Source organism: Dipteris shenzhenensis, chromosome 8 (assembly GCF_047967505.1).
Source record: "Dipteris shenzhenensis isolate YYH24624 ecotype China chromosome 8, Dip_SZ_1.0, whole genome shotgun sequence".
In the NCBI taxonomy this organism is placed as follows: Eukaryota; Viridiplantae; Streptophyta; class Polypodiopsida; order Gleicheniales; family Dipteridaceae; genus Dipteris; species Dipteris shenzhenensis.
Window position 1 is genome coordinate 50,930,774 of NC_141603.1, and position 72,089 is coordinate 51,002,862.

General features: G+C 44.2%; 1 protein-coding gene across 1 annotated transcript; it reads right to left on the reverse strand.

Annotated features, from left to right (window-relative positions):
• Window positions 1–701: 701 nt before the first annotated feature.
• On the reverse strand, window positions 702–59,228 carry LOC147899639 (putative E3 ubiquitin ligase SUD1). The gene is made up of 9 exons (XM_087378586.1): window positions 58,857–59,228; window positions 54,052–54,783; window positions 53,179–53,943; window positions 15,738–15,949; window positions 15,276–15,647; window positions 14,902–15,059; window positions 14,500–14,663; window positions 14,192–14,338; window positions 702–1,567 (listed from the first exon to the last, which is right to left on the reverse strand). The coding sequence occupies exons 1-9, from the start codon at window positions 59,112–59,114 to the stop codon at window positions 929–931; spliced, it is 3,447 nt and encodes a 1,148-aa protein (XP_087234712.1). The 5' UTR covers window positions 59,115–59,228; the 3' UTR covers window positions 702–928.
• Window positions 59,229–72,089: the final 12,861 nt, after the last annotated feature.

Below are 72,089 nucleotides of genomic sequence, written 5' to 3' on the forward strand. Positions count from 1 at the left end.
CAAAGCAGCCACCCTAGCTGCCATATGGAAGGCATCATCTATACCCTCTTTTATGTGTTCATGGGGTGAGGCATTTGCTAGATGTATAGTCCTCCGCCCTAGTTGCTAGCCCCTGCTTTAGAGATTCCCTATACAATGAACTCAGTTCTCTTGAAAACAAGCTGTGGACCACGAGTTTTTTCTAGCATTTCTCCCTCGAGCACAACAACCCAAGATTTGCTGATTTGTATGGTAAGAAATAACTAGAAATTATTTGCTTTGTAAGAGAAAGAGAGGGAGAGGGAGGGGGGGGAAGAGGCTGGGGGGGAGCGCCCGGGGCGGGGGGGGGGGGACCCGCAGGGGTTTCCACCAAAACTTAGATTTTGCCATGTCAAACCAACTTGCACCACTTTGACGAATTACACTTGCACACTGCTAAATCCCTACTATAATAAGATAGGCAATTTGTTAACTACTTCGTAAAACAAGAAAACAAAGGAAAAGAAAAGAAGTTGTGAATAATGGGATCCCTATCAGAATATAAGCACAACAGACACTCGCAGCAAGAATCGGCACCAATTCAACTTTCAAGTGAACACCTCTTATAACACGCTAGAGTTCATCAACTGGTCATTAAATAGCAAGCAGTCTTAAGGAATCGATTTGCAAATGTCTTCCATACAAAGACTATCAACTAGTTATTACAAATCAAAAGAGAACATTTTTCAGTATTACTGAGCTTAACCTAAACGAAATAAGGAGAGAATTCAAGGGCCTGTAGAAAAATACAAGCATATGAATTAAGGCAAAGCTCTTAAGCATGTTCATTGTATAACACTACGGGAGGCAGCTAAAAGCTTACCCTCTCCATCAAGGTCCCTACCCCTCATGCATATCGACACAGTAAAAGGTCCAAATCCCATAAGCATAGAGAATATTTGATGAACATTTATATGGTGGTTTCTCCTTCCATGCAACAACTCCTAAGTATCAAAGCATCTTCACTACTTCCAATGTTGAGTAGACCATCATCAGTATGTTCGTGCTTCAAGGCACTCTCTTCTGTTGTCAACACAAGCTCGCTGGTCAAAACAGCATTTTCATCGAAAGCACATGATTCTGACTTGTCTGGTACAACAAACAAGGGTGAGCTTTCTTCCGATAGCTCAGACCTTTCAATGCAAAGCTTGCCTGAAAGTAGGGTGTTGGAAGGTGGCCTATGTTCTCCAAAGTTATGCAACCTTTTCCCAATAAGGTATCTATCATCCCGAATAGCATTATGAAGGTCTAAAACCCAATGTTGCAAACGCTTGCCTCCATACCACACCACCCCCAAAAGAAGGCATCCTGACCAAGCAAAGCGGTAGACTGCAGAATTTACAATAAGTGAATACCCGAGTGTAGGAAACAAACCACGGGCGAAGACATATGGAACACACAAAGCTGTTAACAATTTCACCAAAATGGGTGCCACAATCTCCCGCATGACCCAAATTCCTCGGAGGTGGGAAAACCCGTCAGCTTTGACTTGCTCAAACTTCATGCGCCAACTCTCATCCGCTAAAGGAGTTACCTGACCCAACATTACCTGCAAAGCGTGGTTGTAAAATTATACTGACTGACAAAGAGCTCAAAGATATCAGTGCTTTATTGAAGTGAGGTTTCCTAAAGACTTTCCTGACGTAGAAGTTTTGCAATCACAAGATAACTACCATGCATTCCAGCATCATCAAACTGCAAATAAAATAAAATAATGAAGAGTCTGGACATATAGAAAAGAATCAAAAGGCAGCAAAAGGATGAAGGACAACCCAAAATAAAACAAAAAACATCACAATGTAGACCAAGTACAAACCAGGATACCAAAAACTATTAAACGCCCAATCACCATCAAACTATTGGTGACAGTATTAGGTGGGTGTCCCTAGATTCCAGATTAGAGTGTGTAACTCCAGTGCTTAGTTACATAATGTGTGTCTTCATTGTGCATAGCGAGAGAGGATTCCCAAATTCAATACATGCCCTGAAAATTTTGACAGCGGTAGTGTTTCAATATTGATATGAAGGAATTGAAATATTAGCTATCCCATTTTGTGTTTTCACAAATGTCCATTGAATGGGGTGCACAAAACCTTTTCTGCATATCGGAAAAAAGGCAACAGATGCAAAATGTCAGTAGACGATGATTGAACTATCCAACATTTGTATTTAAAAATGTCCTTCCTTTATCCCTTGATAGGTAAGTTTAATGCCTTTGTGATGTTAAATAGAAAAGACTAGAGGACAGGAAAACCAAGAAAAAGGGGATATATTTTCCTATGTGGGAAATATTCAGTGAAGCATCACAACACTGACCCCAATATGCAAGAGAGATCTGAGAGAGCAGCCCCATGTTCAAAGCCCCCCCCCAACACAAAAAAAAGGGGCACTTTTTATTTCCCCTCTTTCTATATCAGGAATTATTGTCGCATGATTTTCACCTCCTACCAACAGGACGCGCATGGTCCTTTGAGGAAGAGGAAATTCAGGCCACTTGGGCTACTGCCTTAAAAGCAAAAGGCAGACGTTGCAAAGGAGACACATTGAAATCAGAGCAATCTCGCATAGCGGTCACATGTCAACTTCTGAGAAATTATATTCTGCATTTGTAAGGGCCCATCCTCTTGCTTTTCAAATACATCATACTTGAACCTTAAGAAGAAGTTGATAAAGCAAGATTACATATTCTTAAGGCTGTCAAAACAATTGACTTAGATAGCTGGAGTAACCGCATACGTGCCCACACGATCAATCCCCTGGTGTACAGATACCTTGGTATATGCTTCACAATCCAGACATCATGTGACACCCACATTGGCATTGCCATTGAGGAGGCCAAGACAGAGAATGTCATGCACAATGATCACGGACAAATGAATCCCTTGGAAGCACATCAAAGAGATGCTACAGAGAAATTACAAACCATCAAGGGGATTCTTGTGCTTCCCACTTCCTAGGATTGGCGATGGAGAATACTGGACAGATAAGAAGATATATTGATCCTGCTCTTAAGGGAACTAGACGTGCCTTGTACACCTCTACTATAGTGATGAAAAGAAGAACTATGAAACAAATAAAAGTAGTACGATACATCCCAAAAAATGGGGGAAACTGGGCAACTGTGGCGCCTGGCTTATATTTGAGATATGCAGCTTTCACCTCTGCTGCTAATCTGCTTCACCAAGGAAGTCTAGTACTATGAGATAGGAAAGATCGGTCTGGTATCAGACATGAGCACTCCAAGCTTAGAGTAAGCCTGGCTGCAACACCAACTCGAATCTCGGTGTCTCTAATTCATATACAAGATCTGTCTCCATCGATCCCTGGCTCACTGTCTGTCGTGCCCCGAAGTGGCTTAGTGCTACACGAGTGCAATGAGAGTGCCTCACATAAGCCACCTGCTCGCTGGCCCTGTTTACGTCCTCATGCTGGTCTGGTGAGTGTGCATAAGGTTGTGAGGGTCATGTCACATGAGTGTGGGTCTGAGGCGTGAGACTTCTGGTACAAATAAGGCAAGCACAACGCTGGCCCGAATGGTTGATGATCCCCATGAAACGCCAGCTCCAAGAGGGAGTGGTACCTCCCAGCGATCTATAGTATCATAGGCATCTCATAAGCACATACTGCTCTGTCTCTACTTCTACATATCACCTGAGTCTCCTCCCAAAGCAGTGGCATATGGCATCAACCTCCCCACCAAGTCTCGATATGGAAGGATGGGAGGCCCTAAGCTGGCTGATGGCCATCAGTACTGCATGTGAGAGATGAATCTGCAGATATCGAGTGGCCTGATGAATCCATCCTGAATGATATGGGGGGGTGCACCCCGTAGAATGCTATCTTAGAGGCATTTGGCTGGGTCAAGCAAACCGAAGTCTGTTGAATATTAACCTACCACAAGTCAGTTACAACTGCCCTTGTGAACCTCCCACTAAGTCTTAATGTGGAAATGAGGTCCTATGATGGCCCATGGCTATCCGTATTGCATGTGAGAGATGGATCTATAGATATCCTGGTGGCATAATGGGAGATGATCAACGCGGATCTGCCACTACTTTGGCATCTTTTCATAGTATCTGAATAACACCTCCAATCGACATCCACTGCATGGATTGCAAAAGGGCCCTCCATGGTAACCTCTGTCTATTTGCCCAAGCATGCCATGTTCTCTTGCCCTGTCTAGCTAGGTGATGGTAAAAAATGAGACATCTATCTGTAGTCGTGCTGCAAACTCTGTGAGTATAATTTCATGTGGGGTGCACCTCTTCTTATAGATCATATGTGAGATCATTAACTCTCAAATCAGACCCGCTCGGCTCCTTTAAGATTCACTCCCTAGAATGAGCCCACATATAGCATTGCTAGTCTAACCAAAAAACCAAAGAGGAGGGTCTTCGTGTGCACATGCTGGAGTTAGGCCTTAGCACTCTCTCTTCAATCTAGCCAAAGAAGCATGTTCTCTTGTCCATCTAGCTTCAGCAGCCGGTTTCATGCTGAACTGGGGTTTTACATCCCAAGCATCGGCAACCCATGGCATGGTTTATGAACTGTTTTACTAACCATCCACTTCCTTCCACAAACAAGACCATGAATTTCTAGGGATACTCAAGAGAATTCGATTACTTGCTTACAAATTGATTGAAAGGCAGAGCTTTGTCTCTTATATGTAAGATGTGACCATGCCAATTGTGTCCCTACAAAAGTGAATAACTCCTGTTGGACTTGGTTATCACTAGTATTGAAGAAAGAAAGAAAGAAAGAAAGAAAGAAATTTTATTAGAGTCTTCGGAAGACCGATGGGTCTATGAGATTGAAAGAAAACCTGATACAAATCACAGTAAGGGTGGAGCTACTGAAACGAGCATCATCACCTGTGCTGAATCCTAAGTATGATCATAACAATGAAAAGAAAAGAACTGGAGCGGAGCGGAATCCTCCGTATGTCATGTCGCCCTGGCTGATGCATAGCCGGTGATGGGATGCTGGCGCCTGTCAAGGCGTGCCGTGCATCTCAGTCTCCTGGACGAGGCTCAACGCAAGACCATAGCCACTGTGACTCCCGTGGGACGTATCCCGGGTCTAAACAATGACGGGAGGTTCCCCAGAGTGATCTGTGTGTCCCCTCGATGTCTCGTGTGTTGTGCTGCGGTCGTCGGGTCGAGGTCTCTGTCACGTCTGTGGCTAGAGACTGGTCGATCAATGTCACTCGATGGGAAAAACTCTGTGATCCTGCTCTGAGAGGTGTCTGATGATGTGGCCAAGCCCCATCGCCTAAGTACTCTCTGTGTCGGACCCCCTCGTGAATGAAGGCCACGAGGCATCTCTGATCTGGGTAGGCGAGGAATTTGGAAAGGAGCCCGGAGCCATCTCTGAAGAGGCAGTGGTAGCGACCTCGGATCTCGTAGTACACTGGGCACCTGAAAATAAAATGCTCCTCCGACTCAACCTCCTGACAGTCGCACAATATGCATAAGCAATGCTCCCTAGGAATCCCCTCTGCTCTACCGCTCTCTATGCCGAGGCGGTGTGATGATACCCAAAACTATCCGGCCAACCCACATCTCACCAGGGATTATCGTCGACTAGTCTGTCGCAAGAAGCTAGCCTTCCTGCACCAGAATGAGGATACGCTACTGAACACTCTGTTTAGTAGCAACTCCAAGGATTTCTGGAGGAAATTCCTAGAACGCCGATCCCCCTCCCCCCTCACAGACACTTCCCTCTGGCACTCCTACGCACGTACACTCTATGATATCCCTGATCAGCCTCCTCCCGACCTCTCAGCCACCCCCCGCCCCACTTCTTGCACCGTCTTCACAACCCAGGGAGTCACCCACGCAACGCTTAAGCTTCACAACGGCCGAGCTAAGGATCATGAGGGCCTATGCACAGAGTTTGTTGCCTATGGCATCAAAACTCTAGCCCCCATCCTGGCAATGCTGTTCAATGAAGCTGTCTGCCACGGGGCCCAGAGCCTGGACCCTGAACACTATCACACCCATCCACAAAGCAAGAGATCCCATGGATCCAGGGAATTACAGGACCATCATGATTGGACATGTTATGTCCAAGATCTATGCATCAGTGTTAGATGGCGAGGTCAGTGCTCGCGCAGAGGTACAGGGGCTCAAGGCATCCGGACAGGCCGGCTTCAGGGCGGATCACTCGACTTACGATCACATTTTTACACTTAGAGGGATCATTGAAGAGGCCAGACACAGGAGACAGAGAGTATATTGTTGCTTTGTGGATTTCCGCAAGGCATTCGACACCATTCCCCGTGCCCGACTCGTCAGACGCCTGCAGGAGTTAGGCTACGACTCGAAGGTTATCTGGGCAGTAGTAGCTCTCTACGAGCGGGTGATGAGCCAGGTCAGGATTGGCACCAGCTAGACCCCAGAGATCACGAGCACTATCAGAGTCAAACAAGGATGTCCCTTGTCACCGACTCTATTTGGCCTCTACATCAACGAGCTCGAGACCACCATCAGGACACTCGGAGGTGCAGGCTGCTCTCTTGCGGAGGCTGTCATCCAGATTCTCCTATACGCAGACAATGTAGTACTACTATCCTCTTCTGCTACTGGTCTTCAGCGACACCTGGATGGACTTCGGGTCTTCTGTGATACACATGACTTAAAGGTCAACCTTGGGAAAACCAAGGTGATGATCTTCAACACTTCCTGACCCGCTATGCACCGAGAGCAATTCCTCTTCGCCGGCGACCCTGTTGAGATAGTTGACTCTTACACATACTTAGGCGTTGTCTTCTCAGGCCCGATCTACACGATGCGCCCGGCCATGCAGGGGCCTCGACTTAGACCGGTTGCCTCCTTTTCAGTACAGCCTCGACGCTCCACCATCTCCTCTCTCCCCCACAAACCAGGAGGTCAACCGGCTCATTCGAGCGGATTTGCTCCAACCCCACACCTGGCGGACATGGTTTCTTCACTCCGAGCTTCCTGTGAAGCTCGACTGCTACCGCTGACACTGCCTCCAGATCTCACATGAGGGCTTCATCACACCTTCGGGTTACACACAGCTTCATCGACCACATGCGCTCCGGATCTCCCTCCGTCAATTTAGAGTTTCGTCACACCGATTACGGATCGAGAGCGGACGCGCAGAGGGTATCCCGCGAGAGGGCCGCCTTTCCCCACTTTGCGACTTGTAGGAGATCGAGTCGGAGGAGCACTTTGCTTTCAGATGTCCTATCTATTATGTCATTCGAGGCCGGTACCACTGCCTCTTCCGCGACGGATTCGGCCCCCTCCCACACATGCTGCAGTTCCTGGATCAGCGATGCCTAGCCGCTTTCTTACATGAGATGACTCGCCACCGAGATACCTCTCTCCGAGCACGGCAACACGCGCAGCACACACAGCGTGAGGACACCTAGCGGCCCATCACTGATTTCTTCCAGTCACAGGATACCTCTGTTGGAGATAAGTGCACACTAAGTGTACTATTTCCTAGTTTACATTTGTCTAAGTCTAAGTCTAAGTCTAGTTTTTAGTGTGTGCCATGTGGCACTTCTACAATTATCCCATAAGCACTCTTGCTTTATGTCTTGTACTTTGGCCCATATATTCAATAGGTCACATCATTGTAATTAGTCAGTCTAGCTTGTGTCTTGTCTACACTCTTCTCAAGGTATTTCTTATCTTTCAGTCTTGTCATCTCATTTCTAGTTTCTAGTTCAAGTTCTTTCTTCCATATTTCAACATGGTATCAGAGCATGTAGATCCCCTCTCCACTCCCCTCACTCTGCTGTAGCCATAGCTTTGTCTTCTCCTTTCAGTTAACCTCTCCCTCCGGCATCTCTCTCTTCAGCCTCTCGTGGCACCTCTACCTCTGCACCGCCCTCTTCTACGCTTCTGCTGGCCGCCTCTTCTTCGAGATCTGCCCTCTTTCTGCCCCGCCATTGCGCTCCAGATCTGCGCGATTCTACTGCGTGTACGCCTGCTCCGCCTGCTCCAAGTCTCTACACCAGATCTACGCTTCAGATCTGTGCAGCTCAGCCACAGATCTGAGCGCCAGATTCTGCCTCTGCAAGAGCCATATCCCACTTGTGGACCTAATCACCTCAACTCAATGGCATCCCTTGCATTACCCGGGATTAGTGGGTTTGTATTGGAATTGATGGTAGACCCGTTTGTGAGGGTTCATATACGGAACGCCTTGAAATAATCCCCAGAGCAAGGGATTCAATCGGTCTAGATTCAGAAGCTGAAATTTGTCTAAAGACTGACCATCTCGAATGCAACACCTGCGTTTAGTTAGTATTTGCTGTTTAAGTTCAGCGTGCTTCCCTTGCATCGTGGCCTGCATAGCTGCAATATATTTCCTGAGGTTAACATTCTCTGTTTTGAGCTTTTCCATAACCCCTTCCAAGGTTCCTATCATTTCTTTGAATTTCATTTCATGTGTGTGTGTGTGTGTGTGTGTGTGGAGCTACTAGACAAGCATCCATACCAATGCAAAATGCAAAAAATGCATAATGGTAGTACTAAGTCCTAAGTACAACATAGTCATGTCGGTGGTCGACTATATATCAATCTCATCATCATCATCAACATCATCAGGACATCAAGGTGGATGAGGCAATGGGGGCATGAGAGAGTTTATTAAAAGTCGGTGAAAGATCGAACGGTCTATGAGCCTTAAAAAACCAAATACAATGAGCTCAATGGGTGGAGTCTCTAAGCGGGCATCTGTACCCAAGAAAAACATAGCAACACTACTAAAAAGAATGTATGAACGGAGGACAAAGGCTGTGGTGTGGCATCACTGCGATGGTCCTCTGGATGCTGGCGAGGAGTCAAGCCCACGGGAGAACCTGAAGATATACAGGGTTGTGGTGGCATAACCCATGATAAAGCACTTGCAACAGACACTACGTGTGGTCCGCTCTAGTGTCCTAGCAATTGCCATACGTCGGACAAGTGCCACTGTCACACCCATCAGCCAAGTCTCGCATGTAGTGAACATAAGGGAAGATCCCGGGCCAAATTTGTGCATCGACACACCAACAGGTCTATCATATCTCTCGCTCTGACTCAACTACGACGCCTCCCTGAGGCCTACTGGTCCATGCTATCGGGCTAGAAAAACTTGGTGATCACACTCGAAAAGGAACTTGGCTCAACACCTTGATCTCAATGTGCCCTGAGTAGATGGTCTCTGTGTTGTATGACCTCATGAAAGAAAGTCACCAAACATTTATGATCCGAGTAAGACAAGGGGTTGGAGATGGATCTAAATCCATCCCTTAAAAGACAATGGTAGCCACCTGATCTCATAGTACATAGGGCAATTGAACGCCAAGTGCTCCTCTAGCTCAATCTCCTATAGGTCATATAAAGTGCAAACACAGGGCCCTCTCTAGGTATGCCCTTAGCCCGCCCACTCACAATGCGTAGTCGGTGGGATGAAACATGAAACTGTCCGATCGATATCCTCAAAGAGTTGGGGAGGTGGATCCCTATATAGCCTGGCGGGTTCATGAAGCCCTCCTCTAATATCCGTAAAAAGTAGTGGTCTCTGTAGAAGTTGAGCTTCACAGAAAGCTTACTAGGGACTAACTAGGTCCAGAATGTATATAGTTGTATTAGATCCTCCCGAATAACCTGATTAGCCTCATGGTAAGTGAGCTGAACAGAGGAGGCCTCAAGACTATACTAAAAGGGGGGTAATCTTTCCATATGGAGCCCTAGACCCTCAAATCATCTGCACATATGTGCATGGTAACACCTTTGGCCGCCCTCGGATGCTAAAGTCATGGATGAAGATAAGACCGGCCATGGTAACCTATGTCGGCCTGAGCTCAAGGAACCATATCCTTGACTCGATAGAGATATGTGATAACTTGGAATGCTACGTCAAGCTGCAGTGGAGGCGCCCCAAACTCAGCAAAAATGATCTATTGTGGGTCTGACGACATAATGTGGCTCATCCATGACAATAAGAGAACTTGGAGTCTCTTGACTCAGGTCCAATCTACATCAGATAGATCAAGCATCTAGCAAAGACATCCATAAATGTGAACCAAGGAGTCAAAGAGAAGAGACTTGGTCTGAGGATTCTGAAAATGAGAGTAAAAGCACTACCACTCGAGTCTAGCAAGTGGCGTGTATCCCTTGCTCAATCGGCCCTACATCGCTGGTCGCATCGTTAAAATTGGGCCAGAGAAAAGAACCCCCAAGTATGTGTAGGATGTGACGACCTCCACTAGTAATCCATCCAGTGTAAATTGCTCTTATGTGCATGGCCGCTCGAGATGAGTTGAAGATCATGACCTTGGTTTTACCAAGGTTGACCTTCAAATCATGTGTCTCACAAAAGGTATGGAGTGCATCTAAGTGTCGTTGGAGGCCCTCTGCTGAGAATGAAAGTAAGACCACATTGTCTACATGGAGGAGAATCTAGATCGAGGAACTCGTAAGAGAAAAGCTTATCCTCCTAGTGTTTCAATGAAGGTCTCAAAAGTTGTCAATGTATATGCTAAACAGATTGGTGATAATGGAAAACCTTGTTTGACCTCAATAGTGCTCATGATTTCCTCTATCCATCCCATAGCGGTCCTGAGACCCTCTCATAGAGTGTCATGACTACCTAAACGATCTCTTGACCGTACCGCATATCGTACAAACGTCGATGAGTCAAACTCTTGGCAGGGATAAACCCTCTGTCTCCATGCACTTCTGCAGGGATAAACCCTCTGTCTCCATGCACTACTCTCCTTAATGACACCTCTTAGTGTGAGTATGTGATCTAAAGTCACATGATCAACCCAGAAGCCTACCTATTTCTTGGCTCTAAGTCCTTGGAGCTATGCAAACTAACCTGTCTCGAGCACTAATGCATAGATCTTGAACATGACATGTCCAATCATTATGATCCTGTAGATCGCCGGGCTCATCCAATCCCCTGCCTTGTGAATGCAACTGATGGTGTTAAGGGTCCAAGGGTGAGGGAAACCAATGCAAACCGCTTTGTCAGCAAGGGCCACGTCATCAAGCTCCACGTGGCATCCTATCTGCCAACATAGAAGCCTACCTATTCCTTGGCTCTAAGTCCTTGGAGCTATGCAAACTAACCTGTCTCGAGCACTAATGCATAGATCTTGGACATGACATGCCCAATCATTATGATCCTGTAGTTCGTCGGGCTCATCCAATCCCCTGCCTTATGAATGCGAGTGATGGTGTTAAGGGTCTAAGTGTGGGGGAAACCGATAAGAGCCACGTCATCAAGCTCCACATGGCACCCTATCTGCCAGCATAGCAAGGCCACGTCAACACAACTGTCACGTCAGCACTCTACCACGTCATTGGTCACATAGGCATGCCATATCATACAGCCACGTCAACATTGACATGTCACCAAGCCATGTCAAACTGCCACATCAGCAAGTAGCTAGGTCATCCCTATCTGCCACATCATCATCCACGTGTCACCTATCACGTCAGCACTGCCAGCCAGCTACCACGTCAACACCCACCTCATCAATGCCACGTCATCCTACCACGTCATCATGCAACCTCAACACTGCCACATAGCATACAACCCTTGCTAGGCACAGTAGCCCCTCTACAAGCACACTTTGCACTCTGCATGTGCACCCAGTGGCCACATCAGCACTGTGCTCCACAGGCACACCTCTAGCCAAGCATAGTTTTCACTCTGCATGTGAACCCTCTTGCCACATCACCATTTTATCCTTTTTTTTCCCTCCACCTTGATCAAGTCGTATCTTTTGATCCAAGAAGAATTTGAGGATGCTTCAAAAAGAAATTTTTCGTGCTCTACGCGCTCGTCACATCATGTGTAGGTTTGAACACTTGCATCACATACTTTTTAGCCTCGGCATGAAATCCACATCTTTCACACATTGAAGCCTCTACATCGATGCATCTAACCCCGCACCTAAAAGGAACCAAAAAAAAAAGAAACTATTTGCTGCTTTTCATCACTCGATCGTTGGTCTAGCTCTAGATGAGCGTAGATTAGTTTATCCATAGAGGAGACAACTCCAAAGCATCCAATAGAATCCATGCCCCAAAATTCCCAATTAGTTCCTACTCGGAGTCAGTCACTACTTTCACATGCAGTTTCACATCATCACATGTCCTGAAACCTGACTGCCTACAAAACAATGAGCAGACTTCATAGTGTTTAGAGATATTGGCAGATTGTACACCATTTCATTTTGCACTTCACATCACCTACATTGTAAAGCCTTATTGGCTATTTTTATGGCATCTGTGCATAATATTTTGAGCCTTATAAAGCATCTTGGCTATTCCCAGTATCATTTGCCCCATAAGCCTGGTAACAAATAGGAATATATTGCAGTTCTTATTCACCATCAGTTCAGATTGCAATTGATTCAAACAATTTTTTCCCAAGCATTTTGAGTACTATTTTGCACCATGTCTACCACTCGCAACCTCAATCTGGAGGCATCTGCTAAGTTGGACAACTCTAATTACGGCACATGGAAATACCAAAAGGAGACCATTCTTGTACTTTAAGACAAATGGGAGTACGTAGATGGGTCTACACCTAGACCATCTAGTCAACCAGTAGCAACTCCCACCATTCCCACAGCACAAGCAGAAGGGTCTACACCTGGACAACCGGTGTCCACACCTGCACTAGAACCTATCATTGCCCGAGCATATGCAGAATGGGACAAGAAAGACAAATATGCATATCATTTGATTAAGCAAAATGTGTAAGATGTCATGCTTGGACAACTCAACACAGTGAAGACATCCAAAGAAGCATGGGATATGTTCGCAGCTCTTTATGAGTAAGAGATTCTCAAACTGAGAAACCAGATCAACCAAAGTTTCCGCAAGCAATGAAACTGGTCATGCTTATGTACTCCGAATCAAGGATTACAACAATTAACTTGCAGCAGTAGGGGAGACGTGTTAGTCATTTGTGGTATGCTCTCTAGTTGTGCCCTCTCTCCTCATCTCCACTGTTCTCCTCTCCATCTCCATATTTGTTTACAAGGCTAGTAGACGAGAAAATAAATGCACCGTGTTGTCGCCTGCGGGAGCATACCCAAAGGCAAAGGATAAAGCGGGAGGTCCTTGGTTGTCGCCTATCCAATTCAAGTAATTGGACCTGTGTATGCTGTCTCTAGGCAACAAAAGGAGGGCCTTAAGAAGATCATGAAAGCCATGACCAAGGGAAAATGGACAATGTACAAAGATGGAAGAGCCATCCTCTACAAAGGCTCCTTCCGCCCAAATAGAGGTATTGTGGGACCATTAAAACTTTTGATGTTGCTTTTTGGAATGGCACATGACCCTATGGTCTATATCAAGCAGCTTTCCTGTGATTTTTGAGGAGAAGACATCTACCTCACACAAACATAGCAAATCCCAGAAAGGATAGGACATGGTTCTATGTCAACACAGAGGACATGCCCGCATAGACAGGTGGTACAAGGATCACAAGGAGTGGCAGTCTTACTCTGCTTACACGTACAGCCATATACTCCCACATCCTATACCACCCATACCACATCTATGGTAGCTGTCCTAGAAGATATAGACAGCCAACCAACCCTAACTGCCAAATCCCAATTCCTGCATTAAATAACTGGATGTTAGCTGAAATCCGCTCCCATGTCCTTGTGTCTTGGTAATAGATCTTTTCATTAAGTGCTAAATGTGAGAGCTCACAAATTACATGTGCTCTTTTCCAATTGACTGAAATTGTACACACACAACCCCACACACACACACACACAGCCCTACTCAGCTCTTTGAAAACCTCATTCAAAGAATACAACAGTATCTGGATTTTTTGAGGCCTACACCTAGATTTCTATGGATACAGCAGCAAGACCCCAATGAAGTATCACAATAAGTGTGCAAAACCACACAGACCACACATCTATCGGCAACCACCTTGGGAGAACAACACACAGAGGAACCAATCAGCACGTAGATCATACAGGTAGAATCTAATATACAACTTAAATAGTCAGGCACACCACAACAGATAGGTACGAATAAAGAGAGTATAGACTATCAAAGGCTACTTCGAGTCAAACAACGCCAGCGTAAACGAGGCATGCTACTAGGGGGCCAGGATGTGGGGGAGAAGGGAACCGGGGTGCAGAGAGGGAGAGAGAGAGAGAGAGAGAGACCAATCTCATCCAGATTTTGAGAAACACCAGACCCAAAGCCCAATCCTGATACAGAAGGAATACGGGGCTTTCATCAACTGGCACGCGCAAGGGCACAACCACCAAAAGCTCAAATAGAAGGCCTATCAGGACTGGAATAACCACAATCTGCACCATATGAAGCCACATCAGTACCAAGACCTTTGGCAGCATCCACTCACAGTATATGTATTGTTTTTCAATCAAGTCCACTCACAAATATTTATGTGATAGACTTCATCCTGCAAACGTAGGATAATGCAAATGTCTGAAACCATACGAGTGCTCACCCATAATGACAGAAGCATGAAACTCTTTGTCACAATTGAAGACCATTTCAATATCTGCATGGCTAGAACTCTGACATCGTGTGTTTTCAGATAGTCCACAGCATACCCAATCGCAGCAGCAGTTGCCCAGATCATGTAACAACCAATATTAAACGCATAAAGATCTGCAATCAAACGCAGCAGCAGTTGCCCAGATCATGTAACAACCAATATAAACGCATAAAGATCTGTAATCAAAAATATTCGGTCTTACTCGCCTTTTACGTACTTATATTCCTACACTTCAATGCAGATTAACTGTACCTACTTCAGAAACGCCCAATGTTAAAAACATTTTCAGAATGCTAAAGGTTAGATTTTATTCAAATCTCTTAACAGAGACCTTTTGAAAGGCATACGCACCATTGCACTTCACACCATGAGTAATAGGAAGACGAGATATAGATGAGAATATTGCTCTTCCAAGTGACACAGGCAATAGCACCATGCCTGAGTTGAAAAAAAGGAGAGTGAACCATGCCCCAAGCAGTAACAAAACAATACGTAGCGCAAACTTATACCTGTCAGGCCCACAAATAAGCACTATGTACATGCTTCTCACAAATTCAACAACTACTTAATAGCAGAGTCCTAATTTATTAGGACTCTGCTAATACGTAGCGCAAACTTATACCTGTCAGGCCCACAAATAAGCACTATGTACATGCTTCTCACAAATTCAACAACTACTTAATAGCAGAGTCCTAATAATCCGTTATAAAAGCAGACACACATACTCATCAGCATCATTCTGATCGTCAACATCGAACTCCTCAACAGCATCTCTAGTCCCAGAGCCACCTGCCAAAATGTCAGGCTGATTGCCATTATCACGATTACCAGGGGGTAAAATCACCCTGGCTTGGTTAACATCTCGGCCACCACCACGAGGAATCTCGTGTGCTCGTGCTCCCCTTCTCTGTTCTTCTCTCTCTTCTGGCCCAGGAAGTAAGTATTCAGAGAGTCCCAGAGTCCAGCCAACCACTGAGAACCAATGAAAGAGGACTGCTTTAATCGTTGCCCTCGGTCTGAAGTGCTCAATAGCAAAGGGGATACAGATGTGAAACAACAGCATGTCTGCTGGTATCTCTGTAAATGGATCGGAAACTCTGCACAAAATGTACGAAGGAGGATCTTACCAGCCAACTTAAATAGAAATTCAGAACAACTACCAATACAACCAAGCAACCTTCACCCACCTAATGTCAAGAGGGAACATTGATGGAGCTATTGCTAAGGCAAACTTCACTGGTACAAATATCAGCATCACAATCAAACTTCCATAAACGACCACTGATAGGAGTACACGGCGAGCATGCTTATGGATGGGATCATTTATAAGGTCATGAAAAGGATTATAATTAGGATCTGCTGGATCACGCAGAAAGTACAATACTCCTGGTCGAAGGACCTGAAACACAGATCAAACATAGAACAGAACTACTTCAGGATTAAATTTATTTTATAGCCAAGAAAGGGGAGAACTACTTTACACCTGTTAAACCCTCCTTCATAAACGTCATGCTACAATTCAACAATGTTCAATGCAATAGAAAAGAGAAGGTTTTAATATACATATTTCTATGCTGCAAGGGAGCAACAATCAAACTTCAATGCAAAGTCCGAGTGGTCAGAGCATGCACGAAGTACACCAACATTGCTTGATTATCAGATCCTGAGCGGGCCCAAATCACATCTATGGACCTACAGGCAGCATCAATCATTACGAGCTAGCACTAATCATACTGGCTAGCACTACACCCCTGTGCTATATAATCATCTCCTTAGAAGTTCTCAGAATATATGCAGAGTAGCTGGGTACCCGGTACTTATGCAATTGGCTACAGTTCAATAAACTCAATTAGAAAGTTGGCGGGGATGCCAATATTTAAAAAATGCACAAGCACTGCTCATGAAAAAAGAACAAATGAAAGAAAGAAAGAAAGAAAGTTTATTAAAGTCTTCGGAAGACCAATGGGTCTACGAGACTGTCAAACCCTGGTACAATCAAGCTGTGAGGGTGGAGCTACTAACAAGCATCCACACCAATGCATAATGTAAAAATAATGCAGAATGATAGTTCTAAGGATTAAGTACAACATAGTCATGTCGGTGATCAAGCTACAAATCAGTCACATCATCATCATCATCATCCTCATCAGGACATCATAGGTGAATGAGGCACTGGAGGCAGGAAGTCGTCGATAGAGTGCTGTCGGCCACTTGAGGGTGCGGTCCTGTGACGTCTCTTGGTCATAGCCCTACACCTAACAAGGGCCATAGTAACCCCTGTCGGACGGGCTCCGATGGTGAACATGGAGGCGATATCCCCGAGTGTAATATGTGCGTCTACCCTCTGTCTGAGCTGTCAAGTCACTGGCTCTAAGTCCCGATCATGTCGAGGTCTCGTCTCGGGAGGGTCTAGGAGATATGGCTGAAAGAACTCCGTGATAGAGCTCTGGGAGAGGTATGCCAAGGAAGAAGTCTGCTCATGTCTCTGTGATCGAAGTATCCTCTCGCGGTGCTTAACTACCTCATGAATGAAGCCTGCCAAGCATCTCGGATCTGGATAGAAGAGGAATCGGGACAGGGCCCCATAACTATCTCTGAAGAGACAATAGAAACACCCGCGGATCTCATAATAGATGGGACACCTGAAGATGAAGTGCTCCTCTATCTCAACCTCCTGCATACCGCATAATGTGCACAAGCGCCTCTCCCTAGGTAGATGCTCTGCCCTGCCGCTCTCTATACGAAGTCTATGTGAAGAGACCTGGAACTGCCCAATAGAGATCCTCAATGAGTGGGGTACGTGGATCCGCGTGTACCCTAGTTAATCAATGAAACCCTCATCTGTGATATCTAAGCAGTGATCTCTATAGAAGCTAGGCTATAAGCAGTGATCTCTGTAGAAGCTAGGCTACACTGGGAGTTCGCTCGGTGCCAAACAGGTCCGGAATGTGTGTAGCTGTAAGAGATCCTCACGGATCAACGGTTGACATTGTGTAACATGAGGGGGAAAAAGGAGAATCCAAATTGTACTGGAAGGGAGGGAGTCTGTCCATGTGGAGTCCCAACCTCTCAAACCATCTCTCTGTGCATGCATACCAGCATCTCTGGTCACCTCCTGCTAAGAGTGTCATAGAGGAAGACAATGCCAACCATGGCAGCCTCCTACATCCGGAAGGGTAATCCCCTGAAATGTAGCATCTAGCTGTAGTGGAGATTACCCAAACTCAGCCTGTATGATCTGGTGAGGAACTGATGGCTTACTGTGAATCATCCGTGATAGCATGAGCACCTCTAGTCACTCCACCCGTGCCCACTCCGTATCAGATAGATCTAGCCCCCAACAAGGGCTGCCATACATGCCCGTTGGGCGGACCAAGGAGTCAAATAGCGACCCCTTGGTCTGTGGATCCTGGAAGTGTGAGCGGAAGCACTGCCTCTCCAGTCTGGCCAATGATGCATATCCTCTACCCAAGCATGCCTACTCCTTGGCATCACAGGAGCATGAAGCCTTGTCTTTAGCTTATCAAAGTGGCCTCTATTTGGAGCTAGCACATATTTCTGGTCCTGTCAGGACTCAAAAGAAAAATGAATTGTGTAGGCCATCCTCTGGTGGTTCTAGTGATGCCCTATAGGCCATGGTATGTGCCTTGTAGGCATAAATAAAGACACTTATAAGTGTCTTTTAGGCCACATAGGACACTTAGTCCTATGTGTAGGTACTTGTACCTTGTACTCTTTAGTTTTTGGATAATCTAAGTTTGGCATGACGGGAGTTCTACGACCTTTTGCTATCTGCACTCTCTCTCCTATCCGATCCTTCAGTGGTATCAGAGCTCGGATCTGCTTCCTATCCCCGTACAGTCCGTATAACTGCCCCGTACGTTTGCGTACTAGCTGCCCGTACATCTGATGTACCTGCTCAGTGTCGTACCTGAGATCCTACAGTGGTACATGCTGTACATGCACCATACCTGCTCAACGCCGTACCTGCTCAGTGCCGTACCTATTGTACAAGCGCTGTTGTACAACGTACCTACGTAACGTACCTACGTCGCACGTCCGTACCTGCATACAATACTGCGCCGTACTGTACTCCCTTGCGATGCACCTTCCGTACCTCCGTACGTGCAGACAGTACTGTGTCGTGCAGTTTTCGTACAGCGTAATAGCACTGTACCCGTTCAGTACATCGTCCATACAAGCATCGTACAGCCTCCGTACAGGCATAGTAACTACTTCCGTACAGGCATAGTAACTGCTTCCGTACTGTCATCCGTGCAGTTGTGTTTACTCCGAGATTTGGTACAGCATTTGGCACGTGTTAAATCTCTTGCAGTCTTTTACTGTTTTTTGACAGTTTTTACTGTCAAACCCTAATTTCCAACAGAAAAATTTAGGGCTTTTGACATCTGGGCCTTCAACTTGTCAATACTATACTTTTGACAAGGTTGACAACTGAAATCCTTCCAAAAATTGAAGTTTTCAGTTAATTCCAGGTTCAGGACTGTCACATTGTGCCACCTCATCACTCAGGTCAACAAAATTTGGGGCTTTTGTGTTGGAAGCTCAATTTCAACTGGTGTTTGGGACAGTAACTCATATTTTTGCAGTTTCAAGCCTTGAGTCAGATTCGCATACATTGGGTCACATTTGCAAAAATATTTCAGCAAAATTTGGGGCTTTTCTGCATTTGCCCTCTTTCTGGCCTATTTGCCCTCATTAAAATTTGGGGCTTTTGCCAAATTCTCTGTTTTTGCAGTGAACATTGCCTGCCACAGTCACATTTGGGTCAGATCTGCATTTGCCCTTTGATTTGGGTTAGAAATTTGCAGATACTTGCTGTCATTTTTTGGACAGCCAGCTTTTTGCAATGATAGGCTTGAGGCTTTTGGGTTTTCACGTCTTTTTCAGGGTATCACATTTGCTATGGCTGGGAACAATCAAGATTTATTTGGAGTTCTTCATGAAGATGATAAGTTGGATGGCACCAACTATTCGATGTGGTCTTATCTCATGAAACATATTCTTGTTGCAAAGCATTTGTGGAATATTGTTTCTAGGGCTGATCTGAGGCCAGCCAATGCCACAGTGGTTGCCTCTACTGCTGGTCCTTCTGCAGGGGGTACTCCTCCTGATGCCTCTTCCTCTAGCACTCCTGCTGCTGCTCTTCCAACTCAAGAACAGTCAAGATGGGATGCAAGAGATGCAAATGCACATTCATGCATTGCTTTATCATGCAAGAGAATCATTATTCCACACATCCGGTCTTGCAGGACAGCAAAGGATGCTTGGGATAAATTGGCTTCTCTCTATCAGATTCGCAATGAAGCTCGTGTTGCATATTTGACAAGGCAATTACAGGAAGTCAGTATGAATGAAAGTGAGTCTATGGATGCATACCTGACAAAGGTCAAGGACCTCATGGAACAGCTTGCCAACATTGATGAGGTGGTGCCAAATTCACAGCTTGTCAATACCACATTGAATGGACTGCCAGATACATATCAGGGGTTTGCTACAACCCTTCGATTAGTGGCCATGGGTAATCCAGACCACTATTCTTTTGATCAGCTAGTTACTTTGCTTTTGCAGAAAGAGCAAAGTAGAGCTAATAGACAAGCCATTATTCCTGATCATGCATTTGCTTCACAGCCGATAAGAGGCAAGGCTTCCAAGCCTATGGGCAAGCCAAAATCTGCACATAGCAGCTGCAATTCCTCCCATGCATCTAAAAAATACAGTAGATAAGGCAAAGAAGAAAAGATGCAACTATTGTCGCAAGCCTGGACATGACATTTCAGAATGCAGGAAGCGCATTGCTTCGGAGAAAAAGAAAGCAGGATTGACAGTTAATGCCTCTCATGCTATTGAATCCCATGAGCTATTAGATGCCCATGAAGTCTTCATCGATGCGGAACCACATCAACAAGTAACAAAAACTTCCGCAAGAGATCCTCCAGGAGGGGAATCGTCCGAGGACATGGCCATAACATCTCTATCCAAGTTATCCTCTCAGTATGGGGCCTTCTATCCGTCCTTAATCACTAATGGTAGGATGAATGAGTTGACCTGGAAGGAATTGGTCCCAATGGTGCTTGACCTAGAGGAGTGCTTTGTAGATCGTACCTATGAGAATCAGCCTGAGGCTTTAGCAGTTGAACAAAAGCGCAGAAAGCAATTCACAGCTAAGGAGCGAGAAGCACTCGAGGCAATCTTGTACGTGTAACCGATGTGGCCAAAAAGGTCATTATTGGCAGCAGTGTTCCCAAAGGAGCATTGAAAGCCCGATAAGATAGTGTTACTGCTACGACGACGTATACTCCGGCCTTCTAGTAGCACGGGGTAGGCCTTGTGAGTTTTGGGGAGAGAGAGAGAGAGAGCAAGAGAGAGTGAGCTGAGAGCTGAAAGCTTGAAAGCTTAGTTGCAATAGAAGAGTGTGTGAGTACAACTCAAAAAGTGAGAGATAAGGTTTTGTCCTAGTGACAAAACCTTAGTAGTCACTAACCATAGTTAGTGAACTAACAGCGATTAGGGGAAAAAAACCTCTTAAAGAGGGAAAAGTGCCCCTAACTAGCTTATTAAATTACATTCGTCACTGCTGAATTATATCTATAATTCTAACACCCCCCTGCAGTGCCAATGTCATGTACAAGGCTGATCAATCACCAAATGAATATAAGTTCAGGGCACTGCGAAATGCCTCAAACTTTTCACGTGGTAGTGCTTTGGTCAAAATATCTGCAACGTTGTCATGTGTGGACACAAAGATCATACTGATCTCTCCTGCATGCAACTTCTCTCTGACGTAGTGATAGTGAACCTCAATGTGCTTCGTGCGAGCATGAAACACTGGATTCTTTGCCACTGCAATGGCACTTTGACTATCAATGAGAATTGGAGACCAATGACAGATGAAGATCAGCAAATAGACGTTGCAGCTAGACACATTCAATTGTTGCTGTGAAAGCTGCCCTGTACTCAGCTTCACATGATGAGGTAGCCACTGTAGATTGTTTCTTGCTCAGCCAGGAAATGCAAGATTTACCCAAAAGAAACAATTGCCACTAGTGGACTGCCTAGTGTCATAATCACCAGCCCAATCTGAATCACTGTAGGCATGCATCTGCAAGTCACCCCCCCTGGGAAATAACAAGCGAAAAGACTTCGTGCCCTGCAAATAACGGAAGATGCACTTAACTGCCTGCCAATGCATAGTTTTTGGGCTGTGCATATACCTGCTCACCTGAGATACTGCAAACTGAATATCAAGTCTAGTGTTGCAGAGATATATGAGGCATCCAACAGCCTGACTGTAAGATGTGGCATCAACTGATTCTCCTGCATCATGCATTGTGAGTTTCAGCCTCGGCTCCATGGGAGTGGCTATGGGCTTACAATCATGCATGTTAAATCTGTCCAAGAGTTTCTGCACATACTTGGACTGAGACATAACAGTGCCACGTCTCTCTTGAGAGAACTGGATCCCCAAATAAAAGTGAAGCAGCCCCAAATCTGACATGTCAAAGGTGGTCTACAAATCAGCTTTGAAATCTGCAATATTATCTTCATTGGACCCTGTGAGCAGTAAGTCATCGACATAAAGAAGGATGACTAAAATTCCCCCCCCATCCACCTTGATGTAGAGGGTGCTCTTAGTAGGACTATTGTGCAGCCCCTTGCTGGTCAAAAAGGCATGAATCTTGGCATACCATGCATGAGGGGCCTGTTTCAGCCCATACAAAGCTTTGTTTAGCTTGCATACCTGAAGTGCATTTGCTGTAATTTCAAAGCCTGGAGGTTGTTTGACATAAACCTCTTCCAGCAAGTCTCCATTTAAGAAGGCTGTTTTTATGTCCAACTCATGAACATTCCACTCAAAATGTGCAGCCATTGCAATAACAGATCGGATGGTGGTCATCCCGGATGTAGGAGCAAATGTCTCCTCATAATCTATGCCCCTTTTCTGAGCATAGCCTTTAGCAACCAGCCTTGCCTTGTATCTGTCAATGGAGCCATCTGGCTTCCGTTTCACCTTGAAAACCCATTGTGTACCAATGGCATGTTTACCTAGTCGCAAGTCTACGACATCCCAAGTCTGATTTTTCTTAATGGACTGCAACTCATCCTGCATGGCATTCATCCAATGCACATTGTCCTTTGCTTCTTCGAATGTTGCAGGCTCCTCCTCATCGAGAAGAGTACCTGCATATGCTGATTCCACTGAATTAGCACCTTCCATGTGCCTTGCTGCACTGCGAGTCCTGCCAGGTAATGGAGCATCAATCTTACTCTCCCTGAGAGTCTGTAACAGCCAGTTTGGGACTGTTTTTGCTGCATGTATGTCTGCAATTTCTTGCTGAACCACCTGTTCCACTGCCTGTGGAGGTAGCAAGACATCTTGTGGCTGCACTGGAGCATTGGGAGGTGGTTGTAAATTCTTATTTGCATCAGAAATATCAGGAGGGGAACCCAAAGCAATGGGTAGTAAGCCCTCATTGAATTTTTTATAGGGTAAGGCTAACTCCATGGCTCTATGACCCATAATGGGACAAGAATTGGTATGAATCCACGTCACTAGAGGCCAATATTTGTACCAAATCTTGTCCACAATAGTTCTACATGCTCACTTTCTTTTAGAAAAACCCTATGTGGCATGCACTCGGACATTGTGGGCCTACAATGCTTTTTTTTAAAGTGTTTCATTGACACTGAAAGCAGATGCATCCGTAGAAGAGTCATAACTGCAAGTCAAAAATGCATATGTATCATCATTACAAGTGGCTGTACTATCCCGAGCATCTGGAGCAGCCAGCCTAGAATCTGAAATGCAAGATAAAAAGGCATAATCCTGTCCAACAAAGTTGGCTGCAGCATCCCCACTGTCAGATGCATGAGGAGCTGAATCTGAAACAGCCATACTGGAGCTGTTTTTCTTCTCTTTTGCAAGCCTTATTCTCCAATGTGATGACCTGGCTTTTTGCAGTAATGACAAAAACCCTTCTTCTTGGGCTTACTTGCATCAATTTTTGCCTTTTGTGAAGGCTGTCCTGACCCACTGGAAGGCTGATTTACTGATGTCTTTGCCTGTCCCTTTGTTTTTGACTTGAACTTTGAGAGCATAGCTTGTTCACCTGCACGTGAAACCAAGTTTTTCCTGGTCTGCTCTTCCTGAAGCAGAAGTCCTATCAACTCATGAAAAGTGAGAGGATTTGCACCCCCCCTCAATGATAAGTTCAGCGAGGTATGAAAGCTGAGATAAGACTCGGGAAGAGAATTCAGAGTGGTGGTAATCATCTCTGAATCAGGAATAATCTCATCTATGTTCAATAATTGCTCTCTGAGATCCTGTAGCTTTGTGAGGTGGACTGACATGGAGTCACCCTCTTCCATATGTGTATTACTTAACTCTCTTTTCAAGAAAGATACCCTTGCATCATTCTGGGCTGCATACATGCTTTCTAAGATATCCCACGCTGCCTTCGAGGTCTTACACGACCGGATATGCGGGATGATAGATCTTTTCACTGAAAGAGAGATGCATGACAAAGCTAAGGCATCCCGTGAATCCCATCTCTTCTGCTCTGGAGTAGTGGCTATAACTGCACCAACAACTTGTTCTGCAGCTGCACCCTGTGCACGACCTCTTCCATCTCCTTGCTAAGGAGGGGTATTAGGTGCCATACCTGCTGGTCGGATCTCACCCCCATTCACATAATCCCATAAATTGCGAGAAATCAAAATATTGCGTACCATAAAACTCCAGAGGGAGTAGTTGGTACCATCCAACTTGTCTTCTTGTGAAAGACCACCGAACTGGAAATCATTCTGATTTTGTTGGGCCATATCTGAGAAAGAGATTTTTGCAGATACAAGACTGAATTCCCTTACTGGGAATGAAATGCACAACTCTGAGAAAACACAGCCAAGCACTGGCTGTAAATGCAACTCAGATTTCTGCACTTGCACTGTCAGAAATCTGTCCAAGCATCAAAAACTCTCCAGAATCTGCCAAAGGTGCTGCAAAACACTTCAAGAAAGGCAGTATGAACTGAAATCTCCAAAATTGCTCTCCCAACACAAAAGCCCCAAAATAGGCCCTAAATTGCAACCGGAAAGGGGCAAATTGATCAAAAGCCCCAAATGTTGCAAGAATTGCGTTCTGTCTGCAAAAGCCCCAAATTTCACTGCGAAATTGCAGTGTAATTACAAAATCCCCAAATTTCTTCAAGAAATTGTACTGCAGAATTGAAAGCCCCAAATTTCGAGCTTGAAATTGAGTCAAATTTCACCCAAACAGCTTTTCTCCTGCAAAAACCCCAATTTCTTGGCCAATCTTTGCAATATGCTTGCAATGTGTGCCAAAAAATGGACAAAAGCCCCAAATCTAACAAACTGCCCAATTCACAGATTGTGCTCAAATCTGTCCAAAGATTGCTCTGCCAAACAAGCAAAGTGTACCTGCCAAATGACCAATCTTCAAGAATGCCTGTACGGATGGGCTGCACGCAGATAGTACTGATGTACGGAATCTGTACAGACAACTCAGCGCAAGTGTACGAGGTGTACGAACTGAACTTGGCGAGGCTGTACGACAAAGTACAGATGTAGGGTGCAGAGACGTATGACGACCTGTACAGAAATAGGACCTATACGGAAGCAGGTACGCGTATGTACGTACGACGAACTGATTGCATGTACAACTGGTACGACGCTGATGCAGGTAAGGCTGGTACGACGCTGCAGTACGGACAACGACTGCTGTACGGCGTGCAGTACAAAAGATGTACGACGAACGTAGACTGTACGGCGCTGCAGTCTTTGCTATACGAAATGCGCAGGTACGTACGGTGCGAAAGCAACGAGTACGGCAGATGCGAGCAGGTACGACAGGTACGGACGACGAGACTACAGCTGACGAAGGTACGAGCAGCAAAGAGCGCGCGGGAGCTAGAGTCTAGGAGCAGAGAGCAGGTCCTAGAGCACAATCTGCTCTGATACCAAATGTGAGTTTTGGGGAGAGAGAGAGAGAGAGAGCAAGAGATAGTGAGCTAAGAGCTGAAAGCTTGAAAGCTTAGTTGCAATAGAAGAGTGTGTGAGTACAACTGAAAGAGTGAGAGATAAGGTTTTGTCCTAGTGACAAAACCTTAGTAGTCACTAACCATAGTTAGTGAACTAACTGCGGTTAGGGGGAAAAACCTCTTAAAGAGGGAAAAGCGCCCCTAACTAGCTTATTAAATTACATTGGTCATTGCTGAATTATATCTATAATTCTAACAGGCGCTGCCAATAGGCTTCCCTGATCCCAACGGAGGATTGCTTGCTTGTTTGTGGGGACGAGACCTTCCAATCAAGTGCAAGAGGAAGGGAGTCATTTCTCGAGGAAGGCTTTCAGGCAAGACCTTGAGCCAAGAGGAGTTGTTCTCGCTGACTCAGGTGGCAATGTGTTATCTGTATGTATTTTGTTTGGACGTTGTGACCTAGTAGATCCAAAGGGGATATCCTAGTGTTCTGTTGCAACTCTTGTCTGCTACAAGAGATCTGAATGGGTCAACAGATTGCCAGTGCGGGAATCCAGACACAGTGATTGATCCGTGTGAGCTATTATATGCCCGTTGTCATCAGAGCACTGAAGTTCATCAATCCGGTGACCGTGTACCACTTTGGACTTGAGAGGGGACTTCAAAGGAGGCTATCTAGCTCTGAGATACAAGTGCCCATGCAAGAAGCAGACCTTTGCACCGGTGGCAGTATCAATTGGATTATTACTTCAGTCCCTTCTATTGGGGTCATGTACCCATACCAACAGTTGGATTGTTGTACCAGATGCTCCAGTGTATCACTACCAGATCAGAGGAGTGTACCTAGCACCTGTGGCTTCCAGTGATCACGTTGAGGCAGTTCACGCCAAGAGGGGGCTTCTTGGACAATACCTATGGCGGTCTTCAACGATAGAGCATCACAAGATAGATTCCTCCCATTGTTCCAATGGCACACCCAACTACCTGGCGTCTCTGTTTGTCACATGCACCCCTGCATTTGGGTGCAATGTTACACACTAGCTACATCAACAAGTGCGCAATAGTTCCCTAATAGGAGTTTTTGTCGTATGTTGTGACCCCTTTGTGAGCCCTTGTCCAGGGACAATCAGGCATAAGCTACGTAAGCCAATCTCTAAGCCTTAGGTCAAGTCAAACAGTCAAGTCTTGTTCACTGGTACCCACTGGAGAACAGTAGGATAGTGTTTCCATCTTAGGGTTTAGTTAGGTCTAGGTCAAAGCCTAGGTTAGGAGCCCCAAAGACTGATCAGGATGACCCAGAGCAAGCAAGGAAGGCAACCTAAAAAGGCTGCCCAAAAAGTCCCCTGGCAAATGAGCCAGGGGAAGGGTTTATAGGTTGGAACTGAGCTAACCAGGCTGCAAAACAGCGGAACTGAGCCAACCAGGCTGCAAAACAGCCAACTCAGTCGGCTATTTGCAGCAGGCTGGTTGGCCCAGCCGACCCTATAAAAGGGCCCCCTACAGCCCTCTTTTGCTCATTCAGTCCTCCCTCCTTCAGCCCTCCTACAGCTCCACTCCAGCCCCTTTTGAGCAGCCTGACACCATCCAGCAGTTGGCCTCTGACCAGCCTCAACTCTTGGCCTCAGTTCAGCCCTCCTGGAAAGTGTTCACGCAGCGCATCAGACAGGGAGTCGGATAAGCAAACGGAGTAAGGTTTGGGGTCTATTTCGGAAGCTCTTTACAGCCCGACCAACGGAAGCAGTACCACCATGAACATCGTTGCTTTTATTGCCACCACATCGGTGGGCACAGCAAGAAGGATTGTCCGAAGTGGCTACAAAAGCGCCTATTTCGGAAGCTCTTTACAGCCTGACCAACGGAAGCGGTACCACCAAGAACATCGTTGCTTTTATTGCCACCACATCGGTGGGCACGGCAAGAAGGATTGTACGAAGTGGCTTGCCGAAGTGGCTACAAAAGTGCCTATTTCATCCGTCGCCAATGCATTGGCTCTTCCAGCCCCGCCTCCATCCTCAGCTACGAATGACGTCTTCACTGCTTTGAACGCCGTTCCCACTGTGGTCTTTCAAGGTAAGAAGGAGGACGACTTCCCAAATCAAAAGAAGGCGATCATTCGATCGTACGGCACAGGTAATGGAATTACCTGTGCATCCCTTTATTGTCCTGTTCAATATCCGCTCAGCTTGCCAAGATAGTAGGGTGCACCTTGGTGCCTCACGAGCTTGCAGTGGACGGGTTCACACCTGGCTTGCATACACACATCACGCATAAGGCCTCCATTTTACTTTCAGTCCAGAAGGCCATTTTTATGCGGGATTTTATTCTAACACCTTTGATATACATGATCCATGGTTTTGTGAGTATGTACTAACGCCTGATTGGCGGCACGACACCTTCACTATTGTGGAAGGTTTACCTGAGCCCGCTGTGATATGCAACGATCGAAGCATACCAGGGATTCCGTTAATCTCTCATATTCAAGTAGGTCGTGCTGTCTGCAAGGGTGCAATATGTGCATTTGTTTACATTCAATGCCCGATCACTGCAATTCAAGCAGCTCCTCCAATGGGGCAAGTCATGGTGGAACTCCTCCAAGATTTCCAAGACATCATCCTTCGGAATGATCTACCACCCCAGCTACCTCCCAACAGATTGGAAGACCATCGCATTGATCTATTTCCGGACTCCACACCTCCAAGTAAGTTTCCTTACTGACTTTCCAAGTTTATGGAGGGGGAGTTAGAGCAGCCGTTGTCTCAGTTATTGCGCGCAGGGTTTATTAGACCGTCATCTTCGCCATTCACTGCACCCATTCTATTTGCAGCAAAGAAGGATAAGTCTGCACAATTATGTGTAGGCTACAAAGCACTCAACAAGCTTACAGTAAGTAACAAGTTCCCTATGCCGCGCATTGAGTATATCTTGGAAAGACTCAATAGTGCAAAAAATTTTCTCAAAAATTGATCTCAAGAGTGGCTACCACCAAGTCCGGATTTTTGAAGCTAACATCCCAAAGATGGCTTTCCGAACACAGCGAGCTCATTAAGAGTTCATCGACATGCCATTTGGTTTGAAGAATGCACCACCGACGTTCAACAAGATGATGTCTCAGGTATTTGCTGATTATACTGGGAAGTGCCTGTTCATCTTTATCGACGATATCCTTATCTTTTCCGCTACGGTAGAGCAGCATATTAAGGATGTGTCCTACAGTTGTTGCACGAGAACCAGCTATACCTCAACGCAAGGAAAAGTGAGTTTGGGTTGCTGAAAATTCCGTATCTAGGATATATCATTAGCACTCAAGGGATCCGATTAGATCCAGAGAAGATCAAGCGGGATCCGATTAGATCCAGAGAAGATCAAGCTATCACCAGTTGGGCTGTCCCTACGACGGCTCAAGAGATCCGGTCCTTTGTGGGATTGTGTCAAGCCTACAACTTACACATGGATGGATTCTCAACACATGCAACCCCTCTTACAGATTTATTAAAGGGGGTAAAGCACGCAGACAAAAAGTTTAAGCTACAGGCAAAGCTTTGCAAGCCTTCCATGACTTACCACGGTTGGCCATGACAACACCAATTATGAAGATCGTCTCTTGGGATGATCCATTTCTGGTAACTATAGACGCTAGCAATGTTGCCATCGGGGCAATTTTGCAACAAGAGGATAGGCCCGTGGCATATTATAGTAGAAAGCTCAACGATGCTGAAAAGAACTATTCAATTTACGATAGAGAGCTATGCGGTGTCATCCAAGCATTAAAACATTGGAAGCCTTTCCTCTACGGAAGGACTTTCACGGTCAAGATAGATCACCAAGCTCTTAAGTGGCTTCAAACAATGCTTAGTTCACAATGGAGTGATCAGTAGCAACGGTGGAGCCAAATATTCCAGCAGTTTGGGGGAATGAACAAGTACGTCCCCGGCAAAAACAACCCCGTTGCCGACTCTCCAAGTCAGAAAGGTTCAATCCAGACCATGGAGAAGGCCACTGTGCTCGAGATCAAAGAAAAGGATCTTGATAGCATGAAGGCACAGTATGCGGAGTCAGCAGAGTTTGGCACTCAGTTCCACTTAGCCACAACGCTTGCTCCAAGCCATTACTCATTAGAGGACGGTTGGCTTTTCTATAAGAAAAGATTATGTGTACTCAAAGACAAACAGCAGTTGCTTCTCCATGATGCCCATGACGTCCTCACTGGTGGTCACAGGGGTATCAACGGTACTTTGGAGAAGTTAGAGTGCTACTTCTATTGCCCAAAGATGCGAAAGGACGTATACAGCTATGTTCAAAATTGTCAGATATGCCAAAAGGTCAAGGCTTCCCACAAGAAAGAGACAGGCTTACTTATGCCATTTCTCAATGTCTTACTATTGTTTGTCGCTTTAGTAAATATTGTATGTGTATTCCTGCAAACAAACGGCCAACGCTGAAGATATAGCTCGTTTGTTTATCAAGCATTGGTATCACATTGGAGGGTTGCCAAGGACCATCACATCCGACAAGGACTCTCTAATTTTTGGCGCGCCTTGTTTGATAATTTTGATACTAAGCTGTAGATGTCCAACGCTTTCCATCGGCAATCGAATGGAGAGACGGAAAAATATAATGGTATGGCGTTTGATATTTTATCGGTTGTCGACTCCATTCTCTCTCTACCCTTATCTCCGTTCTCTCTCTATGGTGCATCACACTAATTCCTCGCTAAAGGTTTAAAGAAGGTCTTTCTGTGATTACACGATCAGATTACCTCCAAGAGCTGAGAGGGGGTGAGGTCAACATCTCCTGATGTCACGTAGAGAGAGAGGGCCTTGTTTGTGGGTGTGCCCACCGAGTGAGTGAGGCTAGGTAGTGAGGGCCTGTGCTGTGGGTGTGCCCCCCCCCCCCCCCCCGCCCCTCACGTGAGGGTAGTCTATGGTAGGATGGTCACCATGGGTCTGCCCATACTTGGGAGTGTCGCAACCCTGTAGGGCTGCAGACAGTGGCTGCCTAGTTAGGGTTGAGGGGCAAGAGGAGAGGCTCCCCTTAGCGCTGTCCTTGAGCCCTTTAGAGGGCAGTGTGAAGGCGCGACAGTCGGCTATATAGGCACCCTAAGAGTCGGCCCTCAGCAAACCCTTGGAGGGCTGCTACTAGGCCCCTTTATAGGGCAGCGGTGGGTCGGTCCACCCTCTCTTGCTGAGTCAGCCATGTGGCCTGTTTGGGTCGGCCATCTTCTGCAGGGGGCTGTTTGCCCTGGTTTTCTAGGGAGGGGCTGGGGAGCAGCATAGCACTCAACCCTCAACCCTCATTCTCCACTCACTTGGTGCCTTGTGGACCAGCATAGCCAGTCCTGTGGAGCAGTTCTAGGGCAAGGTAGTGGAGCAGTTCATCCACCCCTTTGTGGAGCAGCATAGCCAGTCCTGTGGAGCAGTTTATAGGCTAGAACTCAGCCAACCAGGCTGCAAAACAGCTGACTCAGTCAGCTATTTGCAGCAGGCTAGTTGGCCCAGCCGGCCCTAAAAAAGGGCCCCCTACAGCCCTCTGTTGCTCATTCAGTCCTCCCTCCTTCAGCCCTCCCACAGCTCCACTCCAGCCCCTTCTGAACAGCCTGACACCCTCCAGCAGTTGGCCTTTGACCAGCCTCAGCTCTTGGCCTCAGTTCAGCCCTCGTGGAAGGTGTTCATGCAGCGCATCAAACGGGGAGTCGAATCAGCAAACGGAGTAAGGTTTGGGGTCTGTTTCAGTAGCTCTTTTCAGTTATCTTTTACAGTCTGCACAGCCCAAATATCAGCTCTATATTTCAGTCATCTCTCAGCTCTCTTTTAGGATCTATCACTCCTAGCTTTCACTCTCTCACTCACACAATAACCCTGCATTCCGGTGGACAGCACAAGCCTCTTCCTTGCCTTGCAGAAGTGTCCTACATTGTCAATGTGGACAGCATCAAGGTCTCAGTATTGGTCAGTATTGCCTCTCTGGTCTTGGGTCTGCTATACGTGTGCACAATGTACTCTTCAGAAGCTCGTTTCCGTGCTCTCTCGAGGTGTGTTATTTGTATTTCTCAGTTCTCCAAGTATAAAGCAAATTCTCCCCTAAATGGGGGAGGGGGCCCTCAGTGGGTACAAGGACCCAATCGGTTGTCGACTCCATTCTCTCTTTACCCTTATCTCCGTTCTCTCTCTATGGTGCATCACACTAATTCCTCGCTAAAGGTTTAAAGAAGGTCTTTCCGTTATTACACGATCAGATATTACCATTGCATGTTACACTGTTCCATCCAAGAGCTGAGAGGGGGTGAGGTCAACATCTCCTGATGTCACGTAGAGAGAGAGGGCCTTGTTTGTGGGTGTGCCCACCGAGTGAGTGAGGCTAGGTAGTGAGGGCCTGTGCTGTGGGTGTGCCCCCCCGCCCTCACGTGAGGGTAGTCTATGGTAGGATGGCCACCATGGGTCTGCCCATACTTGGGAGTGTCGCAACCTCCTGTAGGGCTGCAGACAGTGGCTGCCTAGTTAGGGTTGAGGGGCAAGAGGAGAGGCTCCCCTTAGCGCTGTCCTTGAGCCCTTTAGAGGGCAGTGTGAAGGCGCGACAGTCAGCAATATAGGCACCCTAAGAGTCAGCCCTCAGCAAACCCTTGGAGGGCTGCTACTAGGCCCCTTTATAGGGCAGCGGTGGGTCGGCCCACCTCTCTTGCTGAGTCAGCCATGTGGCCTGTTTGGGTCGGCCATCTACTGCAGGGGGCTGCTTGCCCCGGTTTTCTAGGGAGGGGCTGGGGAGCAGCATAGCACTCAACCCTCAACCCTCATTCTCCACTCACTTGGTGCCTTGTGGACCAGCATAGCCAGTCCTGTGGAGCAGTTCTAGGGCAAGGTAGTGGAGCAATTCATCCACCCCTTTGTGCTCCCACTTGGTGAGGTTGTTGAGCTGTCCAGTAGCAGCTCTCGAGCAGCCTGTTTGTGCAGAGGTTTTCCCCCAGTTGTAGCGGGGCTTTTTCCAGAGATCATTTGCAGTTCTCTTGTGCCTTTCTCTCCTTCTCAGTGTGCTGTGTGTGAGTCATGCTCCGACACGTCGAAGAGGTGGGCTTTTCTCACACATAGGATGGGTGAGATTGTCAGATCTTTTCGAGGAGGAGACCCGACCATTGGATGGGGGTTTCTATCGGAGGGAAAGTCACCTATTCCCATCACTAACCCAGATGTATGGCACACGTATGCATGCTCCCTCTATGATGCCCAGATGCAAACACCACTGGATATGTCCTCTATGCCTAGACCCACCACATGCCACTTGTCACCACACAGAATGTACGGGCTGCACTTCAAAGATTACACAATCAGAGAGCGCGAGACCATAAGGACCTACGGACTAAGCACTTTGCACATGGATAGGAGGTCCTAGCTCCGATCCTAGCACAAATGCTCAATTGGGCAGTGTGACAGCTTTCCACCGGCTTGGAGCACCACCACTATTGTACCGATACACAAAGCCGGAGACCCTATGGAGTCTGGGAACTACCGTACCCTCATGATTGGCCACACTCTGGCTAAGATCTATGGATCAGCTTTAGAGAGGAAGCTTAGTAGTCATACAGAGGCTCGGGCGCAGAGGGCACTAGGGCAGGCAAGATTCCGAAGACAGCATTCGACACTAGATCACATTTCACTCTGAGAGCTATCATTGAGGAGGCGAGGTCCAAACATCAGAAGATCTATACATGCTTTGTAGACTTTCGAAAGGCCACAATCCCACATGATTAGGAGACTACACGAGCTACAGATTCCAGAGATACTGATATGGGGGTTGATGAGCCTATATGAGTGAGTCAAAGGCAGAGTTCGCACCCCAAGTGGCCTATCAGATTGGGTCGCGAGTACGATCGGAGTGAAGCAGGGCTGCCCCCTGTCACCCACCCTCTTTGGGCTTTATATTGATGAGATCACTTCCTTCATAGACCGCCTAGGAGGCGAAGGATCACCACTGACCGACCTCATGATACAAATATTGCTATACACTGACGACATAGTCCTTATCTCATCCTCAGTGGAGGGATTGCACAAATGCAAGCATGTCCTAGAAAGAAACAATTCCCACTGGTGGACTACCTAGTATCATAGTCTCCAACCCAATCTGAGTCACTGTAAGCATGCATCTGCAAGTCACCCCCCCTGGGAAACATCAAGCCAAAAGACTTTGTACCTTGCAAGTAACGGAAGATGCGTTTTACAGCCTGCCAATGCATAAACTTTGGGCTGTGCATATACCTGCTCACCTGAGAAACTGAAAACTGAATATCAGGTCGTGTATTGCAAAGATAAATGAGGCATCCAACATCCTGACTATAGAGTGTGACATCAATTGATTCACCCGCATCATGCATTGTAAGCTTCAGCCCCGGCTCCATAGGAGTGGACATAGGCTTGCAATCATGCATGTTGAATCTGTCCAAGAGCTTTTGAACATACTTGGACTGAGACATAACAATGCCACATTTCTCTTGAATAAACTGGATCCCCAAAAAGAAATGTAACAAGCCCAAGTCTGACATATCAAATGTAGCTTTCAATTGGGCCTTGAAATCTGCAATTACTTCCTCATTTGATCCGGTGAGCAGCATGTCATCTACATAAAGAATGATGACCAGAATATCCCCCCCATCCTTCTTGATGTAGAGGGTGCTCTCAGTTGGACTATTGTGCAGCCCCTTGCTGGTCAGAAAGGCATCAATTTTGGCATACCATGCACGTGGGGCTTGTTTCAGCCCATACAAAGCTTTATTCAGCTTGCATACCTGAAGTGCATTTTCTGTTGAAAGCCCAAAGGTTGTTTGACATAAACCTCTTCCAACAAGTCTCCATTAAGGAAAGCTGTTTTAATGTCCAACTGATGAACATTCCATTCAAAATTTGCAGCCATGGCTATAACTAACCTGATGGTTGTCATCCTGGATGTAGGAGCAAAAGTCTCTTCATAATCTATGCCCTTTTTCTGAGCATATCCTTTTGCAACCAGCCTTGCCTTGTACCGATCAATGGACCCATCTGGCTGTCTTTTGACTTTGAAAACCCACCGTGTACCTATGGCATTTTTGCCTGGTGGCAAATCTACAACATCCCAAGTCTGATTTTTATTAATGGACTGCAACTCATTGTGCATGGCATTCATCCAATGCACATTATCTTTTGCTTCTTCAAATGTCTCACGATCCTCCTCATCAAGAAGAGTACCTGCATAAGCTGATTCAACTGAATGAGCTCCCTCCATGTGCCTTACTGCACTACGAGTTCTGCCAGGCAATGGAGCTTCAGGCCTACTCTCCCTGAGAGTCTGAAGCAGCCAATGCGGGACTGTTTTGGCTGCGTGTATTTCTTGAATTTCTTGCCTGACAACTTCATCCACACCCTGAGGTTGTACCAATTCAGCTGGGGGCTGAATCTGTACTTGTGGAGCTGGCGGAGGTTGCTGTAAATTCTGATTTTCAGCGGGGGAACCAAATGCTATAGGAAGCATCCACTCAAACACATCATCTGAAGAGGCCGGAATTTGAAATTCAGCATTTGTATGTTCTCTACTGACAAAAATCTTGCGTGTAGCAGGATGTGTAGCAGGATTGTAGAGACGATAGCCTTTGCTTTGTGAACTATATCCCACAAAAATGCATTTTAGTGCCTTATCTGACAACTTGTGTCTGAACTCCACAGGCACGTGGGCATATGCAACACAACCCAAAAACTCTGAAGTGGTCCACTAAAGGCTTTCTCCCATGCCATGCCTCATAGGGAGTGATTGTTTTCAAAGCCTTTGTAGGAGCCCGATTTAAAATATAGTTTACACACATGAGGCCTTCCAGCCAAAACCTGTGAGGCAACTTCTTACTTGTGAGCATGCATCTATCCATTTCCATGGTGGTGCGATTCTTCCGCTCAGCTTTGCCATTCTGTTGAGGTGTAAGCCTCACTGTAAGCTGATGCATAATGCCTTTTTCTTTCAGAAATGTCTCAAATTCATGAGACATGTACTCCCCTCGATCTGTGCAAAGTGTCTGCATCTTGAGTCCTGTCTCATGTTCAACCATAGCCACAAAGTGTTTGAAATGCATAAACACTTCTGATTTTGCCTTGAGACCATAAACCCAAGTGTAGTTAGTAAAGTCATCTATGAATGCAACAAAATAGAGATAACCCCCAAAAGCAGGTGTCCTCATGGGACCGCAGACATCACTGTGAATAAGCTGCAATTTTCTTGTAGCTTTCATTGCACCATCCTTCTTGAAGGAAAGCCTATGCATTTTGTCAAGAATGCAAACTTCACATGCATGAGGAGGAGGCGACTCCAAAGGAGGTAATGCATCAACCATATCATGCCTCTGAAGTGTCATTAAGCTGCCATAGCTCATGTGCCCATACCTGGCATGCCACAACTCCGCATTGTGCATTGCAGCAGTGGGAGTGCTAACTGATATTGCAAGATGGGATCTTTTTTCATATAAATCAAGCTGAAAAAGACCCCGAAACAAAGTGCCAGACAATCTAAAAGCATATTCATTTTCTTTGTCTCTGACTGCACACTTGTCATCATCAAAAACAACCTCAAATCCTCCTCTATTGAGTGAGGACACTGAAAGCAAATTCTTCTTTATACCTGGCACATAGAGTACATCTGATATTCTGAAATTTGTGCCATCAGTGGATGTGAGAATAATGTCTCCCACTCCACACACTGAATGAGAAGAATTATTTGCACAAGTTACCTTCTTCTTGGTGGGTGAAGAATGCAAAGTCACAAACAGATTTTTCTTGGAAGTGATGTGCTTTGAAGCACCACTGTCAAAATGCCATGTATTTAGTGTCTCATCAACACTGAAAGAGCATTCATCCTTTGAATGCTCTTTCAAAATGCCATGTATTTAGTGTCTCATCAACACTGAAAGAGCATTCATCCTTTGAACTGCAAGTCAAAAAAGCATATGGGTCATCATCATTAGTGGCTGTAGTATCTAAACTACACACTGAAAAAACTGAAGTGCAAGTCAAAAAGGCATAGTGTTCTTCAACCAAGTTGGCTGCAACATCTCCTCCATCATGGCAATGTGGACCTGATGCATCTGATATAGCCATACCGGAATCCCTTTTCTTTTCTTTGGCTATGCGCTTCTTGCACTCTCCAATATAATGACCTGGCTTTTCGCAGTAATGACATATGCCCTTCTTTTTCTGCTTGTTTGTATCACCCTGTGCCTTATAAGAAGGCTGTCCAGAATCAACTTTATGCTGATGTGTGGGTTGATGGGCATGTGGCTTATGCTGCCCTTTACCCTTGGGCTTGAACTTAGAGAGCATAGCATGCTCGCCAGCCCGGGTTGCCATATTTTTGTGTGTTTGTTCTTCCTGCAGCAGAAGTCCTACCAACTCGTGAAAAGAGAGAGGATTGCTGCCCCCCCTCAATGACAAATTCAGCGAGGTGTGGAAACCAAGATAGGACTCAGGAAGAGAGTTCAGAGTGGTGGAGATCATCTCTGAAACCGGAATGACTTCATCAATGTTCAGCAATTGTTCCCTGAGATCCTGAAGCTTCGTGAGGTGAGAATTCATGGAACCTCCCTCCTCCATATGTGTATGGGAAAGTTCTCGCTTCAGAAACGAAACTCTGGCGTCGTTTCTTGCTGCAAACATACTCTCCAGTATTACCCAAGCTGCCATAGATGTCTTGCATGACCGAATATGAGGTATAATAACCTCTTGATAGAAAGAGAAATTACTGAAAGAGCTTGTGCATCTCTAGAGTCCCATCTTTTCTGCTCTGGTGTGGGAGCTCCTGGAGCGGCTGCTCCAATTACTTGTGCTGTATTTGTACCTCTACTTTCCTGCCTCCAGCTGTAGGAGTGACAGGTATAGGCGTTGTATCTGGTCTTTCTTCATCTCCATTGACATAATCCCAAAGATTTCTGCCAACTAAGATATTTCGAACCATAAAACTCCACAAGGAGTAGTTGGTGCCATCCAACTTATCCTCCTGTGTGAGAACCCCGAACACCTCATTTGAGTTGTTATGTACCATTTTTGCCAGATAAACTCAGAAATACAGCAAACTGAACAAGTAAAATCCCTTCCTGGGATGTAAGATGCACAAGTAAATTCTGCAAAGAAGAATATGCCCACAGTGACAAATACTGTCACAGCTTGTCAAAGGCTCAAAATGCACCACAATGCTCTGCTCAATGCCCAAAAATCTGCAAATAGAATCTGCAAAAGGTGGCAAAAGTCTGCAATTTGACTCGTACTGAGTCCAAAACTGTCTGCAAACTTCCAAAATGCTCTTTTACCTGCACAATTGCAACCCAAATGCAAAAGCCCCAATTTCTTGTGGGAAATTGCATACAAAAGAGGTCAAATGGTTTGAAAGCCCCAAATGTTGCACAAATTGCACTTTGCCTGCAAAAGCCCCAAATTTTTGCAAGAAATTGCACTTGAAAGGGGCAAATCAACTAAAAGCCCCAAATTTCTGCAATTCTCTGCAAAAAATGCAAAAGCTCCCAAAATGCAAACCAAACAATGGTTCTCTGCGCAAATGCCTATCAGAAAACACCTTCCAAAGTCCACCTGCAAAGAAAAACTATGCACGAAGTACGGGCTCCTCAACTTGTACAGAACTGACAGTATGGAACTATCAGTACGAAATCCGTACAATGTACGGGCTGTGTACGGCGACTTGTACGAAGCTTTGTGTACGGACGAAATGTACGGATGTGCGGTTGCTGCTGCTATTGTATAGAGGCAGAGGCTGGTGGTGTTGTACGGACGTACAGTTGGCTAACGCAGCTTTGTACGACTGGCTGACGCAGATTGTACGGGCCAATCAGCACAGGTACTGTATGGATTGCACGTATGGTTGTACGGCAAACCCGAAATCCGTACAGCGTACAGACGTACGGCTGTTCACGGGCTGATGTACGACAGGCTGTATGGCTGGAGCTTCGTCACTAGTACGGGCGTACTGACAGCAGCGTGGGCTGCTGCGTGGCTTTACAGACGAACTACAAGCAAAAGGTACGAACTATACGGAAGAGCAGCGATGGTACTTGCAGGTCGTACGGACTGTACGTCGGGCGTTGAGCAAAGAGCAGGGAGCCGTTCAGTTAGGAGCAGGGTAGCTGGGCAGGAAGCTTGCGGACAAGGAAGCTAGGAGCAGGGTCTTGCTGCTCTGATACCAAATGTTAGAAATCAAGAGAGTGAGAGAGCACGAAGCAAGAGAGCTGAACGTAGTGTTTGCAATAGAAGAAGTGACTGTTACAAGAAGTGGGATGGGTTTTGTCTAAGTGACAAAACCTTATCCTTCACTAACCATAGTTAGTGAACTAACTATGGTTAGGGGGAAAAACCTCTAAACGAGGGAAAAGTGCCCCTAACCTACTTATTACATTACACTGGTCGCTGCTGAATTATAATAATAATTCTAACAGGGAAGACCAAGGTTATGATCTTCAACACCTCACATGCAATGCTCTGTCGACACAGCTTCACTTATTGAGACGAGCCAGTTGAGATAGTGCAATCCTACACCTATATGGGAGCAGTCTTCATAGGACCCCTTTGACTGCAATTTCTTGTGGGAAATTGCATACAAAAGAGGTCAAATGGTTTGAAAGCCCACAAATTGCACTTTGCCTGCAAAAGCCCCAAATATCTGCAAGAAATTGCACTTGAAAGGGGCAAATCAACTAAAAGCCCCAAATTTCTGCAATTCTCTGCAAAAAATGCAAAAGCTCCCAAAATGCAAACCAAACAATGGTTCTCTGCGCAAATGCCTATCAGAAAACACCTTCCAAAGTCCACCTGCAAAGAAAAAATATGCACGAAGTACGGGCTCCTCAACTTGTACAGAACTGACAGTATGGAACTATCAGTACGAAATCCGTACAATGTACGGGCTGTGTACGGCGACTTGTACGAAGCTCTGTGTACGGACGAAATGTACGGATGTGCGGTTGCTGCTGCTGTTGTATAGAGGCAGAGGCTGGTGGTGTTGTACGGACGTACGGTTGGCTAACGCAGCTTTGTACGACTGGCTGACGCAGATTGTACGGGCCAATCAGCACAGGTACTGTACGGATTGCACGTATGGTTGTACGGCAAACCCGAAATCCGTACAGCGTACAGACGTACGGCTGTTCACGGGCTGATGTACGACAGGCTGTATGGCTGGAGCTTCGTCACTAGTACGGGCGTACTGACAGCAGCGTGGACTGCTGCGTGGCTTTACGGACGAACTACAAGCAAAAGGTACGAACTATACGGAAGAGCAGCGATGGTACTTGCAGGTCGTACGGACTGTACGTCGGGCGTTGAGCAAAGAGCAGGGAGCCGTTCAGTTAGGAGCAGGGTAGCTGGGCAGGAAGCTTGCGGGCAAGGAAGCTAGGAGCAGGGTCTTGCTGCTCTGATACCAAATGTTAGAAATCAAGAGAGTGAGAGAGCACGAAGCAAGAGAGCTGAACGTAGTGTTTGCAATAGAAGAAGTGACTGTTACAAGAAGTGGGATGGGTTTTGTCTAAGTGACAAAACCTTATCCTTCACTAACCATAGTTAGTGAACTAACTATGGTTAGGGGGAAAAACCTCTAAACGAGGGAAAAGTGCCCCTAACCTACTTATTACATTACACTGGTCGCTGCTGAATTATAATAATAATTCTAACAGGGAAGACCAAGGTTATGGTCTTCAACACCTCACATGCAATGCTCTGTCGACACAGCTTCACTTATTGAGACGAGCCAGTTGAGATAGTGCAATCCTACACCTATATGGGAGCAGTCTTCATAGGACCCCTTTGACTGCAATTTCTTGTGGGAAATTGCATACAAAAGAGGTCAAATGGTTTGAAAGCCCCAAATGTTGCACAAATTGCACTTTGCCTGCAAAAGCCCCAAATATCTGCAAGAAATTGCACTTGAAAGGGGCAAATCAACTAAAAGCCCCAAATTTCTGCAATTCTCTGCAAAAAATGCAAAAGCTCCCAAAATGCAAACCAAACAATGGTTCTCTGCGCAAATGCCTATCAGAAAACACATTCCAAAGTCCACCTGCAAAGAAAAAGTATGCACGAAGTACAGAACTGACAGTATGGAACTATCAGTACGAAATCCGTACAATGTACGGGCTGTGTACGGCGACTTGTACGAAGCTCTGTGTACGGACGAAATGTACGGATGTGCGGTTGCTGCTGCTGTTGTATAGAGGCAGAGGCTGGTGGTGTTGTACGGACGTACGGTTGGCTAACGCAGCTTTGTACGACTGGCTGACGCAGATTGTACGGGCCAATCAGCACAGGTACTGTACGGATTGCACGTATGGTTGTACGGCAAACCCGAAATCCGTACAGCGTACAGACGTACGGCTGTTCACGGGCTGATGTACGACAGGCTGTATGGCTGGAGCTTCGTCACTAGTACGGGCGTACTGACAGCAGCGTGGGCTGCTGCGTGGCTTTACGGACGAACTACAAGCAAAAGGTACGAACTATACGGAAGAGCAGCGATGGTACTTGCAGGTCGTACGGACTGTACGTCGGGCGTTGAGCAAAGAGCAGGGAGCCGTTCAGTTAGAAGCAGGGTAGCTGGGCAGGAAGCTTGCGGGCAAGGAAGCTAGGAGCAGGGTCTTGCTGCTTTGATACCAAATGTTAGAAATCAAGAGAGTGAGAGAGCACGAAGCAAGAGAGCTGAACGTAGTGTTTGCAATAGAAGAAGTGACTGTTACAAGAAGTGGGATGGGTTTTGTCTAAGTGACAAAACCTTATCCTTCACTAACCATAGTTAGTGAACTAACTATGGTTAGGGGGAAAAACCTCTAAACGAGGGAAAAGTGCCCCTAACCTACTTATTACATTACACTGGTCGCTGCTGAATTATAATAATAATTCTAACAGGGAAGACCAAGGTTATGGTCTTCAACACCTCACATGCAATGCTCTGTCAACACAGCTTCACTTATTGAGACGAGCCAGTTGAGATAGTGCAATCCTACACCTATATGGGAGCAGTCTTCATAGGACCCCTTTTCACCATGACACATGCAGCCCGTGCACGACTCACACAAGGACGGGGTGCTTTAGTCCAGTTGGAGAGAGAGTGCTTCTAGACACATTTTCAGGACCCACCGACAAAGTGCTAGCTCTTCGATACGCTAGTGCGGCCGCCTGCCATGTATGCAGCACCCTTCCGGGGATGTGACCTACCAATAGCAGAGTGGAGGAGATTTGAGCGGCTACAGGTGACCATAGGATCCAGGATGATTCGAAGTAAGCCCTCAGTCCCACATAAGATAGTACAGGTAGAGTTCGCCATGACACCACCATAGACTAACACCATCTTTCAGACAGTCACATTCATCCATAAAACTTGGTACCCACCCCAGTGGAGACTACCAAGACTAGCTCTAGAGTCATCTGACGACTAGCTGAGGGCGAGGCAGACACATGGTATGCCCGTGTATCCGCATGGCTCGCCAAACACGGCATTCAAATAGGTAGGCTCCCTCCCTTTCAGTACAGCATGGATGCTCCCCCCAAGTCAATCCCGCAAGATGAGATTAACCGTATCATACGGTTAGACCTCCTCCAGCTCCACATAACTCGAACCTGAGGAGGGATCAGAAGCTCCCCGCCAAAACTCAGTTCTACCGCGACCACTTCTTGAGAGTCTCAGAGGAGGGCTTCATTATCCAACTACCTCGAGAATAGAGGAGTCTCACACGCACGAAGGATTGCCATTGGGTAGATGCGGGTATCATCCCATCAACTGAGGATTTAAACAAGGAGAGCAGCACGTACACCCAGAGAGTAGCGGATCTGCATGCTATGCACACTAGGGGTGACTGAGATAGAGGAGCACTTTCTCTGTGCCTACCCAGCCTACTACAAGATCCGAGGGTGATACCACTGCCTCTATCAAGATGGAAGCGGGTACAGCCCACTGTCACGATTGATCCACTTCCATGACCAAGTCTCAATTGGGCTCTATCTGCTTAAGATGCGTCAACACAAGGATATCCTGCTACGACATATCAAAGATCAGCAAGGGGTGACTAGACCACAGGACACAGAGGTTAACCAGACACAGTGGCATGTCACAGATTTCTATGCATTGAATCAGCCCCAAGACACAATGCATGCTATGCACACTAGGGGTGACTGAGACAGAGCAGCACTTTCTCTGTGCCTGCCCAGCCTACTACAAGATCTGAGGGCGATACCACTGCCTCTATCAAGATGGGAGCGGGTATGGCCCACTGTCACGATTGATCCACTTCCATGACCAAGTTTGGATTGGGCTCTATCTGCTTGAGATGCGCCGAAACAAGGATATCCTGCTACGATAGATCAAAGATCAGCAAGGGGTGGTGAGACCACAGGACACAAAGGTTAACTAGACACAGCGGCATGTCACAGATTTGTATGCATTGAGTCAGCCCCAAGACACAATGGGGTGGAGGAGGAGGAGCTAGATGATACACGGGCAGTATGGATTATCGGCAAAGGATCGCAGAGACCACCTGTGGCACGGGGAGTGACCAGAGCACACTCAATTGAGGTCCAACCTATCACAGCTTTTCTCAGAGGAGACCGCTCGAGACGAGGAATCACTCTGAACATAGCTCAGCAGCTTCAGAGATCGAGGAGACCACACCCCCCTCCGCCACCAAAGCATGAGACATCCAGGCAGACGCAAATCCGAGACATTTTCACTACTCATAGACGAGTCATCACAGAGCCGGGTTTCAGATTTTGATTCTGAGTTCCAGTTCTAGTTCCAGCTCCAGCTCTCATCCTACTTCAAATAGCACATGATATGATATGATATGCTCTCTCTCTCTCTCTCTCTCTCTCTCTCTCTCTCTCTCATAGAGAATCCCCCTTCCACATCCCAACCATTTGGAGACCTATGCTTAGATATTGCCATGTTCAGCAAACAAGGAAATGTTATGCTTATTGGTGACTTAAATGCACGCATAGGAGACTCACAATTTCAATATCCCACACAGCAAGAATATATAGAGGACCAGGAGATCGACATTGACCCCGGTTGGTGTAGATGCTCGGAGGATAAAGTGGTGAACGCACATGGCACAGCATTGGAGCACTTGATGAATGGGATGCACATGGTGGTGGTAAATGGGACAGCCCTTTTCCCAAAATCCACTTCCCCTACTTGTTTCCCTGCCAGCGGGGGGGCTAGTGTAATTGACTATGCATTGATTCATGTGGAAGCTTGTAATCTTGTCCACAATTTCTCACTTGGCCCGAAGTCTCCTAACTCAGATCACAAACCACTCTATGTAGAGCTTAATATATTGTTGGCCACAGCAATTTTTGAGCAGCATACAGCAGCTGAGTGTGGATATAGAATAAATGAGGCGAAAAAGATGGAGTATGCTGAAAGTTTAGAGGTATGCCTGCTGGGAAAATAGAATTTTGGGTGGGCAGAACTGAAGAATGCTATTCTCACCACAGCCAAGTCAGTTTTGGGGTACAAAAAGAACAGTAAAGAGCGTAAGAAAGGGCTACCCTGTAATGACTGGTTTGATGCTGAGTGCAAGGCAGCTAGGAATGCACTGAAGGGGATTCCAATGGGAGATGAGAGAAGAGCAGCTGAGAAACAGTTACATGCTCTCATACGCAAAAAGAGGCGTTTGTATATTGAGAAAAACGAATGGACAGATGCAATTGACTTTGTCAAGCAACCTAGAAGAGCATGGAGAGGAGTTAAACAAAAGCCAAATGACATCATGGGAGATTTTACAGAAAAAGAGATGTTTGAGTATGCTCAACAGCTCTACACCCATCCTAAGGCTCGGCCCATGGTGAGCATGTCTCTCTTTGGCAACACTCAAGGCTTTTTCTCATTGGAGGATGTACAAGATGGCCTAAAGAAAATGGCAAACGGGAAGGCGGCAAACACTCTACATCTCACGGCAAAACTTATTAAGTGGACCAACGAACACACACAAAGGCACATACTAATGGCATTGAACCAAGCATTGGTATATGGCTTCCCGATAGAATGGCAAGAGAACTGGATCAAACCAATTTACAAGGGGGGTGACCGTGATCAATTATCAAACTATAGAACCATTATGGTATGTTCCACTCTAGCCAAGCTATATAGTACAATAGTAGAGGCAAAGTTGAGTATTTGGGCAGAAAAGGAAAAGAAGAGGGCAGTGGGACAAGCGGGTTTCAGGCCCAAGCACTCTACGGTGGATCACCTAGTCACCCTCCGAGTTTTGATGGAGGAAAGCCGCCTCAAGGGAAAGCCACTCTTTTGTTGTTTTATTGACTTTAAAAAGGCATTTGATACAGTGCCCAGAGATGTGCTATGGGAGAGAATGCAATGCATAGAAGTACCCGAGGAGATAAGGTTCGCTGTCTTTGGACCTTATGAGAAAGTAAAATGCCAGCTGAAATGTAAGGATGGGATGTCACAAGAATTCTACAGTAATATGGGGGTCAAACAAGGATGCCCGCTCTCACCCACCTTGTTTGGTTTGTGCATTGATAGACTTGAGGAATTGGTCAACAAAGAAGCATGTAAAAGAGAATTGTTCAGTCTTAACCTAGCAGATTTTGGGATTTGGTTGCTTCTTTATGCAGATGATGTGGTTGTTTTCACTGATAGTGAGAGCAAGATGCAACAAATGATGGATATACTCGGCATATTCTGTTCGGAAAGTGGGCTGGCTGTTAATGTTACCAAAACTAAACTCATGACAGTCAAAACTATACAGCCAAGCAACCCCCCCTCAATCTCATACATGGGTCAACCAGTTGATACAGTGCACTCATTCAAATACCTAGGCATTGAAATTCCAGCCAATAATAAATGGAGCAGCTGTGTGCAACGGAGACTTGATGCAGGATGGGGAAAGTATTACCAATTTGAGCAGTAATAGCAATACAAGAAGATGGCATGTACAAAACATAATTTTTGGAGAATATGTGATACAACAGTGCTCTATGGAGTAGAGGTGTGGGCTGGGAGTATATCATCCTCGAAATGGAATGATTTGGAAAAAATGCAGAAATCTTTTATTAGGAGACACCTTGGCATCAAGGCTACTACACCCTACTCTCTGCTACTTCTAGAGACAGGATGCTTACCCATAGAGTTACATGCTTTAAAGAAGGTACTCAAATACATTACAAAGGTCAAAGGCATGGATGCTGAAAGGCTGCCAAAGAGGGCATGGGGAGAAAGTCAAAAGGCCCAAAAGACAAACAAGAGCAAGATTTTGGCATCTGCATGGGCACTAGATCTGAGAAATTGGTTCAGGAAGTGGGAGGTAGAGGAGTACTTGAACTACTCACCAGAGGAGGTAGATGAAGATGCTTTTCATCGTGACCTGCTGAATGCACTACACAGGAAATGGCAAACAGCTAAAAATAGAGATAAGTTCGAGTACTACTGCACATTTATCAACCCCCAATATTGGCCCACTTATACGGCAGAGGAGTCAGCCACGCAAAAGTACATTTGCACACCTATGGCAATGCATAAGCGGAGGGCTTTGGCTTCACTTCGCACCCAATCACACCAGCTGCAAATTGAAATAGGAGGATGGAAAGACATGCCAAGAGAGAGCAGAATATGCCAATTATGTGACCAGGGTATGCCAGAAACTGAAGAACACATGGTAATGATATGCCCTTACTATGCACACATTAGGAAAAAGTTCAGCTCCCTTCTTGAGGGACATAACAGACTGGCTGATTTGCTACATAAGGCGTCACCCTCAGCTTTAGGAACATTTGTATCTAAGCTTTTCAAGCACAGAAACTCACCTAGACATAAAGGTAGTTTCTCTTATTACCCTCCCCTTTGAGGGAGGAGTCTTTATGTATGTAAGGTTTTGTATTGTTTCAGGTCCCATAGGCCGATTTTTGGTCTTCAGAGGACGATAATATATTCTTCTTCTTCTTCTTCTTCTTCTTCTTCTTCCTCTCTCTCTCTCTCTCTCTCTCTCTCTCTCTCTCTCTCTCCCCCCCCCCCCCCGATACACAAAGCAGGAGACCTCATGGACACTGGGAACTATCGCACCCTCATGATTGGACACACATTGGTCAAGATCTATGGATCAGTACTAGAGAGGGAGATCAGCAATCATACAGAGGCACGAGGGCAGCAAGGGCAGGCATGATTCAAGAGGCAGCACTCTACTCTAGACCACATTTTCACTCTAAGGGCTGTCATTGAGGAGGCGAGGTTCAGACATTAGAAAGTCTACACATATTTTGTAGACTTTCGAAAGGCTTTCGACACTGTCTCATGATCCCTCAGAGCAGCGGGTCTACACGCTATGTACACTGGGGGCAATTGAGACAGAGGAGCATTTTCTTTGTGTTTGCCCAGCCTACTACGAGATTCGGGGATGCTACCACTATATAGCAGCAGAGATGTCAATTTCCGATGCAAAAGCCTCTTCAACCACTGCTCGTCCTTTCTCCTCCTCTCCAGTCGAGTTCCTTCTTTCAACATCCCTAATTTTGGAGAGTCCAAGAAACTGGATGGGACTAACTATCCTATCTAGAAGGTGAAGATCCGGAGTCATTTAGTGGCTCGAAAACTGTGGAAGCTAACAATGGAAGCGGAGGCGAAGCCGGAGGATGTGCTGGACAACAAGGGGAGGATACGAGTACCGATGGATGGAAATGAACTCGAAGCATGGGAGGATAGAGATGTCCAAGCCTTGGCCTTGATCATAGGGACAACAACGGACTCAGTAATTCCTAATATCCAGATGACTCGCACGTCTATAGAGGCATGGCCCATGCTGAAGAATCTGTATGAGACACAGAATCCATCCCAGATCTTGACTCTTCAGCATCAACTCTACAACATGGATATGCATGAGGGAGATTCGGTTCATGACCACTTGACAAAGGTCAAGGTGGTGAGGGATCAACTAGCATCAGTAGACTCAAGCCAGTTGCCCTTGATGGTACTTCGACAAGACATCATTACCACTATTGATGATATAGTGACAAATAAAATGGATGAAACCACATTCACTTTGAGGGAGCAGAGGCAACAACAGGAGAAGGCACTTAATCTCCGGATTGTTGGAGTAGAAGAAAAAGAGGATGACGATATACAAAAAGTCCTAGCTGATGTCTTTCAAAAAACCATGCACATCTCAGCCACTACATGGCAAGAGGCCTTTAGAGTGGCAAGAAAGGGTGACAAACCACAGCAAATCCTTGTCAAATTCCAAGAAAACCAGTCCTGTCTCAAAGTGCTGAACCATAAGCTCTCAAAGGGGAGACAATATGGGTCAACGAGGATTTGACATGGAGTCAATACAGTCAAAAGCTATAAGACCTAGAAATAATCAGAAATGCAAAGAAAGAAGGGGGAAATGCATACATGAAGGATGGGAAGGCTATCATAGCAGGAAAGTGGAAAGCTGTCACAACAGAAAAGGGAAAGGGGGGAGAGAAGCCCGCATACGGACTCGAGACCCTCAGGATCAGAGTATGGAACATGGGAGGATCGACCTTGGACAAGGTCATCATGCTGAAAGAGGAAATAGATGAGACAAACATAATTATAATCTAGGAGACATGGGCACAGAATGCATCTCCAAAAGTTCACGGTCTCTCAAAAACATCAATACGGAACACACACACATAGGAGGATGAGGGTTTGGTGGGGATAGCATGCTACATCCACATGGCATGGCCAAGAACAACAAGGTCATAAAAGAAGGCACACATAGACAATATATGTGGTTGGAAATCATGGCAAAGGAGGGGACTGTCAAACTAGCAACATGTTACTTTGCACCCCCACAGGAACCTATCTACAAAACCAATAGTCACATATCCGAGAAGAACCCTTCATGCATTTAGGGGAGCACATAGCCCGCTTCACCAAAGAGAATGCAATTATTCCCGCAGATGGCTCCAGGATGAAGCATAAGCGTTCTGTACTATCTACCAAGCATAACCATCATGTTTTCCAATCATGAATTCCACCTGTCTTTCAACAGATTACAGCAAGTCTATTTGTTTTCTGAATATGAACAGAATCAATGCAAGGCATCATCAAATGGAGGGGAGGGACCCCATATGATGGAAGAGATGGAACACAATAATGCAGAAAAAAAAGGCTAAAAGGATATCAAAAGATGCTGGGGAAATCACTCATATGGGAAGGCAACTCCTCACACTATGAGGTTGCTTCGGGTTGCAAATCTGTAATGGTTGCCTGGTATTTCAAAACACGGAAGAATACACGTGCAAAACTGCGCGAGGATCAGGTGTAGTCGACTATGTGATCATAAGCCCGCATGCAAGACACATGCTTGAATTTATGCTTAAAAGAGAGTCTCTTGTGTCTAATTACAACGCAATGTCTCTAGGCATGTAGGGACAAGTAATGCTGTAAAAAAAACAGAAAATTGCCACATCCCCTAGGCTGAAGAAAAGGCTCACATTTATGAGAGGGAAATAGAGACAGCAATGATACAATGTCAGATGCTTTCTACCTGCCAGGAAATGAGCAAATAGATAGCAGCTGATAAGAGCCCAAAAATGATTCACTAAAAGCAAGGGGAGGAGCACGGGAATGCCTTGTAATCACTGGTATGATCAGGAATGTAAGATGCAAATAGAGCTTGGAAAACAGCAGGTACAGCCGAGAAAGAGGGCAAAGCACGAGCATATAAACAGGGGGTGAGGGATATTTCTCAGGGGCAAATAGATTGAGAGTTTTGAGGACCTTTGAAAAATCCAGGAAAGTTCTTTCAGAAGTTACACTAGTGACTATCCTTGAGCAGAAATTCAGCAAATGGGCAGAGGAACAGGGAGTCAGGACACCATCCCAGGCAGGGTTCCGCCCCAAACACTGGACGGTAGATCACTTGGTTGCTATAAGAGCTGCATCAGAGGGAGCCAAACATGTGAAAGACGTTAAAGCTGGAAAAACTTCAAGTTCCTTCAGAACTCAGACAGGCCACGTACCAACTCTATGAGAGGGTTTTAGCAGAGTTAGCACAACCACTAGTAGATGGATCGCGCACCAAGGGAAAAGCTGTCATAAGCAGTGACCTAGGGGTCAAACAAGGCTGCCCCCCTCTTGCCAACTCTTTTTGGCCTCTTTATCAATGATTTGGAAGAGTGGATGAGAATACACAGCAAAAAGGTGTCCGGAATGCAAGGTATGCTCTATATACGCAGATCATGTAGAAAACATGCAAGCACATTTAGATGCACTGGGGGACTTCTACGAATACTCAGGAATGCAGGCAACATAGACAAAATGAAAGTAAAAATTGGGACCTGTAATAAACAGCTTGATGTCATAGTTGAAGGAGAGCCGTTGGAAATAGTCAACACATAAATATCTAGGGTTGGAATTTGCAGACAACTAGAAATGAAATGCATGTGTAGAGAGGAGAATTATGGGTGGTTGAAAGCTTTGTACAACTTCCAAAATAAGTGTAGGAAGGCAAATCAAAAATTTTGGGAAATGAGGAAGTTCCCATATACCAAGCTTGTGCAATTAGTGAACCTTTACAGGTGTCCAGCCTGGACACCCGGTCTCTCTAGGACCTATTGGGAAAGAATAGAAACTTCACATAAATGTTTTCTCATAGGGGAGTTAGGGGTTCAGGGACAAATACCATACCCCATCCTACTGGCTGAGACCCGTATGATGTCTCTAGAGGGGGCGGTATTATGCCCGCTGTGAAGTGTCATCGTGCACACATGTGCAAACAGTGGGAGCAAAGATTGAACAAGAAATGTTCACACAGTTGAGAGAGAGAGAGAGAGAGAGAGAGAGAGAGATTAATGTCTGCAGAAGGCCTGATGAGTCTATGAGACAAGGTACAAATCAAAAGGAACTACATCTCTGAGGAGAGGGGGAGTGCACAAGGCATCTCCTCGAGAGTGCATAAAGCAGCTCAAATTTATTATGGGACATACCTATATTCTAGTACTATTCATTACATCAGTTTAAGGCTGAGAGTCTTTGGGCTTAGATTTGAATTCCCTAATCAATGCTTGTCCTTCATGGTGACTGCCCATTTTCCCGCTTTCCTGGCTTCTTTCACTTTGAGAAGTTCAGTGGCTCTTTGCTTGAGCTGAGTTGGAGTGAGCTCTTCAGCTATCCATATCTTCGTGCCCTTCAGCTTGTGTGTTTGTCGGGGAATCTTAATCTTTGCTGTCTTGTCATTGAAAGAGACTTGTATCTATGCTCCCTTTTGCTGGATATTCCAAATAGCATCTGGATCCCATGCCACTTGTGGCATCTTCTCGTTGAGGCAGTTGATTTTATCTTCTGTGTATTCCCTTGTGCCAAGACAGCCACCTGGTAATTCCCCCACGCATAAAATCAGCTTGTTAGTTTCTCTGGCTCTCTGCTCTTTCACTTCCATGTAAAGATCAGCTTTATTCACTTTGCTGTTTACCTCAACAATCATCTCTTGTTTCATTATTTTACCTGAGTGGTGGCCGTTTCTTGCATTTTATGAACCAGCTGTGTTGTTGGTGGAGATGCATTACATTTGCGTAGTACCTCATGGATTCCTGCTTTCCATTGCCCTCCATATCATGAACTTTCCTTCCTATAGCTACAAGCCAGAGCTTGAGCTCTTTAACTTCATATCTAAATTGTAAATCCACTCCTGTGGATCAGAAATGGTCTTCATCCATTGATATGTCTTTGCATATGCGGTAGCAGTCGGAGTAAAATTGCAATAGTTGAGTAAGAAATTCTCCTGGCTGGGGTCAAGGTAACAAACAGCTTCACCTTGGGAGTCTCCATATTGGCCTGTATAAGCTGGAAAACCCCTCTGCTGTAGTTAACCACCAAGTGGTCCGGGGGGCTCAGCTGAACCCGGAGTGGGGCTTAAGAAACCCAACGTGCTATTGCTGCGAGCTGAAAACTGAATTGAGAACTGCTTCAAATTGGGCTGATCCTCAACTAGGAACTTGAGATAGACTTGCACATGATGTGTGTGATGTGATGATAGACCTGCCCTATGACCTATGTACTGGGTGGCCCGTGACATGCTCACTGGGTGGAATCACCTGGAGCTGGAACTGCCGCCGCGGCCTGGAGTCACCTGGGACTACTGCGACTTGTGTAAGCTGCTGGATTTGCGTCCTACGACGTGTGAGATATAATATGATATGCGACGTGTGAGATATGATATGAGATGATTGTATCAAAATCCACATGAGACCCTTCAGGATCTATGGGATTGGTGATGACTATTACATTAATAGCGGTCTTTACATCCGGTGAAATAAACATCTTACAAAATTGCTATGTATTTAGTGAGTACCTTGTTGCCATGTGCCAAAACTTTTTTGAGGTAGCTTCCTAGCTTTTTGGCTGGGCTCTTCTAGCATATTTTCCGACTGTCTCTGCTATCCCCATATCTTTCTCTGATGTGTGTGTAGGCTCTACGTCTTAGGAGTACATCTTCTACTTCCCCTGTGGGGCAGATTTTGCAGGTTCTTTCCTCTCTGGGGATCGTGGGTCTTGCCCACCTTTCCCCCTCCACCTCTGGATCGTGTGAACTGGTTCTTATTTTGCATATTAGATGTCTTTTGAACATTGATATGTCTTCCCCGAGGTATTTTTGCATGCTGTAGCTGCCCCTCTTGACTTGCTCATTGGGTTAATTTTCTGCTTGTAGAACTGCATTTTTGTCCTCGGGTTATGCCATAATCTCTGTAGCATTGCCTGCTTCGCTATTCCCCCGATTTCACATGCATCTTCTGGTATATCAGTGGCTGTTATGCCCTATGATTTGAGTCATTTCATCCCCTCACTATGCCATCCTGTGATTTGTGTAGCTTCCAGTGCCTTGTTTGGTATCCTACTGGCGTCCATCTTCTCAGCTTTGTTGAGGTAAGCCATGAATTGACATAATACTCCCCCTCTATCGGCATCATATGTGTCTCAGCTAGTAGGATGGGGTATGGTGTTTGTGCCTTAACCCCTAACTCCCCTATGAGAAAACATTTATGTAAAGTTTCTATTCTTTCCCAAATTTTTTGATGTGCCTTCCTGCACTGATTTTGGAAGTTGTACAAAGCTTTCAAACTGTAAGCCTAGGGTGGTTCTAGGTAATGAAATATATGTTTGGGAGGTGAGCTTGCTATGGGGTTCAATTATTTTATATTGGTTTGTTCTTCACTATGTTTGACCGGTCAGCAGAATAGGCCCGTAAGAGAGTGACACAGCAGCCAACGATCAAGTTACCCTTCAAGAGATCCACTTACCCTTCAAATCTTGTTCCAAGCTGAATTCCTAGTTAAAAGTCTTCTACTAAATGTCGAGCTATAACCATGAAAACCAAACACAGGTCAAATTTTGGAGCAAAATGGCATATTCATGTTTTCGCTATACTAGAAAGGTTTACTACAAATCCTCAGATTTATGTTGACCTTCGACTTTAGAATTTGGAATGCAGAACTGTCATATCATATTGAATAGCACACCTTTAACAGGTTTTTTTAAGTGCGAGTGCTCAATATGTGCATGCACATGAAACACAACAGAGAAACAAACAGTTTAAACTTTGAAGATCCCTGGAGTTCACAACGATAAGGTTCAAAAATTATCATACCTCCCGCAGCAAGCTTACAAAAATGCTGATTTGAAGCATATAGACGATACCAACAAGCCAATGTAGAAGAGAGCTTGTGACAGGTGAAGCCAAAAAGAAAGCAATCCGATTCGCAACAGTACCTCCAAGCATACTGAGAGTGCATATGTCTAACCACCATCCACACATCAGGGGAAAAACTCCGAGCTCAATCAGCAAGAGAAAAGCAACTTTAAACATCGTCATCATGTACTTCAAGCCTGCAATGACCTGCCTTGCAAAAGACGGAGCAGCCTCTGCCATAGAAGCTACACCACGAATTCGACCTACAGTGAGTGGCTCTCCTTTGCTGTATCTTATTAGAGCAATGAGCCCAAGATAGAGGCTAACAGTCATCAAAATAACACTGTACCCTGCTGCCACCGTTGCAGCATCCGAGAGTCTCAAGGAAGCCACCATGGCCTCTGTCAAAGAATCCACAGAATTTTCAAACACCTTCATATCTGTAACAGCAGCCAACCCTCCTAAGCTGCTCTTAGTTGATATCCTCCCAAAACTGATGTTCCCCACGCTGAGATGCTCAGGAAAACGAAGAGGCTCGTTTATAAACCCGGAAATGTTCAAGGAAGGCACAGTTTGATTCATACTTAGAACACTTGCGGCAGCAAACTTGGCACCATCAGAGCCAGTAACTATCAAGCGAGAGGCAAGAGAAAGGACTATGCGTCCTAGAGTAAAAGGAAGGAAGGCAACAAGTCCCAGAAAGATGGCGTTGCTTGCCAAAACCTGTATTTTTTTACGAGACACACCTTACTTCAGAGGAACAGATAATTGTTTCAAGTATAAAGAGCAATGAAGAAAAAACAAGATAGAAAGAAGGAATGAGTGACTCACAGTGACAGCATTTTCTATCAAATGAAAAACTGGGCCTTGCATTCCAACAAGTTCATCAAAAGGCACATCTTCCGCCCCGTCAACATCATCTGCCCCATCAAACATCTGCTCCACATGTGCTTCTAATCGAGCAGCCTGCATTTCCAGGCGTGCAGCTACATTCTCTGCATTTCTTCTGATTATCTGCCCAGCACCTGCAGCCAAACCCTGGCCTATACCAACACCTTCTCTGTTCCCTCCTGGCTGAGCTTGGGCACCAACACCACCGCGCCTATCTTCGATCCCAGGAAGGCCTTGCACATGCCTCCTCCCTGCTCTAGCACCAGGTTGCCTGTCCACATGATCTTCTTCTCTCTCCACATCATGAACACCTAGCTCTCGCAGGTGGCGAAAGTATTCTCTCAGTGAAGTTGCACCAAGAAAAATAAAGACAATACCAGCTGACAGTAAAAACCCATGAAGACAGTCTGTGAGGAGTAATGTTGGGGTAAGCCGACTAATGAAACATTTCTGGGCTTCTGAAATACTTCTGACAAATGTCAGCCGCCATATCCAGAAGGTTGTGAAAGGAATGCAGATTAGCCACACTGAAAGCACAAAGGCTAGCCGAACAAAGAAATGCAACCCCTTGCCAGCCTTGAATGCCATTCCCAATAGAAATTCCTGAAAAGGTAACCTTGTTGGTGCATTGTCTGCATAGACTGGAGAAAATGCAAAGGGATGCTTACAAACCTGCCATCAAAACAATTCCAGTGACCCAAAACCAACACAAAGTTTACATTCTTGTTGGATCAAATTATGCCATTTATCAAAAAGAGGTGCTCACAAGAAATTATTCTGATGCTGAGAAAGGGCAGACTATATCAGAAAGTAGTTCAGAGCTTCTTCTACCATCCTTCACCGATTTAATTACAACGAAGTTACGTGGAATATAAATATCTAACTAGATGAATCCAGGAACATGCCCAAACTCATCCTCTAAAAACACAACATATAGTGAAGTTTATCCCATGACAGTCACAAGGCTGAAAACCATAAACTCCATCCTGTTTAATGGAATATAACCCCAGTTCTTCACAGCAGAGGCTTGCATGACGCTTGCCCAGGCATCCTCAAGGTCGCTAAAGAACAGGTGCTGAAGGCCCTCTGGACTGTTGGAATATGGAAGAAAGAACTAGAACTAGAAACTAGAAATGAGATGACAAGACTAAAAGATAAGAAATACATTGAGAAGAGTGTAGACAAGACACAAGCTAGACTAATTGTTTACAATCATGTGACCCATTGAATATATGGGCCAAAGTACAAGACATAAAGCAAGAGTGCTTATGGGATAATTGTAGAAGTGCCACATGGCACGTACTCAAGACATAAAGACTAGACTTAGACTTAGACTTAGACTTAGACTATTATAGACTAGGAAATAGTACACTTAGTGTGCACTTATCTCCAACACCCTCCTTAAGTGGACACTAGGAGTAAGACAGAAAGACAAGACTAGAAGACAGACATAAAGACTGGTAGACTGAAGGACAAGATAGAAGACATGACAGACAAAAGATCCTGAGACACCCCTCCTCAAGTGATATCCTCATATGGGTCCACAAGGGTAGGGACAAGATGGATCTAAAACACAGTCAGATTGATAGACAGACAGACAAGACTAGATAGACAGAAGACTGACTGTAGTCAAATAGAAAGACCAAGACACTAGAGCCCCTTGACCTACATCATCGGTGGTCAAGGTGGTAGACAAGTCATAGAAGTAATCAGAAAGCCCATTTCTCATCATGTGAGGAAGGAACAGCAGGATCAGCTGATGGAGATGTTGCAGCAACATGGGCTGAGGTAGATGCAGGAGCTGATGTAGAGGTTTTGGAGTAGCAGTCCCTCTCCCGGTGATTATCACGGCCACAAATGGTGCATGGATGAGCCTTGAAACAGTCCTTCTCCACATGATTAGTTTTGCCACAATGGGTGCAAGGCTTTCTTACCTTAGAACTTCCTTTCTTTGCTAAAAATGCAGTGTCAGTTACCTTTCGTTGTTGAGTTCTTTCTTCCTCTTAGAGAGCATTGATGATACCCTCAAGAGAAGGATTATTATGATACTTGAAGGTAGTGACAAGAGTAGCATAGGAGTCAGGTAAGCTTTTGAGAAGCACAGCAATAGCAATATCTTCGGAGATGGGAGACTTGACTGACGCAAGCTGAACCATAAGACTGCGAAGATAATTGACATGAGAGGCTATAGTAGCTCCTTCCTGCATATGTAGATCAAAGAATGAGATCATAAGTGCAATCTTAGAGTTTTTAGATCGGGCTCCAAAAAGAGTATCCAAAGTGATCCATGCTTGAGGAGCAGACTGTATGTCGGAGATGTGATGAATGTAATCATCTACAAGGCCGAGCAATATGATAGCATAGGCTTTGTCGTTCTTGGCAGCGACAACTTGCTCAGATGGACCTTCGGGAGCATCACGGTGAACAATGTCCCAAAGGCCTTCTTTCATAAGATGGCACTTGATTTTGATCCGCCAAGTATGAAAGTTGGACCCATTGAATTGCAGGAGGAACCAGCAAAAAAGGAGAGACTGTTCAGCAAACTGAAAGAGGCAAAAGCTCAGTACCTTAATCCCGGGCAGAAGTAGAAGTGTAAAAAGGATGCATATCTCCGTGAAGATGGAGTTGGAGAAGTCGTCAACCTGTGCGGGTACGGATTCCGTACAGTCGTACGGACTGTACGGACAGCGAGCAGAGTACGGAGTACGGCCGACGTACGGATGTCGTGCAGAGTACGGACGACGTACGGATGTCGTGCAGAGTACGGACGACAGCGCAGCGACGTACGGATGACGGCATAGAGTTGTATGGATAGCAGGAACAGGTGCTGGATCTGTCGTGACAGCAGATCTGGCGCTCAGATCTGTGGCTGAGCTGCACAGATCTGAAGCGCAGATCTGGCGCAGAGATTTGGAGCAGGCGGAGCAGGCGTACATGCAGCAGAGTCGCGCAGATCTGGAGCGCAATGGCGGGGCAGAAAGAGGGCAGATCTCGGAGAAGAGGCGGCCAGCAGAAGCGTAGAAGAGGGTGGTGCAGAGGTAGAGGTGCCACGAGAGGCTGAAGAGAGAGATGCCGGAGGGAGAGGTAAACTGAAAGGAGAAGACGAAGCTATGGCTGCAGCAGAGTGAGAGGAGAGGAGAGGGGATCTACATGCTCTGTCCATAGCAAGCTCCTGGTAAAGTGTGAAATTCAGGCAGTCGAAAGAAATATTTCTTTGAGACAGTTTGCCAAGCTGATTCTGGGAAAGCATCATACTTCTAATCAATGAATACTATGAGTTCATATAATACACATCCTGCAAGCGCTTTAGGTTACCTTGATGCGCATGCTTTTCTTTGTCATTCTTCATCAAATCGTCCAGCAATTTGAAAATGGTACTTTTGGTTGCAAAAGTAGTGGCTTATTACACTAGAGACGAATTTTTGAAAAAAGTTGAGCCGACATTCCAATATGTGCTACTAGAGATGAACTTTCAAAAAAGTCGCGCCAATATGCCAATATTGCTATTAGAGGCCATTACTATAGATTTCAAAATGGGAATAACCCCATTACAATTAATTTGCTGAAAACCACATTATGTTGAGTTTTTGAAAAAAATCAAGCCATTATAAATAATTGAGTGCTACTAGATGCCAGTTCTAGAGACATCGAAATGGGAATTTACTTTGCACCATTCGCAACCCATTCCAATTGATTTGGCTGAAACAAGTTGTAACGGCTAAAATCAGTTGCAATGGGTTGGGTTCGGTTGGGTCATTTGTTTGTTTGTTTGTTTGTTTGCTTGCTTGTTTGTTGCTTTTATTTTTGTGTGGTGTCCGTGCGTGCATGCATTCGAAATGGGAATCTTTAATTCATTTGGCTGAACTCAGCATTATGTACGACTGAGATAGATTTTTGGAAAAAGTCAAACCATTTGCATGGAGATTTTCAAACTGGGAATATACAAAGGTAGCAACTCACTATAAATGCCTTGGCTGAAATTGGCACTATTTGCTAGTAAAGAATGAATTTTTGAAAAAAATTTGAGCCAATATGCCAATATGTTCTACTAGAGATGAACTTTTGAAAAACGTTGAGCCAATGTGCAAACTTGTACTAGTAGAGGCCAGACATAGAGGTTTCGAAATGGGAATTTTGTTTGCAAAATTAGCACCCCATTACATTTTAATTTGCTGAAAACCGCATAATGTTGAACTTTTGAAAAATAGCGAGCCATAATGTAATACTAGAGGCCAGTTTTAGAGGTATCGAAATGGGAATTTTGCTTGCAATTATGATTGATTCGGCTGAAATCAGCATTATGTGCTACTAGAGCTAAATTTTTTTAAAAGTCACCTAGGAGACCCGGGAGACATGTTAAGACAGAAGTTTCAGCTCATTGGATGAATGAAAATTAAGTTACAAGGGGGAATTAGCCTGTCACATCAATTTCTAGTTCCATTCTGCAGATGCCTGGCTTACATCCCTTCAAAAGTGCAAGGGGTGCAGAGGTTTTCCTGACTGCGCCTTATGGCCTGAGTGGTTCAACAATAAAGAGCCCCTCAAACCAAGGTACATTAGAGATCTTCTAGATGGACGTTGGTGGCCCCTTATGTACCCTACCTGCTGTCTACTGGGGCTGGTGCTCTCTCTCTCTCTCTCTCTCTCTCTCTCTCTCTCTCTCTGTCCGCACGTGAGAAACAACCCACCACAACGACATTCCATCTTTCAATATCCTGCCTGTCAACGACGGATTAAGCTCCTACCTCACACTGTCGGGCGTTGCTGTGATTGAGCCATTGAAGAAGGCAATCTTGATGCACGTACTTGATGCTGCCGCTACAAGCACACGGATAGTAGAGTGGAGAAGCCTTGTCACCGGGGGTGCGACAGATTCGACAGACGTCTTCTTCCTCGTCGCCATCGTCAGCCCTAATGGGTTGCTCGACCTGGGCCGAGGAAGGGATACGGACCAAATCGACAGATCCCTTGGCCAAGGTCTCGGTAGGTCCAGCCCTAGCCATGGAAAAGTGAAGGATGAGCCAGTGCAGTGCAAATTGAGGCTTGCAAACTAGAGATTTGAGCCAGATTTCTGAGAAATGCTTCTGTAGGATTGACAAGATGTTGAAGATTGAATATGATTCTCAGTATTCACACGTGTGTGTTCTGCGTCATCTAAGCTACCACTAATATCCACGTCAATAGCCTATATTCTAGAGCAAATGGAAATTTCCTTTTCTCCACAACTAATTAATAGGAATTTCCCATTTTTCAATGTCACGGGGGACGTAGTCTTAAGATATATATTCTACAACAAGTCTTATTTATTAGTACTGCCTGTATGTAGGCAGTGCTTTCGAGATACTTCTTTTAAAAATTGTCCCTCTAATCATTTTTTGCCAAGTCTTCCCTTGCCCATGCCTTTCTATTCGAATTTTGGACTCATGAGCATCTATCAATAGGGCAACACTATCGAGCACAGCATGTGCTCTCTTGTTTATTTATTACGATAGGCAGCCTATCAAGAATTTTGGGTTTCTTGGCCTCTCCTTGAGCCACATGTCCTAATATAAGCCTTGGATTTAATTTTGATATGAAGGCCTACAACACTTGATGAAAAGCATGCTTTTGGATAAAACGTTGATGATGGAAGGCATGAGCGCTTTTGAAGGCCTCTAAATCTATATATTTCGCAAACTTCAACTCTTTGGATCGTCTAGCTAATGTTGGCTCTGCCGACCTCTCTCTCCAACATCGCTCACATAGAGAAACCGCTTCGAAGGTAGAGATAAGATTTCGACGGCAAATGACGGAAGAAATCATGACAAGAATTTGGTCGATGCTTGAGTTGGAATACAGATACACTCATTGAGATTTAGGTAATATATCATTCTCTTACATATTCGCTGTACTCAATCTCGACGATTACAACTTTAGCACACAAGGAAGGGCCCGTTCCCTCGGATTATAACTATTTGGGGAAGGAAGTGCGTTGCCTCCCCGCCCACACTATGTGTGATTATATAAAATATATACATATCTATATATATATATATGTTTTCCATTTTAAGTTCTGTGTTTTCTTTTGCTTTTGCATATTCTAAATTCTTCTTTTTCTATTTGTGTGCCGAGGTGTTCACAAGAAGGGAACGCTTAAACACATACGCCATTTGGTCGGGCCTGCTATTGTCAGCTTAGTTTATAGTCATGTATTTTTCAAACACTCATTAATAATTTATCATCAGCATATTATAGATTTCTCTCTTCATTCATTCCCCTTAGGCAGCCTACTGCACCCTAGTTTATTTATTTATTAGCATTGCCCCCCTAAGGGCAGGCTATAACAACCAGAAACTTACCATTTTAGGTACTCGTCTAAAGCAGACATCCTAAAGTGATTTTAACCTTTGAAAAGTAGAGTTTCCTCCCCGAGTCCTGCCCTCTCTCCCTCCACTCAATCCCCCCTCGCCTCTTGTCTCCCTCTCCTCTCCCTTCTCGCCCCGTCTCCCTCTTTTGAGATATGTGAGCAGGTTTCTAATTTTGTTGGAGGTCAGTGCGCCCGACACTCTATGCCTCTTGTTTAATTATTTATTCATTCATTCATTTTGTGTGAAAGAGGAGGAATTTATATTAACGCCAAAAAGAAAGTACAAATAATAAAAAGCTAAAGCATAGGAGTATCCTGAAGGATCTTGACAACAGATATTAGGTCAGCCCAAAGAAAAATAGATCCTCCCCAACTTCATGCATAAATGTGGTTGGAAAAGTAGCCAAAGAGTGATGCTGGCAAAAAATGTTATTTTCTTCCATATGCTCTAAATAGCCACTCACTAACAGCTCAATGACATACAACTGATATTATATATTATTGTTCTAAAGTAAACTGTGTTCCATATATATTATTATTAGTGTCCACATAACACCTCTAAACTATATACAAAGAACCTGCAACATTTTCATTTTCACCTTTAAAAAATATTTTCTTTGCAAAATTTAAGGTGTTGTAGTTATAGTTTAGCTAAAAATCTGCAAATTCTCAAGAAAAACCTTCAAAAATATGAAACCCCAAGTTTGTGATTTGATAAGAAAAATGTTTTCTATGAACACTGATATATTAAGTAAGGGGGCCCATACGATGGAGGGCTAACTTTTAAGCATTAGTCAATGGCAGGAATGGCCTTCTTTAATTCAGAATTCAAACTCAGAAATGGCCTCTGTAGCATTGTACAGCTATTGTCATCCAACATGTTTAGAGAGCTAGGAACGACTTGGACTTCCATGGCATTAGAATCCCTTTTGATATTCTTCATCAATTCCAAATCAAAATATTAGCTATTTTACAATATTGTGCACTTCGATTTCCAAAGCTTAACTTAGCCACATGAGTTCTTCATGCTGCTCTTTAGCATGTGATGTGTTTATTGTACTCTCTTTTCTTTTAATAAAATATCTTTTGCACAATTTTACAATATTACACACCCCTATTTCCAGAGCACACAGGTGTTCTTCATGCTGCTCTTTAGCATGTGATGTGTTTATTGTACTCTCTTTTGTTTTAATAAAATATCTTTTGCTATGCATAGAAAAGAAACAAAATGAAGCTATCGTGATCATCAAATAGTAATAGGGAGCTAATTTTCATTAGCATCGCCTCCTTGAAGGTAATTCTATAAGTGAAGGATTGAAACTCCTTCATGAATTTCCACATGTAATTTTTTTAAAAAATAGTTAAGGTGTATGTTTCAAATTGCCATTTATGCAGATTGTCCTACAAAAGTTGCTTTTTCATATCCCAATCCCCTTTAAAAAAACATTTTCTTAATCTAAAAGCACTTTCTTTACCACCATACTAAGAGGCCATGCCCACATGCAATTGTGCACTCTTGTTTTTGAACTTTCCAAAAAATTTATGGAACATAGAAAACTATGAGAGCCAATGCTTAGGTCAAGTGAGGGCCAGTAATAAGGCACTGTTTGTCCCAAAAATGGAGAAAGGTGAGCTTGACACATCATCTTTCTCTATGAGGAGTACTAAGTGGCACCTACCTTAGGGGCTACTGACATTTAAAGGCACCTGCCTCTTTACTGGACCCTTTACCCTAGGGCCTAAGGGTCTTATCACTACTTGGAGGACAATAAATGATGATAATGTAGTAAAAATAAGTCAATTCTTGTAAGGGGTCACTCGATTAACAAGCTCAACAAACATCTTAATACATAAGCTAGAATACAATGAGAATGGATACTTCTAGATCTGACAAAAGTCCATTTCATCCTAAGCTCATTTTAGTTTATACATGTGCTCTTTAGTATAGGACTAGGATCAAATTACCAATTCCATATCTTAAGAAACTGATAAACCACCTTGGTCTAGATGGGAGAAAAGTGCTTGATTCCCTCAATAGGCATTCTAGATTACTTAGAAGGAAAATCAAGGTGAGTCCATGTGCTACGGTTTCCCTTCATGCATCTAGTTTGTGTGCTATAACAACATTTGCCTTATGGAAGAGTCATAAATTATAACAACTTTCCATTGGGTTAGATAAAGTATGAGCACTACATGACCAAGCCATGAAAACTACCATGAGCTTGTGCAGGGCATGTGCACTTTACTCCCATTCGCTCCCTTAATAAACCACGTCCCATGGGGTCTGGACTTGCATTATCCTCAACCACCATTTTCTTCTTACTCACTCCATAAACCTTGCTCTCAAGTCTAATACTCCTAAGCGACCTTGCAATTTAGTGGTTGTAAACCCCCTCTAAGGGAATATAGTGCATTACCGACAAAAAAGACCAAAACTCTTTCTCTACGCTTCCCCATTCGGCCTAGATGCTTGATATCCATACCATTGTCAATGAATGTTTGGTAAACTTACATTCTAGCTTTGTAGTCTTCCCCTTTAGACCTTAAGGTTGATCTTTTCCATAAACTTTCAAGACAAAGGTACCCCTGCACCTAATGGACCTCCTAAATGTCTCTTAATTTTTCCATCCTCTATCCATTTAACCTTCAAACACCATCCACCAACTAACCATTAATTCAATTGTTGGCTTTAGGAAAATGTAAGGCCTTGTTCTTGTTCACCTCTTGTTCACTTATGCTTTTTAGATGCTACTAAGAGTGACTCAGTTATTTAAAAAAGGCAACCAAACTAAATACAACCCTTCTTACTAGATCTCTCTAAGTCAAGTCTCCCTGCCACTTCATGATCAAAAGAAAATATGGATTAAGCATGGCAAGTATCATATACTTTGTCCAAGTCCATTGTAATCTATCTATCACATGCTTTGTTGAAGTCCAACCCAAAATCTTAGCATGTTGCCTAGATTTTCAAGCATAATTAATGGCAAAAATACATTGACAAAAACGTATGTTCTTGGAAAAAAACTTGCATCCCAACCCACAACTCTTTAGAATATGTAGAATATGTCTTTAATCCTATTAAATAGTGGCTTTGCCAAAATCCTATATAAGTGTTAACAATTATTATATGCTTCTAGTCGTCCATTCGCTTTTACTTGTGTCCCTTGTAGATCCACTTAAGAATCATTAGCCATTAATTGTAAATCTCTACTGATTGGATTTAATATTTTCAAGAAGGCAAGTACACGTGCATATTTTTGTTCCATATATACCTACAATCTTTCCTAGCCCCTCTATAAACGTATCAATTATATGGCACAAGTCAATCTAAATTTGTTCATCCTTTGCAGCCACTCTATATATGCATTCCGTCATCTACTTCTCCTTAACTAATAAAAAGAAAAAACTTGTATTGCATTTCTTTCTCTAGACTGTCCACAAGCGTGCCAAAATTACAAATTGTGGATCCTCTTAAATATACTTGATTAGAGATTATTTGCACTCTCTACCCCTCTTCTTATCACCAAAAACTTCCCAAACTACCTAGAGAATTGCATCATTCTTTGATTTTCTTCTTTCATTTCTTCATGGGTGTGCTCAACCTTTGAGTTTCCCTTTTCCATGTTTGTTCTACTTTGTTCATGAAGTATCTTCACTTCTTAAAAAAATAATTGAAAACTACAGCACACAAATGGCTAAGGATACAAAATCACCATTGATAGAATAATGAACAAAAATTAGGGCTCAATAAGAGTGTGGGATAGTGTGAAATTAAACTGGGGGGGAGTTGATCCTTCAATCAACCTGATACATTCACTTGGATCTATTTCTTTTGAATTCCTCTTGAGGGTCTCTTTCCCCTTAGGATTAGCCCTGTTGCTGATGGTATCATCTCCCTCTTTTTCCATCATGTTCCAATCCCCTCTTTATACCCAATAACTATCATCTAATAGTGCTTGCCTCTCAATCCACATTTGCTCTTACTCCTATTTTATTATATAAATTTAGAGGCATATGAAACTTCCCCCAATTCAACTTTAGCAATAAGGAACTAGCCCTTCTTAATATTCTATAGTTCTCTTGTTCCACTCCTTTTTGCTAATATTGTCACATCCAAAGCATACTTTTGTAGAAATGGTGCTACATGATTGAACACTAAGCTACATGTTGTCTAGATCATAGCTTATAAAAAGATTCCATCAAATTGCCATATCATCTTAAACCCTCTCCAATTGACCTTTCTCTTGGCAAGTTTTATAGAAAGAGAATAAACTAGAATATACATAAGTAAACATTACAAATTCAATAGATCTTCTTCTCTTACCTTCATTTAGTCCACACAAAGGGATGGAGAGAAGGAAAAATTTGGGGGGATGTCAAGCTAGGTAATGGTAGATATGATAGGATCCACAAAAGGTGCCATGTGGTAGGAGGACATTGGGTATAAGGGAATCCCACTCCCTCTCCCAGTCATGTCAAGCCCTCTCTCTCCCCCAAAAAGGGCGAGTGGCTACATCCTTCAATAGAGGTTCAATATATCCAAGGCACCCTGTATTAAGGTATGCCACAAATTCCTATTTTCAAATGTGAGTTGACTTGTAATAAGTTTAATTTTGACCAACTATAATGATTAAATTGACCATGGTGTTGCTTGAATTTCATATTGTATAGTTGATACTATTACAATTTGTAATGTGGCTACAAAAGAGTAAATTTAATAGGCAACTCAAAGGTTGTTGTAATGTTAAAGGAATACTCAAAGGTTTCATTCAACCATATATGAATATGGCATATGCATTAAATAGCTAAGGGCTCTTAATTGCCAAACTTTGCCAAAAGCCTCGGGTGCCAACTCAATGTGTATTATGTTACTACCCTCATCCAAAATCTAAGGTATGGGGGGACAAGGTCCATATATAATATGCATGCGTTTCCTATAAAGTTTTAAATATGCAAGGGAAAACATGACAATCTCCAGTCCTCCCTACCACAAAGAATATGGTTTATACTTCAAAAAATATGAAAGGTTTTAAGATTTGTTCATGTTTTTTATAATATATGAGACCCAAGGGGGGGTCTTTTGGATGAGGGGGTTTTAAAAAAAACACACACTAAAATATACAAACTCAACTCCTTTCAAAATCATGTAGCTTTTTAATGTGTTACCCAAATTTCAAGGTGTAAAGACATATTTAAAGCTCTTTTAGTATAGAACACAATAATGCTAATTTGGCTAACTTTTAGTCATGGCATATTGTTAATTTTATCTCATACTCAAAATTCTCATAGATATCCTTACTAAGGGAGTTGGCACGCCCCAAGCCCAAAAGACTTTCCCTAAATAGTTGTTATGTTGAAGGGAATTCTCAAAGGCTTCACTTAACAATATGTGAATTCTGCACATGCATTTAATAGCTATGGGTTTTTATTTTCCAAAACTTCCCTTAACTAGTTGTTAGATTGTCAAAGAATTCACTCAACAATATGTGAATACAAGACATGCATTCAATAGCTAAGGGTTTTTAGCTGCCCAAATTTCCCCCCAAAAAATTACATAATGGTTTTTAATGGGAGTTTGGAAACATTCATGTGTGCATGTGTGTAGGTGCATATGTGTACATGGCTACATATGGTGTAAGCACACACACGGGCACGTGCATGCACTCACAGGTGTGTGTGTGTTAAAAAAGTGCTCTCTCACATAGAGGGTATCCTACAGCGAAAGACTTATAGATAGCCTAGGAATTACACGCGGAAGTGTTTCACTATGCAATCAAGATTCATCAAGTGTGTACACTTCACACACATCCATGTGTATGTGCAGGCTAGCAAATAGACTATGCTTAGAGACAAATATAGAAGCAATACTTTATAATTCCATCCATCCACAAACTGGACAGGATACAATACCAAAAGATCCTCCTACTATATGCCTAGCACCTTTAGATCTCTGAGCTGGTGTGCTCTACCTCAAGCTAATGTAGACTCTTCGTCTAGATCTCAACACCTTACTGCCTTGGAATATAGCCTAGACTTCATCCTCTCCTGAGCTAATTTTGCAACTCCCTTGACCCTTCTTCACCTCTTAGATTTAAGCCCAAGTAGAAGTCTTCTTTGTGGCTCCTTCTTGCTCAATTGATGGCTGCTTGCTGGATGCAAAATGAGGCCAATGGCCCCTCCTTATATAGGACCTAGGCCTACCCAAAATAACCAACCAGGAGTACTTCCGACTGTGTAGTGTTCTTTGAAATTGTATTGCTTCCGATTAAAGTGAGTCAAGTATTCTACATTGTGAGTTAACTGGGAACACATTTGGTGATCTTGCTCCACATTTGAACTTAGAACCTAAGAAGACTGGTGCGGAAAGATGACAACAACAATCGGACGACATTCTAATTCAACACAAACAAGGTGATGAATAGACAGCTTCGCGCCCATGAAAAAGAGACGAGAACGACAAATTGCAGAACTACAAGACAAGGAAAGCATAGAAAGAAGGAGACAATTGGTATTACAAAAACAACAACTTAAGACCAAAAAAGAGAAACAAAGACACGACTTCATTCCACCACACAGAGAGTCGCAAACAAGCCAAAGAGCAACATGACTCAAGAAGGGGACGAGTTGATAATCAACAAGCAAAAGAAGAGGAAAGAGAAAATCTGACAAAGGTCTGACAAGTAGTCAGACAGTAGTCAACACTATCAACAGATGAGCAAAGACTCCAAGCCACTAAAAGAAACAAGCATGAAGATGATGAAACTTACTGCAACATTTCCAAAGCACGATGGACAAGCTGAAATAGCTACAAAGGTGTTACAAGATGTGCTAAGCAACTATCTCAAGCAACAAGCTGCAACCAAGTGGAACACCGTCTGACTAGACACGTCTGACTAGACAGTAGTCACTAACGACGGAGCACAAGCTCTAAGCAAGAAAAGATACTAAATCAGGAAGGCCGGTGACCATCAATACCAACAAATCACTATCAAGGCCACAGAACAACACTCCCATTGTCATCTCCAAATAGCACGAGTATAAGTACAACTGACGGTAGGCAAAGTCATTTCGACCGCTTCTATATAGTTCATGGAGGCACTTCGAACAAATGTTGGAAGTAATTGAAGGACCACCTTCACCAAACCAGATCAGAGGCATCTACTTCACAAGGAATAGAGTTATAGTTGAGGCTGACAATCAGCTAGATCAAGATCTTGACAACATTTTCCATGATCCTGACTATATCCCAAGTGGGCAGATTTCCTCGACAAATTGGGTTCACATCTCGGATATTCAAGAAGATGTAGCTAAACTTGAGGTGTTTCCTATTTCAACACCTAGTGAGACATTCCTTAGAACTGTCATGGAAACACATCTAGCTGCAGGCTTATTCATTGCAACCAGAAGACAAATCAACTTCAATCCCTTGCCACCTCAGCCAAAAAAGAAGGCACCGGTTCCCCTTAGCCAAAGCAGTATAGTTCAACGGGAAGAAAGACAAGATCCAGATAGTCATATCGGAGAGTTTGAGACCCCTTGGACAACTAGCAGATTTAGAGCTCTATCTGATGATGCAATAAAGAAAGAGTAATTTTTGCACCTACTCTTGAAGGTAAGGCAATGACTTGGTTTATGCAATATGGTCTTGCAAATTTTGCAGATTATGATGCCGTGAAAGTCTCATTCCTAAGTAGATTTACAAAAGGAAAAACACTAGAAGCAGTTCTAAAGAAGCTTCGAAATATCAAACAAAAAGATATATTGGTGGAGAACTATGCACTAAAATTCAAGAATCTGAATCAAAGGCTAGCTACCCTACGAACAACTTGGTGACTATTTTTGCAATGGACTCACCAAGCAATTGAGAGCTACAGTAGGAGGAAGAGATTAATTAGGAGGAGCAAATGACTTTAATAACATAGTTGAAGTAGCTCAAAGAGTAGAGAGAAGGCTTGATTGTAAATCAAATTCAAAGAAAGGAAAGAAAAAATGAGCATCTGACTTTGACACAGATTCAGACACAGAAGATGACTCCAATGTAGAGGAGGACAATAGTGATACATCAATCTCTTCAAACAGAGAAGATGACTCCAATGCAGAGGAGGACAACACTGATACATCAATCTCCGACAGCTTAGATGAATAATTTGAAGAGGAAGAGACTAGCAAAGCAAAGAGGAAGAGAAAGGACAAGAAGGCAAAAAACAAGGATAAGGCAAAGCCAAAAAGAAAGAAGAAAAGAGCTCAAAAGAAGAATCCAAGCTAGAACGCTTCTATTATTACAATATGAATATGAATGTTGACATACAATTCATTCGCTTAGGAGTTCACATAGATTCTTGCTCGGTTCTTGTGACATCACCCCATGTATTTGTGATTCTTTCTATAACTTCCATGTATGGAAGTCATTTTTGCTCGCACATTATCTTTGCATATCTTTGCTAGAGTTCCAACAGGCTGACAGAGGAGACTACCCACCTCAGCCGAATGTTGAGAGGTGGACATGTCAAGTCATATGAAAGAAGAATGAGAAGGCCCAACTCAATGAACTCTCTCTCTATTTAAGTGTCGAATGATGAAAGATGGACATGTTAGGTTGTATGAAAGAAGAATGAGAAGGCCAGGATCAACAAACTCTCTTGCACACTAGGATATTAATTGCCACCATTGCGGTGGTTTGCTTCTATTAATACAATATGCATATGATTAGCTGATAGCCTTTATAATCAAGTATCATATTTGGTACCTTTCTATCATGGTAAACATGACCATGCACATGTACAAGTATTCATGTCTTTAATTTAGATCACAAAAAGTAACCATATTAGATAAAGTGGAAAAAAACTTGCATTTTGGGAATTTTGAAATTGGATGAATTTCATTCCTTGTAGGAAATTTCATTGACTATTGGTAATTTCATTAATTCTGGTAACTAAAATGTAACAGTAACAGTATGCATGAAGGGTTGCTAGAGAGTGAAAATCATGTAGTTGGTAGCAATAAGAAACACCATTTGGGGATGCAATGGATTGCCAAATGTTGATAATCGTACAAGAGGGTGGTGTTAATAAGACCATATAAAGTGAACCAAAAGAAACAAATTGTGAACAGTTTTTTATGAAAATACACATTAATAAAGATCATAGAAAATGAAATACATCACATGAGAGAACATATTATCCTAATAGGTTGGGAAACCACCATGGACAAAATCATCACTATTGTTTATGTTCCACTACCAAGCAAGCCTTCTTGTGCTTTGATACATACATGCTATGGAATCTTTATCTTCTTGGGTGGATTCATGGCTTTTGATGTCTAGTACCAAACCATGGTATCAACACGTTCCCATACTTGTGGATCTAAAATATTCTCCACCCAATATTGGTTCCAACAAGCAACATAGGCATCTATATAACTAAGACTTTTCTCTTAATAGATGGTGCTCGATAATGAATTAATATGTTCTTAAATTTAGGAAATGTTGCATCCCCATCCTGGGCAACCCTAAGCCATATGGGGTATATAGGGTCAAATGGCCCCACCAAGACAAAGCCACCATGCTTACCATCTACCATTGGGCTAAAATCCTTGCTTGGATTACCTCTTAAAGGCCCACAATAGTGATCATTCCATTCCTCATGGCCTTGGAACTCAAAATCGTGAGCATCTACATTATGCACCTGATGAGGTGGCTGTCTTGGCCAAAAATGTCTGTACACTCTTGTTTCTAAGATATTTACTTGTTTATCAATGTATACAGAGTTGTAAATAAATAGACATCAATGGTCTAAAGCATTCATCATGGGAGACTAGTTCTCATCCAGATTATCATTCACTACTTCTCCATGCATACTAATCTTTTCTCTCTTTGATGAGGATGAGGCTAACAAGGTTTGCATAATGTCATTAATAATATGTCAATTACACTAACCCTCACTTTATACACTGTAGTGAGCTTCTCAATCTTTGAGAATTCAATTTGTATAGACATACACTACAGTTTCTTTCCATTAATGCTATTATTATATAATGCAGTTGAATGTTTATGTTTTCAAGGATCTCCCATGTTATGTTGAGGCTATGGCAATGGATACAGTCAATAATCCATTGTATGATTTACCTTTCATGAGAAGCAAAGGAAACAATGCATTTTTGTGGATAATGACGGCACTTTGGAGGGTCAAATGCTTCCAAGATTTGTGTGGTGTTGTCATGGTTATATGCTCTTTACTTTGCTCTTTGGACTCATTTTTATTGAGGTATACCTCTTATTTTTTGAGAGCTATTGGTGGCAAATATGGCATCATTTTATAATGATAGTGTTAAGTTCCTTTATTAAGTTCAAATTTACAAATTGGTCTGAATGACTATTTTGATACAACATAATAAAGTTCATCATAATATCAATATATTTGTTGTAAAGAAATTATTATCTAGAGATAAAGCAAGATTTGCATTCTTTTCTTTTGAGGAGATATTATTTGCTTTAGTCTTGCATAAGAACGCATAAGTAGCTAAAATCTCATGTGTCATTGAGGGTGTTATTAAGTGCCTCCTTTGCACACACAATGCAGACTTTGTTCAGGGTCATGTGTGTGCACCTCACTTTATGAACTCGATACTTTTTGTAAATTTTTCATGGTTTATAGGTGCTTGTCACGTTCTGAGGTGACAAGTGCTTCCGTGATTTTTTATATTTTTATCATGTTTATATATATTTAGTAGACTTCAAATATTTAAATGTATGTCCTTGTTTTGATAGACCTATCATGGCAAATATGGCATCATCTGTGAAGATAACGATCTATCATTTTTGAAAGATAAGAGCTTTTATTATTTGAAATTTATATGGTTTATCACTCCTATATTTTTATATTTGATCAATAATGATTTCAAAACATTCTTAATACATAATTAATGTTGCTCATATATTGGACTCGCACTCAAGGAATGTTGCTTAGAGTATCGCCTACCTCCATGGCAAAGAACCTAGAACAAAGTACATTGAGGTGCATTATAATCTATTTCATGAGCATGAGAGAGAGAGAGAGAGAGAGAGAGAGAGAGAGAGAGATGCTAGGAGCAACGTGATAACGGAGCAATAATGCAAGAAGACAAATGTATAAAATACACAATACAAAAGTGCATGAAATGGAAGAGGAAGGGAGAGGGAAGGGAGACACTGATATACGTGGTTCACCCAATGTGAGCTACATCCATGGATAAACAACTAGTCCTATGTTTTTCTTATCTAGAAAGTGAGAAGATTTGTACAATATACATTGCTCCTTAACTATGTGAGCCGCACCCTTATCTTACAATTTTGACCACACAACTCATGAGCAACTCATGCACCAATTTTCATGTATATTTGGCTTCAAGGGTGCTATCCCCTAACCCTCGCCAAGGGGGTCCTAACGCATGTTGTCGGGCCCCCTAGAAACCCCATGGTGATAGTCCTAGGGGGGTGTTGCCCCCCTTCAAGCATGCATGGGTCCAAAGCACAGACAAAAACAACCTTTTAAAAAAGATCAGGCTCAACATACAATGATCTCCCATTTCCCATTTGGAGACTGATCATAGTTACTACACTCACTAAAATTCTTTGGATCTGGTTATCTCTTATGTT

Excerpts from the sequence above, each read along its gene's own strand:
- LOC147899639 (XM_087378586.1), bottom strand. The coding sequence starts at position 59,114 with ATGGCTAGGGCTGGACCTACCGAGACCTTGGCCAAGGGATCTGTCGAT. Across the intron at positions 14,664-14,901 it reads TCATGGTGTGAAGTGCAATG|ATCTTTATGCGTTTAATATT; the intron begins GTGCGTATGCCT and ends GTTTGATTGCAG. Across the intron at positions 1,568-14,191 it reads TCAAAATCTGGATGAGATTG|GTAATGTTGGGTCAGGTAAC; the intron begins GTCTCTCTCTCT and ends CACGCTTTGCAG.